Consider the following 50781-nt stretch of genomic DNA (forward strand, 5'->3'; position numbering starts at 1 on the left):
ATAATAAGCCTTGTTTTTACAATTTTGTAATTTTAATCAACCCTTTAACATACCAGATCGTAATCCAATCATTTTAGTTCTGATACCTAGCCAACATAAACAGAATTAGGAGCCCAGAAAAAATTAATAACAAACCTGTTGCCTAATCCAAATTGTTTACCTACACAAATTAAAACAGAGGTACATAATAAACCCAGAAAATTGTTTACCTACACAAATCATAACAGGGGTACAGAACAGAACAAACCCAAAATGTTGATTACCTATTCCAATTATTTACCTATCATACTCCATGTAACAGGAAACAGGGTGGACATTGTACTCCATGTAAAAACTATAGCTCTCAGATTTAGCATGTTTCACTTTAGACCCTATACTTCTAAAAATTATAAGAGTACTCAAATTATAATTCTAGTTTAGTAACACTGTTAATATTGTCTGTGGCCATAACTTCCCATTCTATTTCAATTGCCATAAAATCTGGCCTACATAATTACACATAGAAAATTAAACGAGCATGCAAAATGTTGAGAGATGGAAACTAAATAAGAGTGCTACTATTTCCATCCCTTATTCTATTTCTTTATTTATCTTATTTTCTCACTCACCGTGTAAATTTGAAAAAATACAAATTCCAAAGAAAGTTCGTCGGCACATGTCTATTACGGCGAAATTTGCCGAATTAGACATTTTCCGACCAAATTTCGAACGCAAAAATGACCTTCGTCGGGAGATGTTTAATCCGGCAAAATTTTGCAGGCATACACTTCTGCCGACGCTATTTCATCGGGGGAGGTTTTCTTCTTATTTATATACTATTTATACACGTGCGGCCACATGAAAAGCAATTCAGTACCTACTTAGTCTTCTCTTCTTATCTTTGCTTTTGAGTGTCTATATACGTGTGTGTCTCTTTGATCCTTTTTTGACGTGCAATCTTCAATAGATGTCCAAAATTAAACATTATAATTATTAGAAACGTCAAATCTAATAATTATTTACGTAAAATAAACATTCAATCAGATAATAATTAAGGGTTGAAAATATAAAGTTATTAAGGGTAACAGAGGCATTGAAGGTTATTCCTAATAAACCCTAATACTTTGGGTTTTTATCTAATTTTCTATTCTATAATTATAAAATCATGAAAATATTTTATCATACATGTATATAACGAAAAATACAGATATATCAATGTTTATGGTGCTAATTCTTTTTTTTTTTTTTTAAAAAATTAATCATTATATAACTATAAAATTCTATACAAATTTAAGTTTGTAAACTAATTTTTTATTGCATTGCGGACTACATGGAAACATAAAATTCCTATGTTTCTAGAATATTGTGTGAAGTATGGTTTGGATTGATAGTCTAGCAATTAAGTATTTATGTCGAAGAGCATTTTCGCTCACTATTTTAACCCAAGGTGTATATCATCATCATCTTTCTCAATATTTAACACATGTCCATGAGTATAACCATGGTTTCATAAATACAAAGTAAAAAGTTAACTATGGTTAGGCCCATAGACATGTGTCAAGTGTTGAGAATGATGATGATGGTACACCTTAGGTTAAAATGGTGAGCAAAAATATTTCCTTTGTTTCGCAACTATGTAAGAGAAAATTTCCCTATCATATATATATATATATAAGATTAATTATCACATCCCGAGATCAGTTCCGTCATAGCACGATATTGTCCACTTTGGGCCTCATTTCTGCCTTCACGGTTTTGTTTCTGGAACCTCACGAGCAACTTCCCAGTGAATCACCTATTATGGGATTGCTCTAGCCCCAACTCGCTTAACATCGAATTTCTCATGACTCCGAAGCCAGTGAGCTCCCAAAGGTCTCATGCTAGATGGAGGCGGGTACATATAAGACACATCACCAACTCTCCATTGGTCGATGTGGGATGTTACATTAATACAACTTAATTATCCTAAACCCTAAGATTAAGAAACATATGAATTAGCAGAAAAATAAGATGTAGAGGGCTCGTTTGGTACACTGTATTAGACTTTGGATAGGAGTAAATAGTCTATATCAGGTGTTTGATGTCAACTTGTATTATTTAATTACCCGACTATTTTATACGGGTTGGGCTTTTAATACTCTCCTTACCTGACTAACTAATACAACCCACACACCCCGGTTTAGATAATACACGCTTAATTATACGGCTAGGGAAAAAGAACACGCGTTCTACGAAAAAAATCAGACGCTCTTTTCATTTTTTTCTCCCTAGGGTTGTTCTCTACTATCTTCTCCACATGTTATTTTCTTCACTCTTCTCCAGGTATCCATCTCTCACTCTCTCTTTTTCGCACTCTCCCCAATATGCTTTATATATTTCAAATTTTTAGTGGAAATTAGGTTATGATTTTTTTTTTTTTTTGGCATTTTTTTTAATCGAATGTTTTCTTTGTATGTGATATAGTGATTCGACGTTGTGAGAATATTTAGATTGTTGGTATTAAATAGAGTATTGCCAATTTTCGTCCAAAAACAAACAACTGTGCTAGTGTTGGTAGTTTAGTTGAATACATACATACCTGACGACTAGGAGAGCAAAATTACAAAATTAAAATTGTATGAACCTGAATTCTAGGAACCATTTTTTTTTCTCTGTCAATTGCTATTAGAAAAGCAAAGATTGTAACACCCCGACCCCAAATTTTCTCAAATTTTACCTTTATTTAATTATTTAATTATTTAAGGGTATTTTAGTCATATTTTTAACCGGAGAGAGTTTGGGACCGTGACTTATATTTTTGGATAGGTCGTACTGAGACGAGTTCATAGACACGTAGTGGGCTCGAATCGGAGTTGTAACGAGAGAGATATGGTCAAAAGAAGTCCAGTGGCACAATCGTAAATATTTCGAAATGGGATTTTTATAAAATCAGATTTTCTCTCTCTCCCTCTCTCTCTCTCCTGCGCAGAACAGCCCCCCCTCCCCCTGTTACTGTTCACAGCGGCGGTTTTTGGGCCGCCGCCGCCGCATCCGGCCACCACTCGGGGGGGCACCGGTCCCAAAAGAACCGTGCCATCCTCCTCTTTCCATCCTGACCGATCTCAGCCATCGGAACCACCTGTGCTCGCCGGAAAATGCAAAAATCCGACCGATTTTAACCCAAAATTCAAGGAGCTCGATCTCCCTCCTCCGGCCACCAAATTCGACGAGCAAGGTATGGTTTCTCACCTATTTTTCATGCTATAGCTGCCTGTTGGGTAGGATTAGATCGATTCGTAGCGTAGGCAATTTGATTTTCGAATTGAAAATCGGCCGAACTTCGGCCGCCGTGATCGGGCATTTCCGGCCACTTTTTGGGGTAGGTCCAAGAACAAAAGTGACTCCAAATGAGGTGTTTTACCTAGGATAGGAGTTTGGAGTCTTGGTTCCGAGATTTTTCGACGAACCATAATCGCTTTGGACACCCGATCTGCCCGCGCGTGTGGCAGCGCGTGGGCGAGGGTGGTGGAGTGACTCTGGGCAGTTTTGAGATCCTCGTGCCGTCACGAGTGCGTAGGATTTCGCGGATCTCAATTCGGACGTCGTTTGACTATCGAACGGATAATCGCATATTATGCGTTATCCGGATTCGATAGGTTGGGACCGTCGGATGGTCCCAAATTTAATATATGTTAATCTAGGTATTTCTAGGATCGTGTAGGAATTCACGGATCGTGAATCGGAGCCCCGGATGTTCCGAATAATAATTTTAAATTTATATTTTATATTAACCGTCAGATCGTGCGATCGTGAGCAATCCGACCGTCCGATCTGAACCAAACTTGCAGGACAAGTGTCCTATACCTGGTAGAACCCATAGGGACTTCCGGATCGGAAATTGGAGGTCGTGGGTTTTGCAGGTCCGGTTGACCAGGGTTAGAGTAGTTTGACCCTTGGTTGACCGTGAGTGTCCCGGAGTAATGTCATCTTTCTAAGGGAGATTATCGGGTACTAGATGATTGTGGAGGGTTACACAATATTAGAATTTATTTATATAATTATAATTATATGTGGTTGTACAAGGGTACAACAAAGTCTAGAAGGTCAGTTTGGAGTGCTATACGCACTACTTTAGGTACCTCCTCGGATGTTGGATCCACTACAAGTACCACCAAGTGAAAGTTAGGTCCCGCGTGGCGTAGGTTATCCGGCGTTGGGACAGGCCCCATACATGGCGTTGGTTGTACCGGCGTATGGGGAGCTATGTAATATTATGTTGAGGTCGCACGTAGCGTAGGTTATCCGACGTGTCGACAGACCCCATACGTGGCGTTGGTTGTATCGGCGTATGGGGAGCTTTGTGATATAATATTGAGGTCCCGCGTGGCGTAGGTTATCCGGCGTTGGGACAGGCCCCATACGTGGCGTTGGTTGTACCGGCGTATAGGGAGTTATGTGATATGATGTGCAGGTCTCACGTGGCGTAGGTTATCCGGCGTTGAGACAGACCCCATACGTGGCGTTGGTTGTACCGGCGTATGGGGAGATATTATGATAGTATGGCATGGTCGCACGTGGCGTAGGTTATCCGGCGTGTTGACAGGCCCCATACGTGGCGTTGGTTGTACCGGCGTATGGGGAGATTATATGAAATACAAAGAAATGAAATAAGGTATCGCCCAAGTGGGGAATTGAGTTTTAGGGAAGAACTACGTGTGGCTTGATCCCTCAAGGAGGGTACGTAGGCAGCCTAAGGTTATTAGGTGCAGCCGCAGACTAAATAGTAGTCATATTTTGTAATTGAATTGTTTGGTAGTCGTTTGAGAATTATTGGAAGGCCGAAGGCCATTTATGTGAATTGCATGAAATTATATTGTGCATGCTGCCAGTTGGGAATAAAAAATGCGTTTTCATGCAGGTATAATTTTGGGAAATGTCCAATTTATAGGGGAGACTCTGCCGAAATTTCGGTAGGAAGTCTCGGTTTTTAGTAAGTGGGCCTGGCATCGGGGTGATGTCAGGAATTCTAAAGGGTTCGTCTCGGGTTTTGAGAAAATTCGGGGCGGGTCCTTAAAAAGATGGACATGTCTATTAATGACCAAATTAAGGCACTACGGCTAATTTTGGAGAAAGCAAGTGATGAAAAAATATTCCTGACATTGAATGGTGCTATAAGAAAAGCATTTGTTCTTCTCTTACTTGGGGCGTGGGAGTTGTGATTCACTCTTTGATGTAGTTTGGTTTATGAACAACTTTCTCTTTTGCTCTTATCACCTTAATATGTGATCACTTTGAATTATACATTATTTGGTACTGTTTTTATTAACGTATGCGAGTATGTTGGAATTTTTATGAGATACTACAATTATGATAATAGGTTATATGAAAAAAAATCTTGGCAAAAATAATTGAAAAACAAATCTTGTCATATGAATCTTACCAAAAAAAAATTTGTGTCATTTGAATCTCAATTTCTATTAAAATTATCAAAGATTTTTTTATATATATATTTTTTTTATAAATAGTCTGATCTGATGTTATCCGAAACATCACCAAACACAGTATAACTTAGTCAGATTATTTATCCGGAACAGCACCAAACGCCTTATAATATTATGGATAAATAGTCAGTACTCTCCGGAACAGATTAATACTATCCGACGGAAATTAGTCAGTACAGTCCGACGTACCAAATGAGCCCAGAGAGGGGGAGAGATTTAAATAAACATTACCTAGTTGCTATTGGTCGATTTCAAAAACTTCCCCTTAATAGGTCTTCCAAAACAAAGGATATCCTGTGTGGACCACAATATTCAGGACCAATTAATCAATCATCAAGAACATTAATAAGCTTGCAAATCCATCAATTAAAAGAAACATATATAATCCAATATATATGCTATAAGTTACAAAAAGGGAAGCATAAAGTACTTTCGTCGTGGGTGGTCGTCGTGGCTCCCCTGAGCGCCAGCTCCGCCCCTGTCGACGACAAGTCTCTTGTTCTCCATGTGAAAGGTAAATTTGCTGCAGGAGATGAAGTCGTGTGCTGCGAATATCTTCACACAACTCGTCTTACCATCATTTGATCCCTTGATGAAAAGCTTGATGTCTCTTCGACGACCAGAGTCCACCAAATGACAATAGAACCCCGTTGACCTGATCCGCCTGAGCTTCTGAGGCAGCAGTTGAATCGGGTCAGCGTATTCGCCGTCTGAATCTCTGGCTGGACACTCTTTTAACTCTAAAACCTTATCGGTGAGGTTCACAAGTTCAGTCTGACGAGAGAACATGGAGCCCATATTAATTTTCTCTATCAAATGTGTGTGTGCCCAACGTACGGATGGTGATCAATATGCAGCTTCCAAACTGTGAGATATACTCGCATTCTCAGTTCTATGTCACCCACCAAGGTCAACTGACAAACTTTTCCTAGAAGGCCAACCGTTTGCTCTAACGTCTTCATTTGTAAGGTCTGCGTGATAAAATAAACCTTAGTCTTTTGAAAATTACACACATAACTTAAGGTCATCTAATTTCAATCAAAATATGATCATTGTCTTTCTATATTATATTTTTATGGGTTTACGTTAGAAATCCATTATATTACCTTGGCATTTTCTTTCAGGAAATATAAACATACATTGAGGACGAATGAGGATAATATAAACATTTTAAAGAGGAAGCCGGCATGGCATTCTCTTTAGACATGTAGTCGCCATTCTTAAGTACGTCATATGGCACGAGTGAGATTTGTGAAACTTATGTTTCATTTTCTAAATAAATAATAATAAAAAATTTGACTTTCCTCCTTCAAAATAGGAGGCTAGAGGGAGTATTTGAACTAATTGTATTGTAGTCCATTATTATAGGAGTGCAAACATAAATGTGCATGGAGAGGTCGGTATTATTCATTTGCATAAAATTAGGGGATGTAAAATAGTTAGCAACTAAATAAAGATTTAGTGGCTTAATAAATCAACTTACATGGACACATTGTCATCCAATTTTAAAATCAGGAATTAGGTTTTACTTAAATGGTGTATTATTGTTGGGTTATTGTGTATGATTTTTGAGTTACAAGGGCTTATTTAGTATGACCCATAAAAAAAAATACAAGCGAAGAGGGAGAAATCGAATATATGACCTTGGACACGACAGTTAAATGCTTTTAAGTACTTAGCAACAAATCCCTTTTGTTATTAAAATTGTAAGTAGCAATCAATTCTAGGTTCATGAACTAAACGAAACTTCTTGGTTTATAATATAACAATACTAATATTTAAGAGTTAATTAAATTGTTAACTAATCTGTCTGTCTACGCTTTTGATCAACTAAACACTTCTAAAATATATTTATTTTAAAATCCATTTTTGATAGAAACTAAAGAGCAAGACCCAATTCCCATTGGGCCGACTGGTCTAAAATTTTCATGTAATGAGATCGAAATAATTGAACGGCCCTTGTTCAAATGTCAGAGCTGGGCTTATGGTAATTTCAGAAAAGCCCCATCCACTTCAAGTTAGCTTTCTATTTTTTTTCCTTCTCCATTTTCTCTTCCTTTTCATTCTTTCCTTTTTAATTTTTATTTTATAAGCAATAGTCTAAATTACATTAAATTAATCTAAACTAATTGAATAGTAATTGCTCTATTAAGAGTGTTGCTAAACGAACCCTAAAATTAACTGAGTACCCCCTACTACGAAACTATTTATTGAATTACTAATTTATCCTAATATAAAATGACCATAAAGGCTATATTGAATTGTGAAACAAATATAATTTTAATAAGTACATCTTACTTACAATATTCAACCCTAATCAAACGTAGAGAAGTTTTGGTGGGTGAAGCAGCAAGTTCGGCAACGAATATTTCATAACTTTGATAATATTTCCTTTTTGCTCCGCTATTTTAGGAGCTCAACATTCACCTCTTCTTTCTTCCATTTGCAGTTATTGTGTTGCACCTGTGGCTATATTTATTTTTGGAACTCTATGTATATTTCTGAATATATATAATTAAAAATCAGGTATATTCCTGAAATAATTCTGTCAGCAGCGGATGCAGGTCCATTACGTAAAGTTAGCCATCCCCACTCCATTGTGCAGCAGTCGTACACACGAGACTTTCCCCGTGAAGCGCAGGACGAACTTGACAACACATGCAGATTCTGGTCCCAGGTCTCAGCACAAATATATATATCTTTGGTCCACATGCAAACTCCAATCTTAGGTCAAGTCTTCATCTCATCGATAATATTGTACCTATTCCTTGCTGGGGTAGGGTGGCTTAGCTTGTTAGCATAGACGATGTACCTATTTCTTGAAGGGTAGCTTAGCTTATCAGACAGCAGGTTAATTGTTTTGGTACTTTGCTTTCATAGTAAGTAATGTGTTTTGATTTGGATGCTTGCCACGAAAAATAAATTTGATGATATGGAAGTAAGAGAAGCCAACCTTTTATTTTATTTTATGTGCTGAAGTAAGAAACTTATCTCTTATCATGCCTAATTCTTTAATAATACTCAGAAAGTCGCATTCGTTCGAATTCTTATTTATGAAATCTGTCGATGCACAAAATCATATAAATAATTACATATTAAGTGACGAGCATGAAAATATGGTAAACTTGATTGTTGGTTCCAATCTACTTGGATAACCCTATAGCTCAAAGCTACAACTGTTGAACTTGAAGCCCTAGAATTGGGTGCAGATGCTCATACACTTGGCGCCTTCACAAACCCTAATGCATTTACCAGTGTTGACGTCGGATATCGGGGGTGTGCATTGAAGAGCTTTCTTGCAAGGAATGGTCCAGCAACCCACAATCACGATGACGGCAAAGCTTATAAACAGACCCATACAAATTACATAGTAAAAATCACGTAGATGATTTGTAACATCAGGCATGACCCTCCGCCTTAGTTCCGTTTCATGCTTATTTCCTACAGTCATAGGATGTTGAATTTTCGTCGTATCCCAGTACGATAATATTTTAGCCTTCAGCCGTTGATCTGAAGGTGAAGTTTCTAGCTTGCTCAGATCACTTTCCAATTCAATGAGCTCACTCTTGGTTTGGTGTCTCTGCATAACGCTTTTTTTATATTTGCTTCCAACTACAAGCAATGAAACCAAGTTGAGTATGGCTGCTATCAGAGAGAGGCTGAAAAGGAACCAGCGATCTGAGCATCTGAGCGCTGTGGTCGCAGTGACGATAGGCCCCAAAATAAGTCCTTGAAAGACGAAGTAGTAGTTTGCAAGGTTGAAGGCGCTCGTTTGAAGTTGATTTACTTGATCATCCTGTTTCTCAATTGTAGTTTGCAGCTCCTGTTTTCTTTTATCCATGTTTTCTTTCTTTTCTTTGTCACCATTTGGCGGACATGGATCGGTGTCCATTAATCAGCAGCACGCTCAAAGTAAGAGAGCTAGAGAGATAAGAAGACAGAGTCTTAGAGTAAAGTCCCCTTCTCGTCCATGCAACTTATATACACAGAGATAGTTCTGTTGGCTTTTTGAATAAGCCAATACACTCACTCTCACTCTTACACTCAGCTCCAATTGGGTAATACCATAGTGGAAACGATACCCTAGGCACCATGTGTGTGAGTAACTCCTTTCCCATTTCTACTTTCGATGAATAAAATAAAAAAATAAAAAGTCAAGATTTTTTGGTGCAGGACGTCTGTCCGTTGTTAAAGGACGGATTTTGCATTGATAATGTTGTCGACCACGCCGGATCAACCCAAAAAATAGAGGAAAAAAGATAGCGGAGGAAAGTTGCTCGCCCGCAAACTTACTGCATCTCTGTTCCTAAGTGTGAACATATCTTTGGCAAAATTTACATTGTGGAAAGGGATTTACACTTGAACCTTATTTTGCGTTACAGATCACCAACTCACAATATTTGTAATTCAATTATTTCAAGCGTGTGTAGTGGAGGGACCCCTCTATTTGTCTGAAATGATATTTCGCAATTATTTCAAGCGTACCACCAAGGCCCACCCCTGAGAGAAATTGTACAATAATACTGTGCCAAGTGGTAGTACGGACCAATAAAATAACAACACATTTGCTTCTCAAGGAGAACCAAAGAGTTGAAAGAAAAAAATTGCAAAAATTTCGGCAGTGAGGAGGAAAGGTGCTATTTGGTGCAGTATTTACCATTCAATTTTCCAAGAAGGTTTCAAGGGTGACTTTAACGCCAGTATCAAACGGATTAGCTCCTTTCTTCTTTTAGTTGCAGCTGTCCAGTTGTCAGCATTTCATTCGTATGTACTACTACCTGGTAAATGCCATGTGGTAGTACAATATCATTGTATAATTTCTCCTTTATCAGAACCTTGACGATGAAGAGCTCTTACTCAAACGTTAATAACGAAGTTTATAATGTATTTTAGGAGCTGAAACCATTGTTGAAACCCTAGTAGTCAGTGCAGATGCTTATGTTTTTGTCCCAAACGTTTATAAGGGATAGAATCTAGCTAGGGTAGCTAAGACGTTCTACGTACATAAACTTTTTTTTTTCCCAAACTATTTGGATAATTATTCCCATGAGCTGAAACCATTGTTGAAACCCTAGTAGTCAGTGCAGATGCTTATGCACTTGGCACCTTCACAAAACCTAATGCAGTTATCAATATTGGATACTGGGTGCTTACATTTATCAGCTTCCCTGCAAAGAATGGTCCAGCAACCCACAATCACGATGATGGCAAAGGTTACAAACAGACCCATGCAAATTACAAAGTAGAATTTACGTTTACAATCTGCACAAGGATCAACAAGGAAGATCCTTCTATGCCGTTGTTTCGGTTATTGTCTGTGCTTGTAGGACACTCAGAACCAACCTGTTTCTTTCCGGAACTTTGAGGTTGAGTTTGATCTGATTGTTCCAATTCAAACTTTTGGTTACGTCTTGTTTTCGTTCAAAATATTAATAATATTGGGGGATGGGAGGGGCTCCTCGAAGTGTAGGTTCTCTATCCTTCGGAATTGAGGGTGGATGTTTCGTCTTTTGATCTTCACTTAAAATCTAGTCTGATTATTTTGAGCTTATACTTTCTTTGGAATATATTCAGAAAAGTAATATCCCTAGATTTGATTGTTTTGAACTTAATTACTGTCATCGAGTATTTTTGCTTTTTTAATGGAATTTCCTTCTGGCAAAAAAGCTGAGCTAATTGTTTGTCTTGGCATTACTGGAGTTGTAGTCTAAGATAAAGAGAGAAAACTCTTGCATTTTTATGTGACGAGAATTTGGATTAAGAGTCGAACGATGTCAAGAAATGCAAAAGAAAGGGCATCGCGTTAAAAGAAACAATAAACCCAGCACATGCTAAGTGGCAAAACAAGGCCAAAACCCCAGCGTTTATGATGTTGAAAGGTTCCAATCACGATTGATAATGGGGAAGTAGCCCAATGTCATACATCACTCAAATCCACACTAGGTCCCTTGACTTTCCAATGCTAAGTGGTGGCTCTGCAAGAAAGAACATGAAAAGCAATTCAGTACACCTACTATCAGCTTTTTCTTTTCTTTTGAATGTCTAGCTATATATGTGTTTCAGTGCATATGCGTGTTACTTTTATCCTTCTTTTGGCATGCATTTGTGAGTGGATGTCCAACGTCAAGCTTGAAGCATCAGATAAACAACTATGCTTCGAATGAGATAAAAACGGCATGCTTGCAATTTCAACGAAAAAACTAGGGATGTTTTCCTTGAAAGAAAACTGAGGATAGGCAGGGCATCTCCTGCAATCAGTGCCCACTTTCACGTCTCATGACTTCGGCTCAAGCTCAAAATTATAATTCAATTCCATTGTTTTTATATAAAGTAAAAGACCCAATTGCCATGTGGGCTGGTCAGGTCGTGTACAAGACTAGCGGCCCGGTTCAATGTTTTCTTTCTCTTCCTTTTTCTTCTCTAATTTTTATTTTTTAGAAGCTATAGTTTAAATTAATCTAAACTAAGAGCTCTATTAATTATGTTTTTTGGATTTTATTAAATTTTTTATTCTTATGAAGTTGTGCCGTACATTCAAGGTAAGAGCATCTACAATGGTTGTGTGTAAATTTGGAGGTGTAAAACCACTTTTACATCTCCTTTACACCTCCGGGGGATGTAAATGTGATTTTTGCTTAAATGGAGAAGATGCAAATCCAAATATGTATATTTAATTTTCTTGTGTTAATTTTTTTTTCCGTTAACTTTTTAAAATTAATTTTGTGTGTGTTAGGTTTATTTTATTTTTCCAAAAAAATGAACCCAAAAAAATTTCAATTCAAAGAAGATATGGTTTCATAGAACTAGAACCGTTGGATCGTACAGTACATTTAATCTGAACTATTGGTATCTTATCACGTTTTTGCACACAATTCAAGATCCATTATTTTTTTGATTTGCACACAAATCAAGACCCAACATGATAGGATTTGATCTCATCTTCAACCGTTGATCGCCATGTTACTTTGTTTGGAGAGTGTTCTTTTAGTTGCGCGTAGAGGAAGAGTAGCTCAACCTTTTTCAGCTGCTCTTCTCTCTCAGCTCTCTCCTTATTTCTTGCGTGCAAGGTCCGTAAAGTGAGTGTAAAAATGGATGTAAATCAGCATCTTTTTATTTACATTTGGTGGCTAAAGTAAATATATAAGCATTTACATCCTCCCATTGCATCAATTTTCCGACAGCAATAGATGTAAATTTAGCATACATTCACCTTTACACACTACCAATATAGATGCTCTAAGGGTCGTTTTGAACAACAAACACCAATTCCAAATAAATGGATTTATCAAGTAAACATAATATTTTTCACAATTTTGTGGAGTATTTTTTTCTTTTTGCTCTGCTATTTTACCAGCTCAACGTCCACCTCTTCTTTCTTCCATTTGCAGTTGTTGCACCTGTGGCTCTATTTATTTTTGGAACTCTATCTATATTTCTGATTAAGTAAATTTAGGTTTCAGCCACAAAAAAAATTTCACTTTTGAAAAAAGCCAAAATTTTTCCCAAAAAGACAAAAAAAACCTCTCAACTTTCAAACCAAAGACATTCAAATGTAAATAATTCCTTAAAAAATCCAAAAATAATAAGGGTATTTTTATCCATTTTAATTTCTTTCAAAAATATTTTTCTCTCATTTGGTCTTTTTCAAAAATGTCCCTTCTGATAATATGTATATATATGTGATTAAAAAATCAGGTGGATTCTTGTAATAATTCAGTCGGCAAATCTAGAGGATGCAGGACCATTACGTACAGTTAGCCCCACTCAAAATCACGCACAGTCCCCCGTGAAGTGAAGGACCAACTTGACAAAGCTCCCAGGTCCCAGCACAGGCAGATTGTCTCTTCTTTTGGTCCACATAAAAACTCCAAATTTAGGTAAATTGTTAAGGATAATTCATCTAAAACACAATGCAAAAATTCAAAAAGAAAAATTTATACACACATGTATATACTATCATTGGCGAGAATATTCCTACTTATTAGGGAAGTATTTTCCAATTGTTAGTCTCATCGATAGATGTACCTATTCCTTAGTGGGGTGAGCTTAATTAGTTGACTTGGCTTGTTAGCATAGATGATGTAAATAACAAAAAAGATAGGGTATAGAAAAATAAATATGATGATATTGAAGTAAGGAAAGAAAAAAAAAAACAAAAAGATTTGCAAGCAGAAAAGGCCAACTTTTTTAATTTTATGTGCCGAAGACCTAAATTCATCCGAATCTTATATTTTATTTGAGCTCCGATTATAATAACATTCTTATTTGTGAAATCTGTACGTGCACAAAAGCATATAATAAACTAGTATAGATGAAATGATGAGCAACAAAATATGGTAAACTTTATTGTGGTTCCAATCTACTTGGATAACCGTAGCTCAAAGCTATATAGAACTGTTGAACATTAAGCCTTAGAACTGGGCGCAGATGCTCATACACTTGGCACCTTCACAAACCCTAATACATTTATCACTGTTGGCGTTCGATATCTGGGGTGTGCATTGAAGAGTTTTCTTGCAAGGAATAGTCCAGCAACCCACAATCACGATGACGGCAAAGATTATAAATATACCCATGCAAAGTACGAAGTAGAACTCACGTAGATGATTTGTAACAACAGGAATGACCCTCCTTTTATGCCTTACTTCCGATTCATCCTTAATATCCAGGGTCGTAGGATGATGAGAAGCAACCTGTGGATGTTGAATATTTGTCGTATCCCAGTAGGTTAATATTTTAGTTTTGAGCCCTTGATCTGAAGGTGAAGTTTCTAGCTTGCTCAGATCACTTTCCAATTCAATGAGCTCACTCTTGGTTTGGTGTCTCTGCATGACGCTTCTTTTATAATTGCTTCCAATTACAAGCAATGAAACCAAGTTGAGTATAGCTGCTATCAGAGAGAGGCTGAAAAGGAACCAGCGATCTGAGCATCTGAGGGCTGAGGTGGCAGTGACGATAGCCCCCAAAATAATACCTTGAAAGACGAAGTAGTAGTTTGCAAGGTTGAAGGCGCTCGTTTGAAGTTGATGTACTTTATCATCCTGCTTCTCAATGGTAGTTAGCAACTCCTGTTTTCTTTTCTCCATGTTTTCTCTCTTTTCTTTGTCACCATTTGGTGGGTATTGATGGTTAGCCATACTCAATCTATAAGAAAGCTAAAGATAAGAATGCAAGGAGGCTTAGAGTAATTAAATTCCCCTCCAACTCCATACAACTTATATACACAGAGATAATTCTGTTGGCCTTTTGAATTAGCCAATACGCTCTCACCAACCCTCGCACTCAGCTCCACACGTTATTACACAAGATACACTACAAAAGCCAACGGGATAGCAACCCCTAGGCATGAGTGCGTGTGAGTAACCCCCTTCCCCTTCCTACCTTCGACACAAGAAAAAGGGCATAAAGGATTTTGCATTGATGATGTTGTGGACCGAATCACCCAAAAACAGAGGAAAAAACATACTGAGGAAAGTGGGTCTAAGTGCTTCTCCATTTGAAGAGTGAGAACATCTCTTTGGCAAAGTTTACACCGTTCAAAGGGATTACGCTACAAACCTGCTTTTGCTTTACAGATCATCCACACACAAAAGCTTGAGCACATGTGGCTTAAAACAATTCAGTGATGAAACCATGAAAATAATTGAAGATCTCTAGTCTGTAATTCAATCATTTCAAGCTCAAGGTCGTCTGGTGGAGGGGCCCCTAGTTTGTCTCTAATGATAATTCGCAATTGATAATGGGTCAGAAAAGTTTGAGACACTCTTCCTCTTTGGGATCATCTTTTCCACTAGAGAAAATGAGCTTCCTTTTCATATCTATGCGCGTCAAGATAACACAGAGCAACCTCGTATTGCGAATGCTCTGTTTACCAGTGACAAAAAAAAATGACAAATATGCAACCCGAGCTCAATTGTAATTTTCTCCTATCTGGAGAAGGATGAGAGGGTGTAGCTTGTATGAGCAATGCCAACCGACATATTGCATAATTAAATTGTTAATATCAACTGCATAACTGATAATCTTATATCATATGTCTAAATAAAGAAAAACAATCCTTCTTCTCGAAGTTGTCTATCTACGTGGAACTCCATTCAAAACGAGTCTTGAATCAAAGTGGATTTGGACGGCTTGAAATACTATTTCTCCAATAAAATATGAAAAGGCCATCTTATCAGTCACCATGATACTTTATTTCTTACAAAGTTTGAATAAAATTTGACCACAACTGCATCTATTATTAGAACTTGAATACTTTAGGGAAAAAAACACGCAATTGACTTTTTAGAGAGCCCAAAACTATTAAAAAATTATTTTTTTTTAAACCTCACACGCTGACCCCAAACCTAGTAAAGGATGATGCATTCACCCTCAAATTCCAATGATATGGGCCGACTGGTCCAAAATTGTCATGTAGTGGGCCCTATATAATTGAACCGCCCGGTTCAAAGGCTGGGCTTTATAGTGGGATCGGTTTATACTAGAAATTGAAAGCCTACTTTTTCTTTGAGACTGACTGGTCTATGTAATAACAAGAAGAAATGAAAACCCATAATTCTCAAAATTACGAACCAGCCAGACCCAAAGAGCACAACCCAACCAAAAAGCTCCATTCCAGCAAATGTCATCAAATTATAGTGACTAAAGTCTTTAGTCATCCAAATAAATGTCATCAAATAATGGTAACTGTTGACACCTTTTTTTTTTTTTGTAGTGTACCCTTGTTGACTAAAAAAAAAATTGAAATTTCAACGGCACATTATTATATGAGAAAATTCTACAAAATTGCCCTCCCACGTGAATCACGCAAGCAGATAGATCAATCGTAACGCTGACAGCCTTACTCTATTATACGGAGAATTCTTTTGCCATTGAGGCTTCCTTAATGCGCCATAATTGTCTTTCACTTAAAATCTGGGCTCCCTCCTCCATCCCTCATTGCTCTCTCAAATTTGTTGGATTTTGGCTAATTGCATCATTTGCTTAATCTAAGCATGTGGGGTGTGTGAATATCTTGCTCTGATATCATATTACAATATGAGATTCCATCATAAAACCAACTGGCAATGCAAAATCATTTGATTTGTCACTGTGGAATTCACACTCACCACTTTAATATGAAGTAAAGAACATTATCTAAATTCTCAGAAGCTCGTGTTTTTTGCTTTAACGAACAATGTTGAGATCATGTTAATTAGATACGAAGCGTTCAGATGACAGTCACCGGGAAATTAAATCGTCCAAAAAACAAGACTTGAATTTCGCATTTGAATTAAGCTTTTGTTGGAGCGTAGAGCATTGCTATACTGATTATGCTGTCTGCTGAGATTGTTGCTCAGGTTAGATTTTGGGGCAACATATGCTGTCTGCTACTTTCTCTAGATGCTGTTGTCTTTTTTATTCACAAGCTCTCAATTGTTAACTTTCACAGTGAAGTCTTCCTTGCAAGCTCTACCATTTAATTACAACTAGAAATCAGCGCCACTGCATATATCAAAGAACTTCAATTGTTTATGAAACTTTTTACAAATAAACATAAAAACTTTTCATTTATTCGAACTCAAATACAATCGCGGTCTCATTTATTTTAACCAGTACTACACTCAGATATGATGATTATGAGACATGATTTCTACTAATTCGGTAATGAAATAGGGAGTAGGGCAACCTCTACGAAAAACATATAAACTTGATAAAGGCAAAAATGTAAACATAAAGAAAAACAGCTAAACGTTTATGTTTTCCAAAATTCCAAAACACTTACCGTAGGAGGAGGAGAAAACTGACGTGGCTGGGCAAGCCTTATTTTCCTGCTCCTTTGCATAATCCCTTAGAGATGCTCTTAAGACTGGTTTATGGAATCAGTCTTTACAGATAACGAATCGACAGGCTATTAAGATGATAACCGTGTAGACAAGAAGGGCAGCAAATACCAAGTAAATGAAGCCATTTCTCTGATAAACGTCCACAACATCGCCCTTCAAAATCTGTTGCTGTTGCTGAAGCAGATCATGAGTATTGGTTGGATCTCTTTGTTGGAGCATTTTTCGGTGGTGATTCGAATCTCGCTCCATGACAGTGATGTCGTGCTGGTGTTGTATACGTTCCAACTTGCTGGCGAATCTGGTGAAGCTTATGGAAAAGATGAAAGTAATCAGAGACGAGAGGCTGAACGGAATCCACCAATGCTGGCAGGAGATGATGGCTGGGTTTTGGAGAAAAACAGACAAGAATATAACAGCTTGGAAGAAAATATAAGCGATGACCAGCTTTATCGTCGTTGTTTCATAATATCTGACTTTTTTGTGTTGTTTTTCTTCAAGGGAAGCTAATTTGATGGATTGCATGTCCGTTTGCTCTTCTGGATCCATGTTTCGTTCTTGTTAAGTTTTGTGTACAAATTGAAGATAGTAAGCAGACTCTTGTTCCAAACGAGTGACTACAAATTGAAGTTAGAGATGGAATTTCAGTGATTTTTATTTTAAAGGCAATCGCACTATACCTGGTTTATATTGAAAGGCATTCTCCAAACCTGTTGTCCCTTTCGGAGTTGAATATACATCTCCCTTACGAGAAGAACTTGTATATCACCATATCCAACCAATCACGTTATATACAAGTTTTTCCACTCCCTGTCTCTGTCCCAAATTTAGCCTGTCTCTGTGCCAAATAAAAATGAAATACCATAGTTTTTAAGTTCCGATTTTACCCTTGCTGATTGTCCGTGAACACCACTCTCGTATTTATCTATACAAAAAAGACTTCAAATATAGGACCAGAAACCAAACCCACCATCTAATCTTCTCCCACCCAAGATCTGCCATAGCCACCACCCTGCCCAGTCTTTATAAAATATATGTATATATATATATATATAAAAGTCCCTTTTTATTGAGGGATCTATCAAATAATTTTATTTGAGGGACATCCTTTAGGGTCCCTTACAAATTGTTTATAACAATCTGAACTATTTATTTTTTTAAGTCTACATTCATAGATTATTCTTGCAAAAAATTAGACAAATCGAAAACCGTTTCGACATCCAATTGTGTCATACAAAATCAATTAACACTATACTTCAAGAAAGTATTAAAATTTCAATAATTCAATTGAGTGGTCAAACGATATTGGATTGAAGTGATTTTTTTGTAGAGATGATCTTTGATTGAATATATACAAAATAGACGGTTTTGGTTAGTGAAATATAATACGAAGTAGGTCTTATAAGGATGTCCCTTAAATAAACTTATTTAAGGGATCCCTCAACTGAAGCTATATATATTTAAACACATAAAATAAGAAGGAAAGTAAAGCTGACACACTCAAAGGATTAAGAGCGAAACTGGTCCATGAAATAGAGCGAGAGAAGTGAGTGTTCTTTTGGGTAGAGATAGAAACTTGGATGATGCAAAACTTGACCTGAATGACTGTTTTGATTATCTTTTTGATCCACCCTTCTTTTCTGAACAAAAAAGCTATTAATTAGTGTTCCTTTGTACGTTTGCCATCCACCATAATGATGATTAATGTGTAGTTAGTTAAGAGGGCCAGGTGCCAGTATAGTGGTAAAGCTATATAAGCTGACTTAGCTTATGCTCTATACTAAGATCAGTTGGGTACAATCTCAAAGGATTGCAAAGGACCCACAAATGTAGCGGTTTGGAATAATTGATCTCCCAATGCAAGATCTTATGTTCGAATCCTAGCATCCATATAATGTGTCTGAGTTTAATTAGCATATTATCGATCCTCTCAATAGGAAAAGTCTTAAAATATATATATATATATATATATATATATATATATATATATATATATCAGAGGATTACTGCACAGAATTCTTTATTTCTAATTTGTGATTTCTTTTATTTCATTCTTTTGGTTCCATGTTATGATCTTTGTAAACAATTACTTTTCTTATACTCTTCCTTCCATCCAATTTGACCATGACCTTTCCACAAAACTCATATGTCTATATTTCAAGGATCCAATAGAATCAAAGTTCGGGGGATGACGAGCACTTATTCTTGATTGGATGGTTGATCAAGAAATTGATATGTGTTTGTTGTATTTGGGGATTTCTACCAGAACTTTCTCAAGAAGACTATATGGTATTTTGTTTGGCCGGAGGGTTTTCTGACTTGCAAAAGGTTTGAGCTAAGTGAGGACATGAACCTGCGTCTCTACAGATGAAAGCATCATTTGACTAATCATGCGCCACTTGCATTTCATATTGGACCCAAAGTTTGTTCAGAATTTTGATTTTTCGATTGTTGACAAAATTAGTGAATTTCTATTCTACCAAAATTTCTATGTCTACACACACCACGCATCTACCAAGCAAGCCCAATATGAAAGCAAACAAGCTGTCAATCTTAAACGAAAATGAGAGACAAGGACAAGAGAAAGCAAGGGAGACCTAACAGGGAACGCAAACGAAAAGGAAGACCCAGAAAGATTTGTCAGCATATGAATTGCGGATCAGATGCAGTGCCTTCTCTGCGTTCAATTGCTTTCAATCTCTACAAGTCGGAGCTGTCTGTACCATCCATTCAAATTTCAATTGGAAAGACAAAACAAACTTTAATTATCGAACAGTACTATCGATGGAAAAAAGAAGAAGAAAAGAAAGACAGCGAAGCCAGGAACAAAGACCAAGACGATTCCAAGTCAATTGGCCCGTTTATCTCCCTTAGTTTTTTTACTTCGTTTGTTAAATAATTATGGCCATGTCCGGGTCCATTCTGATGAACTGATTTTAAATCTAGAGATTTAGATGACATCATAATTATCAAATCCAAATTCATTCTTTTAAAAAATCCAAACTGAGGCTTATAGTTTGATTTTGCTAAGTCGAAACTGTCTTAGCTTGATGATTATAAGGTGTTTTTTTTTTTTGTCATTCATGTGTATTAAAGGCCTAAATTCATCAGAATCTTATACTTTATGTGGTCTTTATTTAATGCATGGCATCGAGTTGCATGATGTGATGCGTGCTTGGGTCAAGACAAAGAAAAATTTGTGTCGAGAGACCTTAAGCATGGGTGGGTGGCTAAAGGCAAAATTAGTATCTAATAGCAAATAATCATGTTTATTAGCTATTAGACATTAATGTCTTTAGCACATCAGCACGTGCCACTTGACTATTAATATTTTTTTTCTTATGATACGCGATAATATAAAAAATAATTGAACTAACACTACTATGTTATATATTTTAGGAATGTTAAGAAATAACACTTAGAAAAGTCACATATATTCTTAAAGCATCTCTAACTGATGTGTTTAAATTGCCACATAGTATGTTCCTTAGACTTGGTTTTCTTGGTAAATCGTTATCACACAAAATCATACAAAACATTGCAATTGACTAGCACGAACTCCAACTGTAGTGGCATTGATAAGTGGAGGGTGAAACCCAGAATTTATTGTTGATCAACGTACACTTCACTACTGAAGAAGCCCTAGTATTGGGTGCAGATGCTTATACACTCGGTGCCTTCACAAAGCCTAATGCACTTCTCACTGGGGTACTTGCCATGGTGAGCTTCCCTACAGGGAATGGTCCAGCAACCCACAAGCACGATGATGGCAAAGCTTACAAAGAGACCAATGCAAATTTGGAAGTAGATAGCACGTAGAATTTTTTTATATTTATCAACATGAGCGGACCAAGCGCTTTCAGGATCTTGAGAAGCAACCTGTTGATGTTGTCTTGGCACTGAAGTAGTTGGTCTCAGTTCAGAAGCTTGTTGTAGGCTTCTAGGATCTAGGGAAGCAGCCTCTTGATGTTGTGTTGGCGCTGAAGGACTTGGTTCACATTCAGAAACTTGTATTTTTGGAGAATTCTCGGATCTTCTGTCTGAATTATGTGAATAATTTTGCTTGGCCTGAGTACTTTGCAATTGATCGCGTTCCAGGATGGTATTGTCTCTATGCATGAGGCTTCTTTTATAATTCCCTCCAATTACAATCAATGAAAACAGATTAAGTATGGCCGCTATTAGAGAGAGACTGAAAAAGAACCAACGATCTGAGCATCTAACATTGGCAATGCCCCCCAAAATAACTCCTTGAAAAACGAAGTAGTAGTTTGCAAGGGTGAAGGCACTGGTTTGAAGATGTTTTACACGATCACTCTGGTTCTCAAATATAGTTCGTAGCTCCTCTTTTCTTTTCTCTATATTTTCTTTCTCCACATTTGTTGGACATGGATTGTTAGCCATCAGTATGCAGCACACGCACAGAAGTGGATAATGCACTCACACTAAAAGAGCTAAAGATGTATAAGAATATGCAAAGTGTAGAGCAACCTCCTCCTTTACTACTATATATATATATATAAAGATAGATTCTAATAAAATCTTCCTTCTAAGAAACATATGGCACTGCATGGCATTGGCAACAACTTATTTATTTATTTATTTATTTTTATACAAACGATATTCTAATATATATTTTGATTTTCTGGATCTTTTAGTTTTTTAATCTAATATAAGAAAAATGTGAGCCATTGGGCTAGTTCTTTTTGTTTTTTTTTTTTCAAACGGTACAATAAGTGGATTACGTGACTTTAATTTTTTTCGTAAGTCCTTAGAAGTCATGAGGGTGAAAATAACAACACCTTATTTATTTTGTCCAAAACCTCCTGTAACAGATGCAGAATAATCTTCACCTGATTTTTGGTGTTCCAACTCGAATATTTAAAAATAGCATGATGCCAGGTCAGATGATTGGATTTGGTGTGACCACCCAATAAGAAACAGCCACATATGCCTATGTTATCAACTCAGTTTCCCTCCAAATCTAATAGTGTCCACAGAGAGGACTGGTTTTTGAAGACGTAGGATCTTTTCTTGCAAGGCAGGATTTGGCAGCTTCAAACAAATCAAACATGAGCCAAGACTTTTCATTCTCTTTCTCTCGTCCACTTATTTGTCCATAAACTCTTCTGACAAATTTTTCACCAAAACCAGTTGGATGGGCAGGTGACCAAAAGAGGACCTATATTTGGTTGGCGGCTCAGGTAACTCATTTTCCTGATTGTCTTTAAAGACAGCATTTGAGTACTGTATTTAGGGTGCCGGGTCTTGCTCTGAAATTCTTTTACTTTAATTTGCTACGAAAACTAGCGTTATAATTGTTGTCCATTGTTCTATTTTCGACAACTCTGTGTTCATTCCTTTCAATTATACATACATAACTTGAGGTTCTACATATAAGAAGGCCAATTAGAAAATCATATATGAGGATTAGTTTGGTTGTGTCCTACCTTTGCAAGTTCATCTGCAATGCAACTATATTCGCCTCTCCATAAGCGCACCTTGAATAAAGCTAATTCTTGTAGTTTTTCAAACAATTCTGGGCCGAAGTTTGCTTACACATGGCTTTCCAATCGTAGCCATTGGGCTGCAATTCAGTAGGGAAAATACGGGGGCTATTTCCAACATTTTTAGTAGAGGAATTTTTCTATACGAACGTTAGGACGTTACGGATATCCGAATGAGAGAATAACTATATATATAAACAAAGGAGACCTCGATCCATTACAATGAATCTAATCAACTATATTATTCTGACCCATAGGAATCCTTATTTCCATAAATTGTCCAATTCCAAACTTGGGGAAATTATTAGGTAGCACTGGGCATTTGCCAACTTATAATACATACGAATAATAGGATGACGCCTGGACATACTAAGGAGCAGAGAATAACTAACATTATATGTAAATGGACTTTTAAGTCACCCGCAACCTTATGCCCAAGAAAATTTTGAGCAGCGATGGTTGTCTTTTGTGCCAAACAAAGTATATGATAATTTGCAGATATATTATTTTTAATATGAAGGTATTTATAAAGATGTACAATGTGGTAAATTCTAAAATAATTACATAACGAAAGAAATCCTAATTACAATATTATTATACAAAGGGTAAGTTGTTAAATAAAAAAAATAAAAACCAAAATTCCTAATTACAATATATTATGGGTTTTTTTTTGGGGATCCATATGTGTATAATAGCATTCATATATTTTGTATTTAGCATATCTACAACTATAGGTAAACATTCTGTGCAAGCGTAGGTAAATTAATCTAAGTAAATTAGTGTACCTGCAAAATATAGGTAAATTTAGTATGATATTTATAAATTAGTATACTTATGAATTAGTATAGGTAAATTAATAATCTGTTTAAGTGCTGATAAATTAATATGTACAAGTACATATATGTAGGTAAATTAGTATGATATTTTGTAAATTAGTATATCTACGAATTAGCATAGGTAAAACCATAGGATATTTTGTATTTAGCTTACCTACACTACTAGAAAACTGCGGTAAAAGCACGAATTCCATTTGTGCTCTTTATGTCAAAGAACATGAATAATTGTGCTCTATGAAAATACTTACGGTGCAGCCACTATGAAGTTGTTGGTCTCTAGTATAGGAGTTTACATTGCTTATAGAGCACAAATTCATCAGTTCGTGTCAGACAATTAAAGCACAAATGAAGCATTTGTGCTTATATTGTGATAGAGTTTTTCTATTTAAACCCCACACTTTTCTTTGTTTACCTCAATACTTAAATCATTAAGCTCTTAAGTTTTATTGTTGTGTAAAAAGACAAAAAATATCATCTGACTTAATACTTAACCCTAGTACATCTATACACCCACACACCCCACCACTCTTCATATTAAGTTTTAGAAAAACACAAACTCATCTACACCCTATTGCTATATTACTCTTCTCTTTCAATCCAAGAAACCTACTACACTCTCATCTTCTCTTCATAAACCCGAAGCACGGTATGCAAATAGTGGCTTGTGGGTCATCAATTGAGGTATGTAATGTGAGTTTATTTCTTGGTTTGGGACTCCTCCCAGAATTATTGAGGATGTTGTGATTAAATATTTGCTGTAATTCTGAGGTTGGGATGCACTTAGAGTGGTGAGGAATAAGATAGCGATGTGTGGGGTGTGGGGTGTAAAGTTGATGAGTTTTTTTTAATTTTTTTTCTTCTGTTGGGTGTGTATTTAGGGGTAGTTTGGGAAAATAGTGGGGTTTTCTTAGAATTGAGAAAATTTGAATTAGAAGTCAGGGTGAACTTAGAATATGGAGTGAACAAAGAGAAGTATGAGATTTAAATAGAAAAACTCTTTTGATAAATGACTAAGATGGTAGCTGTGCCCCACCTATACTCTACCTCTTTATCAACTCTTGGAGAATATTAAAATAATATATTTTATTCAATATGGACACAAATAACTGTGGCTAAAAATGCAAACTTTTATAATAAAAAATTTAAAAATTTAAAAAAAACTCAAATACCAAAAACAAATAAATTTTGTTACAATAATTCTTTGTACAACTATGAGTATCTACATATTTTACAGATTTACAAAAGTTCCTCTTGACAATAGCATCTTCCAGTCTCCATATGCTTTCTTCTTCTTTCAATTCTCGACATCTTCATCTTCCCATTTCAAAATTGCATACAATCGGATTCAGTGAAGAAAATCCAAAATGCCAAAGAATTACAAGAAATCAAATAAAACCAAATTTAATTGAGGAGCACAACAAAATTCTCAAAGAAATAGCAGTTGCAATGGCAATGGTAGTAGCAAATGCAGCACACTCACCAAGAATTTAGGCAGTCAATATCCGGATAAAGGTTGCAAAGAGTGAGAGGATTTCAACGTCAAATGTGTTTCAAAAAACTGTAATGTAAAGACAGAGAAAGGAAGAAGAAGAAGGAAAAAGAAAAGAACATAAAAAACAGTGAGGGAGAAAATAAAAACAAAAAAAAATGGAAAATAGAAAGATGAAAAGAAGACAAGAGAGAGGCATGTGTTTTTCTCAATGAAATAGGCGTGCGTGTTGTTGGCATGCTTATCTTTAATATATTCATTTTCAATGAGATATTTCGAGAGGAGAAATGCTAGCAACATTCTCTCTAACCTTCTTTTTTGGACCTTTTTCCTTTTTTGCTTGACATGTGTCATTCTCCTTACACTTAAAACAATGTCATTAATATATTATACAAGTTAACTTTTGCTTTCCAAGTTTACCCTTATTAAATGTATTCAATTTATCCAAAATAATTTCACAACTTTCTTTGTTACATCCCGGGATCGGCTCTGCCGTAGCACGATATTGTCCGCTTTGGGCCCCCCTCTCTGCCCTCACGGTTTTGTTTCTGGGAGCTCACGAGCAACTTCCCAGTGGGTCACCCATCCTGGGATTGCTCTAGGCCCCAACTCGCTTAACTTCGGAGTTCCTACGACTCCGAAGCCAGTGAGCTCCCAAAAGACCTCGTGCTAGATGGATGCGGGTGTGCACATATAAGGCACATCACCCCCTCTCCGTTGGTTGATGTGGGATCTTACAATCCACCCCCCTTAAGGGCCCGACGTCCTTGTCGGCACACTCACACCACACGGCAGAGTGGCTCTGATACCAAATTTAAGGACCCGCCCCGAATTTTCTCAAAATCCGAGACGAACCCTTTGGAATTCCTGACATCACCCCGATGCCAAGCCCACTTACTAAAGGTCGAGACTTCCTGCCGAAATTTCGGCAGAGTCTCCCCTATAAATTGGACATTTCCCAAAATTTCAACCTGCATAAAAACACATTTAATATCCACAACTGGCAGCATGCACAATATAATTTCATGCAAATTCTCATAAATGGCCTTCGGCCTTCCAATAATTCTCAAACAACTACCAAACAATTCAAATACAAATTATAACTAATATTTAATCTGTGGCTGTACCTAATAACCTCAGGCTGCCTACGTACCCTCCTTGAGGGATCAATCCACACGTAGTTCTTCCCTAAAAACCCAATTCCACACTTGGGCGATGCCTTATTTCATTTCTCTGTATTTCACATATTCTCCCCATACGCCGGTACAACCAACGCCACGTATGGGGCCTGTCAACACGCCGAATAACCTACGCCACGTGCGACCATGCCATACTATCATAATATATCCCCATACGCCAGTACAACCAACGCCACGTATGGGGCCTGTCCCAACGCCGGATAACCTACGCCACGCGGGACCTCAATATCATATCACAAATCTCCCCATACGCCGGTACAACCAACGCCACGTATGGGGTCTGTCGACACGCCGGATAACCTACGCCACGTGCGACCTCAACACAATATCACAATAGCTCCCCATACGCCGGTACAACCAACGCCACGTATGAGGCCTGTCTCAACACCGGATAACCTACGCCACGTGAGACCTGAACATCATATTACGAATCTCCCCATACGCCGGTACAACCAACGCCACGTATGGGGTCTGTCCCAACGCCGGATAACCTACGCCACGTGGGACCTAACTTTCACTTGGTGGTGCATGTAGTGAATCCAACATCCGGGGAGGTACCTAAAGTAGTGCGTATAGCACTCCAAACTGACATTCTAGACTCTGTTGTACCCTTGTACAACCATATATAACTTATAATTATATAAATTAATTCTAATATTGTGTAACCCTCCACAATCATCTAGCACCAGATAATCCCCCCTAGAAAGGTGAGATTACTCCAGGAGACTCACGGTCAACCAAGGGTCAAACTACTCTAACCTTGGTCAACTGGACCTGCAGAACCCACGACTTCCAATTTCGGATCCGAAAGTCCCTATGAGTTCTACCAGGTAAAAGACACTTATCCTGCAAGTTTGGTTCAGATCAGACGGTCGGATTTCTCATGATCGCATGATCTGACGGTTAATATAAAATATAAACTATAAATTATTATTCGGAACATCCGGGGCTCCGACTCACGATCCGTGAATTCCTACACGATCCTAGAATTACCTAGATTAACATATATTAAATTTAGGACCATCCGACGGTCCCAACCTATCGAACCCGGATAACGCACAATATGCGAATATCCGTTCGACAGTCAAACGATGTCCGAATTGAGATCCGCGAAATCCTACGCACTCGTGACAACCTAAGGATCTCATCAGAACAATCGCTACTTTTTCTACAGTGCCCACGCGCCACCGCACGCGCCGGCAGCGCGTGGGTGCCCAAAGCGATAACGCTTCGCCGAAAAATCTCAAAACCACGGCTCCAAACTCCTACCCTAGGTATAACACCCTATTTGGAGCCACTTTTGTTCTTGGACCTACCCCAAAAAGTGGCCAGAAATGGCCGATCACGGCGGCCGAAGTTTCGACCGATTTTCAATTCGAAAATCGAGTTGCCTACGCTAAGAATCGATCTAATCCTACCCAACCATCAGCTAGAGCAGCTCGAGAGGTTCAAAATCCATACTGGGTCAACGGAATTGGTGGCCGGAGGAGGGAGATCGACGGCGTTGAAGTTCCGGCGACATCCGGACGAAAATCGCCATTTTCCGGCGGCCGATGGCGGGGATGGGCTAGGTCGTGACGCCGAGGTCGAGCCGGTTCTTTTGACACCGGCCCCGTCCGCAGCCGCGGCCGGTGGCCGGAGTTACGAAGAGAGAGAGAGGAGAGGCCGACGGAAGAGAGAGAGAGAAGTCGCGGGAGAGAGAGAGAGAGAGAGAAAAAAAAATCTGAGTTTTATAAAAATCTCATTTCGAAATATTTACGATTGTGCCACTGGGCTTCTTTTGACCATATCTCTCTCGTTACAACTCCAATTCGAGCCCACTACGTGTCTATGAACTCGTCTCAGTACGACCTATCCAAAAATACTAGTCACTGCCCCAAACTCTCTCCGGTTAAAAATATGACTAAAATACCCTTAAATAATTAAATAATTAAATAAGGGATAAATTCGGGGTCGGGGTGTTACAATTGTAAGATCCCACATCAACCAACGGAGAGGGGGTGATGTGCCTTATATGTGCACATCCGCATCCATCTAGCACGAGGCCTTTTGGGAGCTCACTGGCTTTGGAGTCGTAGGAACTCCGAAGTTAAGCGAGTTGGGGGCTAGAGCAATCCCAAGATGGGTGACCCACTGGGAAGTTGCTCGTGAGCTCCCAGAAACAAAACTGTGAGGGCAGAGAGGGGGGCCCAAAGCGGACAATATCGTGCTACGGCAGAGCCGATCCCGGGATGTGACAATTTGGTATCAGAGCTTTAGGTTCAATTCCCTGTGGACCCTGCACTTTATGTGCATCCTTAAATTGTGGGGATCAAAAATGGGTTCCATCTCGGAATGGTACATTTGCGACGTTAAAGACGTCACAAAAGTCAAATTATTTCACAGAGGAAAGATACATAGGCCGCCGGAGCATAGGAAGGGCTGGAGCTTTACCACAGACAGTGGTTGTTTCAGAAGTTCCGGAAGATTGCGAATAGAAGCCGAAAGTTTGCATAGGGTAAGACCTGTACTTATGGTACAGTTGGATGTCCCTATGACAAAGTTGTCCGTTGAGTCCGCATAAGCGGGAGGTAGGGAGTTGATCAACCTGCTTCTAGGGATCCTCCATTGCCTGAACATGTTGCTAATTTTCGACTGTGTGCCTAGAGCATAGAGTTGAAGATACTAAGAGCACAACCTTTCTCTAGGAGGAGCAACTCCCTGACATTGGATCAAGGGATCCAAGATCTGAAAGGTGGTGTTAGAATAATCGAAATCACAAGTGTGGAAAAGATTAAAATAGCCTTAATTCTCTTACAGAAAGAGGCTCGTGTGTGGTGGGAATACTGTGGTCAAGTCTAAGGACGAGACCCAGATGGATTGAGAAATCCTACCTATAGAGATGGAGAGAGTACTTTGGGGTGTCATCTCACGTGAGCACGTTTGAGTAGAGATCTTTCATTGGAATCAGAAATGGATCATGGTCGAGAGAGATCGACGATGATTACAATTCGGTAAAAATGATCCTTTCTGACTTTTCTCTCAAAGAATCGTGTTAGCAAATTAAAGGGAGAAGTAGTGGAGTTGGGTGGAACCGTACTTCATTCGCGTGGGCTTGAATGTCGCGATTGACAGGAGTGGAACATTAGGGTTCTTCCTCCTTGCTCTCCTACGCGAGCTCGCCATAGAGGGTATTCTTAGTTGGAGAAGGAGACTTCTCTTTCTCTGTTTGCTCTTTTGGCTTGGTCGCCAACACGGTTGTGGAGAAGGAACTTGGGAACCCGAGTGGTAGATGCGGGCCCCATGCTCACAACCCTTCGAATGACAGGTAGGAAATTTCGGGGATGAAATTTTTATAAGGGGGGTAGATTGTAACACCCCGACCCCGAATTTAACCCTTATTTAATTATTTAATTATTTAAGGGTATTTTAGTCATATTTTTAACCGGAGAGAGTTTGGGGCAGTGACTAGTATTTTTGGATGGGTCGTACTGAGACGAGTTCATAGACACGTAGTGGGCTCGAATTGGAGTTGTAACGAGAGAGATATGGTCAAAAGAAGCCCAGTGGCACAATCATAAATATTTCGAAATGGGATTTTTTATAAAAACTCAGATTTTTTTTTTTCTCTCTCTCTCTCTCTCTCTCTCTCTCTCTCTCTCTCCCGCGACTTCTCTCTCTCTCTCCCGTCGGCCTCTCCTCTCTCTCTCTTCGTAACTCCGGCCACCGGCCGCGGCTGCGGACAGGGCCGGTGTCAAAAGAACCGGCTCGACCTCGGCGTCACGACCCAGCCCATCCCCGCCATCGGCCGCCGCTCCAGCCGCCGGAAAATGGCGATTTTCGCCCGGATGTCGCCGGAACTTCAACGCCGTCGATCTCCCTCCTCCGGCCACCAATTCCGTCGACCCATGTATGGATTTTGAACCTCTCGAGCTGCTCTAGCTGATGGTTGGGTAGGATTAGATCGATTCTTAGCGTAGGCAACTCGATTTTCGAATTGAAAATCGGTCGAAATTTCGGCCGCCGTGATCGGCCATTTCCGGCCACTTTTTGGGGTAGGTCCAAGAACAAAAGTGGCTCCAAATAGGGTGTTATACCTAGGGTAGGAGTTTGGAGCCGTGATTTTGAGATTTTTCGGCGAAGCGTTATCGCTTTGGGCACCACGCGCTGCCGGCGCGTGCGGCGGCGCGTGGGCACTGCAGAAAAAGTAGTGATGTATTCCGATGAGATCCTTAGGTTGTCACGAGTGCGTAGGATTTCGCGGATCTCAATTCGGACATCGTTTGACTGTCGAACGGATATTCGCATATTGTGCGTTATCCGGGTTCGATAGGTTGGGACCGTCGGATGGTCCCAAATTTAATATATGTTAATCTAGGTAATTTTAGGATCGTGTAGGAATTCACGGATCGTGAATCGGAGCCCCGGATGTTCCGAATAATAATTTAAAGTTTATATTTTATATTAACCGTCAGATCATGCGATCGTGAGAAATCCGACCGTCTGATCTGAACCAAACTTGCAGGATAAGTGTCCTATACCTGGTAGAACCCATAGGGACTTTCAGATCCGAAATTGGAAGTCGTGGGTTCTGCAGGTCCGGTTGACCAGGGTTAGAGTAGTTTGACCCTTGGTTGACCGTGAGTCTCCTGGGGTAATCTCACCTTTCTAGGGAGGGATTATCTGGTGCTAGATGATTGTGGAGGATTACACAATATTAGAATTAATTTATATAATTATAGGTTATATATGGTTGTACAAGGGTACAACAGAGTCTAGAATGTCAGTTTGGAGTGCTATACGCACTACTTTAGGTACCTCCCCGGATGTTGGATTCACTACATGCACCACCAAGTGAAAGTTAGGTCCCACGTGGCGTAGGTTATCCGGCGTTGGGACAGACCGCATACGTGGCGTTGGTTGTACCGGCGTATGGGGAGATTCGTAATATGATGTTCAGGTCTCACGTGGCGTAGGTTATCCGGCGTTGAGACAGGCCTCATACGTGGCGTTGGTTGTACCGGCGTATGGGGAGCTATTGTGATATTGTGTTGAGGTCGCACGTGGCGTAGGTTATCCGGCGTGTCGACAGACCCTATACGTGGCGTTGGTTGTACCGGCGTATGGAGAGATTTGTGATATGATATTGAGGTCCCGCGTAGCGTAGGTTATCCGGCGTTGGGACAGGCCCCATACGTGGCGTTGGTTGTACCGGTGTATGGGGAGATATTATGATAGTATGGCATGGTCGCACGTGGCGTAGTTTATCCGGCGTGTTGAAAGGCCCCATACGTGGCGTTGGTTGTATCGGCGTATGGGGAGAATATGTGAAATACAGAGAAATGAAATAAGGCATCGCCCAAGTGTGGAATTGGGTTTTTAGGGAAGAACTACGTGTGGCTTGATCCCTCAAGGAGGGTACGTAGGCAGCCTGAGGTTATTAGGTGCAGCCGCAGACTAAATATTAGTCATAATTTGTATTTGAATTGTTTGGTAGTTGTTTGAGAATTATTGGAAGGCCGAAGGCCATTTATAAGAATTTGCATGAAATTATATTGTGCATGCTGCCAGTTGTGGATATTAAATGTGTTTTTATGCAGGTTGAAATTTTGGGAAATGTCCAATTTATAGGGGTGACTCTCCCGAAATTTCGGCAGGAAGTCTCGGCCTTTAGTAAGTGGGCTTGGCATCGGGGTGATGTCAGGAATTCCAAAGGGTTCGTCTCGGATTTTGAGAAAATTCGGGGCGGGTCCTTAAATCTTACTTCTTTTTTTTAACGTCAATGTTTTTTATAAAGAAAATGTCAGCTTTTTTCAAAAAAGAGGAAATGTCTGTTTTTTTTAAACACAAAGGACTTTTTTTTTTCCTTGTGTTAAAAAAAAAAAACCCAAACATTTCCTCTTAAAAGCAAATATTTTCTTTTAAAAAAAATAATTGACGTTAGAAAAAAACTAATAAGATGGTAAGAAAGTTGTGAATTTTTTTTGGATAAATTCAATACATTCAACACATTCAATAAGAGTAAACTTGGAAAGCAAAAGTTAATTTATATAATATATTAATGACATTGTTTTAAGTGTAAGGAGAATGACACATGTCAAGAAAAAAAGGGAGAAGGTCCAAAAGAGAAGGTTAGAGAGAAGGTTGCTAGCACTCCCCTTTGGAGAAAAGCTTCTACAAGGAAGATAGGCGCCTTTTTAAAATTATTTTATTTATATTTTTTATGAAGATTTTTAAAACTATTCTAGACATAATTTAAAGTATTCATGCTCTGTAGGTTACTTAAAGGGACACAATTTCAGTATTTGTGCTCTATAAGCCACCATATTTCAATTGTGTTTCCCCCATATATCACACAAACACTACACACATGTGTCAAATGTGTTTCAAAAGGACATGAATATCATTTTTGTGCTCTTTAGATCGTACTTTTAGCCCAATCTTTTAGTAGTGCTACGAAGTATAGGTAAACAAAATGTACAAGTGTAGGTAAATTATTTTTTTGTGTGGTTGAGAAATAGGTAAATTAATCTAAGTACACCTACAAATTAGTATAGGTAAATTAGTGGCATTCGTGTGTAGCAGGTGTATTATGATCGTTTGTTATGTAGGTGCATTACTTAATACTACTTGTGTTAAGTAATATATGCAATATGCTGTAATAGACATAAGAAATAATTTAAAGTTTATATATACATTATGTACAACATGAGTAATGCAACTTCTTAAAAGTGTATATATACAATATTCATTGCTTATTCGTTACATTATGTACAATATGAATTTTTTTGAAAGTGATTCTGGATAAGCCAATAATTACTTTTATGGAGAACCACTTCTGCATATAATCACTTTAAGTGGTTTTTATTTTAAGTGATTTTATGGAGAGGCACATTGGAGGTGCTTCTCCTAAAAATGGCTTAATTAAAATCACTTAAAGAGATTATATGGAGAAGTGTGCGGGAGGTGCTTATGTCCATAAGTAAGCCGTCATAAAATCACTCCCAAACAAACTCTAAGTTTCTATATAGTTGGGTTCTTCGTCCTTTGACAACACAACGTATTCTTATTTCTTCATAAGGTATGGTATATATCGCCCATGAAAGAGAATGTTATTGTTTTTACAAAGTTGTCTCTCTCACAGCCTGCATGTAATTTAGATGTATTTAAAACTCCGTAGGTAAAAAATAATTACCATGTATACACATAATTGGGCATGAACTATGGAGCCATAGCAAGAAAAATAAAAAAATGAATGTCTAAAGCATAACAAAAATTAAATGAAAATCTCAACGTTAAAGAAGAATAAATATTAAACTCAAGGTTACCTGCAAGGTTCTCGTATCTGCTTGCTCATCGGAGCTGAATGAAACTGGTTAAGCATTTGACCAACCTATATATATGTGTGTGTGTGTTAAGTAACCTATATCAGTTAAAAATTTCAACACGCAAAAGAGTGACGAGTGAGAGGTCAATTACTTGATTCTTCGGAATCCGGTCCCTTTAGCACGGGATGTCTGGACCCCGATGTTCCCGTTTTCCCTCGGAAAGATAACGAACTTTTCGAAGGTGATGAAATCAGTTGTGGCGAAGGTCTCAGGATTCCCTCCACCCCCGTTGGAGGAAACCAGAATTAAGTGCCGTGGTCTAGCGGCATCGTGGCTGTGTTGACAAAATTTAGTTGCAGAGATCCACTTGGACTTGTGCGGATGAAGCAGAATTGGTTCACTTCCTTTCCCTTCTGGATCCCCCTCCGGACATTCTCTCAGTTCCAGAGTCTGGTCTGTCGTGTTTTCAATCTCTGTAACCCTAGACATACATGAACCCATTACGATGAAATTCGAGTCTTACCCTCCACCCTTTGGTTTTGTCAGGCGCTCAGACAAAAACACTGATGTACAGGATAAAGAGGAAAGAAAAAAAAAATCCCTCTCCAAAGGTGGCTATGATTCGAATATAATGGGGATTGACTTTGTAGTTCAGAGTGCGACATTGTTCGTTAAACTTTGCATCTGTGTGTGACTCATCAATGACTGTGAATGTGGTCACCCATAAATCTACATTTGTTTAACATCCTTTCAGTCAAATGGCAATATTGTCATTTACATTTTTGCATTTTTTTTAAAAAAATTCTTGTTAGACTTGCGTTTTCTTCTTTTATTTCGTACCGCAAATACAAGGTAGGGTCGTTTTGAATAAACACCAAATACCAAATAATTGGATATTTGGAAATTCGACCAAATAAAGACAATATTTTCCTTAATTTTGAGAATATTTCAGAATCTTTCTTCCATCTTCCGCTGTGGCATGCATCTCTAAATGTTGTCTAATTTGACTCGTTTTGTGATTCTTCTCGTAAAAATTCAGTCGTCCAAGGATACGGGTCCATTAAGGAAGAAAGAAAGGGCCAGGCGCATGGAGATTGTATTTTCTGTGGTTCGCAACTTCACAAGTGGGAACATACGGCATATAAGTTCTCTGGAAGTTTTCACTTTCTTCATTCTCTACTCTACAAGTGGGAGCTGTCCAATTCATCCACTAGTTCGCATGCAAAAGTAATGCTAATTATTTCAACTGGCCCGTTTATTCCGCTTTGTTTTTTTGCCGTAGTTAAGAAGGGGATGGGTGGAAAACAATCACAAGTATTGACTATTTGATGGCAATCTCTTTAATATAGCGGAACCAATTAATGTATGTGAGATCTATCTGTATTAGATATGTGATCATTAACGATTTAATAGAGGCAGACCCAACTAAAGAAGTGGAGTGTCAATTAATGTTCCTCTTTGTTTATAGGGCTAATAGTAAAAGACGCCCTAAAGAATTAGATGACATTATAATTAAGGTGAAATTGTTTATTTAATTAAACTACTGCAATTCTTTGTATGTCAAGATATGAATAAGAAAGAAATCAAGAAAATAAATGGATTTCAAATGAATACTTACATATAGGCATTTCAAATCCATTTTAATATCTAGTTATTTCAAATTCTTACAATTTAATATTTTTTAGTGTTTTTTTTAAAGCAATTTAACTTTGCTGTCAAATTCAAATTTTTTTTTTTTTAAATACTCCAAACAGAGGCTTATAGTTATGTAGTTGTTTGATTTTGTCACATCCCGGAATCGGTTCCGTCATAGCACAATATTGTCCGCTTTGGGCCCCCTCTCTGCCCTCACGGTTTTGTTTCTAGGAGTTCATGAGCAACTTCCCAATGGGTCACCCATCCTGAGATTGCTCTGGCCCCAACTCGCTTAACTTTGGAGTTAACAACATAATAACCCTACCGTGTAAATAATAATGCTCAAGACATGCAGGTTCACAATTCATAATCAAATACTCAAAAACATTAATCTTAGCAACCCATTGAACCCAAAATCTCAACCGAGACTCCATTCCCAAACTTATACTGCTCTTGCCAGCCCACTACATATACATTAATGGATTTACACTCACACCTATGTGTGTGTGTGTGTGTGTGTGTGTGTATATATATATCATATACTTCTCTCATTACTGATGTACTGGAGAAATAATCCAACCGGGATATTGTTTAGCTAGCCCGCAGGATTTCCAGATGCTATATATCCTGCAGCTAGGGATGAGCGGTCCAACCGGGAGACGAAACTCCATAGCTCACACGTCGGAACTACCAATGCCACGTGTAGCTCACATACTAAAAACTAAGTCCTACACGCGCAGACTACATCATCACACACCGGAACTACCAACGCCATGTGTGATGATTCCAAGCAATATACATACTCTTCCCATACGCCGGAACTACCAACGCCACGTATGGGAAGTGTCTCACACGCCGGAACTACCAATGCCACGTGTGAGACCAATAATCACATGTTCTTCCCACACGCCGGAACTACCAACACCACGTGTGAGAAGTCTAGTAATAAGGGGATGGTACTTACATAGTACGCTCACATATTTTCTCTCAACAACCCCTCATACTCAATCTTTCCACAATCTGACATCAACTACTCACATACTCCATACATAGACAACATAGATAGAATTTTCCAAAATCCATATCAACATACTCAAATGTATACAAACCCAAAATATATTATCAACGTTTATAAGAATATCAAATTCATCAACCAAACATATATTATATCACATATACCATTTAAAACATATGCACAAATCTTTCATCAATAAAACCATGTGTATGCTTGAAAACAAAGTCCACTCACATATTTTCTGTTTTGCGCCCCCCAATCAGTAGTCGCTCCAGGAAGGTTGTAAGCGGTGTTCGAAGGCCGAATCATTTACATCAGTAGATTAGGCTTCGAGTAATTTCCTTATACTCAACTGTTCTTGTAAACTAAATTCAATAGATGCTCTGTTATTGCCCATGTTAAGTTTTTACTTGAGGTCGGAGGCCATTTACTGTGAACTATTGTATGTTAAAAGCATGCTACTGGTTGGGATCTTATTATGTATTTTATATATGTTGAATTTTTGTTGGGTTTATTCAATTTACAGGGGAGACTCTGCCAAATTTTGGTAGAGAATCTCAGTTTTTAGTAAGTGAGCCCGGCATCGGGGTGATATCGGTAACAAAGATGGGAACCGCTCCGGTTTCCTAGGAAATCCGGGGCTGGTCTTGTCAGCTGCTTGGTATCAGAACAACTCTGCGGTGTAGTGTGAGTGTGTCGACGAGGACGTCGAGCCCCTAAGGGGGGTGGATTGTGACATTCCCACGTCGACCAACGGAGAGGGGGTGATGTGCCTTATATGTACATGCCCGCCTCCATCTAGCACGAATCTTTTTAGGAGCTCACTAGCTTCGAAGTCATGGGAACTCCGAAGTTAAGTGAGTTGGGGTTAGAGCAATCCCAGGATGGATAACCCACTGGAAAGTTGCTCTTGAGCTCCTAAAAACGAAACCGTGAGGACAGAGAGGGGGGCCTAAAGTGAACAATATCGTGCTATGGCGGAGCCGATCCCAGAATATGACAGATTTTGCTAGGTCAAAACTGTCTTAGCTTGAAGATTGTAAGGTGTTTTTGTTGTTGTTGTCATTCATGTGTATTAAGGGCCTAAATTCATCAAAATCTTATACTTTATGTGGTCTTTATTTAATGCATGACATTGAGTTGCGTGATGTGGTGTGTGCTTGGGTCAAGACAAAGAAAAATTTGTGACGAGTACACTACATGAAAAAACCTTAATTGTGGAGCTTGGGTGGCTAAAGGCACTATTAGTGTCTAATAACTGCTATTAGACATCATCATGTGTCACTTGATTATTAATATTTTTTCTTGTATTAATATTACTACGTTATATATTTTATGAATGTTAAGAAATAACACTAAAAAAAAATCGCATACATTCTTAAAGTATCTCCAACTGATGTGTTAAATTGCCACATAGTATGTTCCTTAGAGTTGGTTTTATTGGTAAATCGTTATCGCACAAAATCATACAAAACATTGCAATTGACTAGCACGAACTCCAACTGTAGTGGCATTGATAAGTGGAGGGTGAAACACAGAATTTATTGTTGATCAACGTACACTACACTACTGAAGAAGCCCTAGTATTGGGTGCAGAGATGCTTATACACTTGGTACCTTCACAAAGCCTAATGCACTTCTCACTGGGGTGCTTGCCATGGTGAGCTTTCCTACAGGGAATGGTCCAGCAACCCACAAGCACGATGATGGCAAAGCTTACAAAGAGACCAATGCAAATTTGGAAGTAGATAGCACGTAGAATTTTTATATATTTTTCAACATGAGCGGACCAAGCTCTTTCAGGAACTTGAGAAGCAACCTGTTGATGTTGTCTTGGCACTGAAGTAGTTGGTCTCAGTTCAGAAGCTTGTTGTAGTAGGCTTCTAGGATCTAGGGAAGCAGCCTCTTGATGTTGTGTTGGCGCTGAAGGACTTGGTTCACATTCAGAGACTAGTATTGTTGGTGAATTCTCGGATCTTCGGTCTGAATTATGTGAATAATTTTGCTTGGCCTGAGTACTTTGCAATTGATCGCGTTCCCGGATGGTATTGTCTCTATGCATGAGACTTCTTTTATAATTCCCTCCATTTACAATCAATGAAAACAGATTGAGTATGGCCGCCATTAGAGAGAGACTGAAAAAGAACCAACGATCTGAGCATCTCACATTGGCAATGCCCCCCAAAATAACTCCTTGAAAAACGAAGTAGTAGTTTGCAAGGGTGAAGGCACTGGTTTGAAGATGTTTTACACGATCACTCTGGTTCTCAAATATAGTTCGTAGCTCCTCTTTTCTTTTCTCTATATTTTCTTTCTCCACATTTGTTGGACATGGATTGTTAGCCATCAGTATGCAGCACACGCACAGAAGTGGATAATGCACTCACACTAAAAGAGCTAAAGATATATAAGAATATGCAAAGTGCAGAGCAACCTCCTCCTTTACTACTATATATATAAAGATAGATTCTAATAAAATCTTCCTTCTAAGAAACATATGGGACTGCATGGCATTGGCAACAACTTTTTTTATTTTTTTATTTTTTTATACAAATGATATTCTAATATTTTGATTTTCTGGATCTTTTAGTTTTTTAGTCTAATATGAGAAAAATGTGAGCGATTGGACTAGTTCTTTTTATTTTTGTTTTTGTTTCAAACGGTACAATAAGTGGGTTACGTGAATTCAGATTTTTTTTAAGTCCTTAAAAATCATAAGGTGAAAATAACAACACCTTATTTATTTTTTCCAAAACCTCCCTCCCTGTAACGGATGCAGAATAATCTTCTCCTGATTTTTGGTGTTCCAACTCGAATAATTAAAAATAGCATGATGCCAGGTCAGATGATTGATTTGGTGTGACAACCCAATAAGAAACAGCCACATATGCCTATGTTATCAACTTAGTTTCCCTCCAAATCTAATAGCATCCACAAAGAGAAGGACTGGTTTCTGAAGACGTATAGGATCTTTTCTTGCAAGGCAGGATTTGGCAGCTTCAAACAAATCAAACATGAGCCAAGACTTTTCATTCTCTTTCTCTCGTCCACTTATTTGTTCATAAACTCTTCTAACAAATTTTTCACCAAAACCAGTTGGATGGGCAGGTGACCAAAAGAGGACCTATATTTGGTTGGCGGCTCAGGTAACTCATTTTCCTGATTGTCTTTAAAGACAGCGTTTGACTACTGTATTTAGGGTGCCGGGCGTTGCTCTGAAATTCTTTTACTTTAATTTGCTACGAAAACTAGCGTTATAATTGTTGTCCATTGTTCTATTTTCGATTATACATACATAACTTGAGGTTCTACATACAAGAAGGCCAAGTAGAAAATCATATATGAGGATTAGTTTGGTTGTGTCCTTCCTTTGCAAGTTCATCTGCAATGCAACTATATTCGCCTCTCCATAAGCGCACCTTGAATAAAGCTAATTCTTGTAGTTTTTCAAACAATTCTGGGCCAAAGTTTGCTAACACACGGCTTTCCAATCGTAGCCATTGGGCTGCAATTCAGTAGGGAAAATACGGGGGCTATTTCCAAAAAAATCAGGATAGAATAAGTCTGTAATTCTGATTTTTTTTTTTTTAAACTAACAGATGAATTTGTTGAAAAACAAATTTATTTTTCTGGTACCAAATTTGCCAACAAACAATGATATATATAGAGAAATTCTTCTATGCATACATCCAGACATTACCTCAAGTTGCTTCTAAGAAAAGAAGAAGAACACGAAGGTACCTTCTAATGTTCTGAATAGAAAATCTCGTTGCTTCATTCCATCAAGTTGAACAATCATTTTCTTGAGGATTCTAAAACAAAAATTCAAAACCGCAGTAGCACAACATCAGAAAATCCCAATTGAACTCAAAACCAATTCGTAAAATCGCTAATTGAAATCAAAATGCATTCATAAACTCACCCATAAACAAAAAATTTCATGCCCAAAATCGAAGAAAGAAATTAATTAAGACAAACTCAGATTCTCATCTCAACACCCAAGTAGAAGATAAACAAAAAACTAGACAGAAAATTTACTTTAGAGAAATCGTGGCAGGGGCGGCCCTATCATGGTGCAAGTGGCGTCACTGCACAGGGCCCCTGATTTTTTATGGCCCCTGAAATTTTTTTACTTTATATAATACATATTAATATTATAAAAACTATATATATACTCCAACGTGCAGCACATTGACACAAAAACGTATTTGGTAGAGTTGGTTTATAGTGCATATATACTCCAACGTGCAGCACATTGACAAAAAAAAATGTATTTGGTGGAGTTGGTACAAGCCCAAGGTTCGAGTCTTAGTAATGTGAATACATTTGTAATTTTATTCTCTTTTTATTATAAGAACAAAATTTAAAATAGTTTAAAAAAAGAAGCACGTGAAAATTACAAGGGGAAAGATCCAACTAAACTAACAATAGTATATATCACACCCATACACTTTCTCCTTTAAAAAAAAAAAAAAATTACTTTCTTCCACTCAAAACAAAACCAAAAAAAATAAAAAATTCATGTCTTCTTCTTTCTCTTGAACTATTTTTTTTTCTTATCGAACATACTAAAATTTAAGTTTATCGAATGAAAACATTAAAAAATTTGTGATTTGATTTGTGATTGTTATTACTTACTAATTGATGATGAATTTTAGTTATAAAAAAATATTTTATGACATTAAGCGATTATTATTATTATTATTTTAAGTATTTCATATTTGATTATGTGAGGACTTCAATTAAGTTTTGCGTAGGGCCCTCAAAATCCTATAACCGGCCCTGAATCTTGGTGGTGTTTTGTTACTTGAGAGGTGGCTCGGTTTGGGTTGGTTAAGCAATGAAAAAAAAAAAGGAGGAGAAGAGAAGAAAAAGAAGGGAGAGAGAGAAGAAGAAGAAGAAAAGACCAAGAAAAGAAGAAGAAGAAGGAAAAAGAAAAGAATAAAAAAAACAGCGAGGGAGAGATGGAGGAAATAAAAAGAAAAATTAATATTTGTGCCCAATACTATATCATAATGCTTAAAATAATGTGCGTTTAAGTTTCTTGTTTTTTATTGGTAAATAAAAGATAAATAATATTTTGTGGGTATAATTGTTTATTAATATAATTTGTAAGTAAAAGGGCACAAAAGTATATTTTTTACGGTTAAAAAAGCTTCAACTATTTTCTTAGTTAAGTGATAACTCTATGATGATATGATAATTGGACATGAAATTTGTGCCTAAACTATTTAGGCACAATTATTTCCTTCTTCAGTTGGCATTGGACACAAAACAATTATGTTTTTCCCGTATATCACACAATTACTACGTGTATGTGTCAAATGTGTTTCAAAAGGACATGAATATCTTTTTTTTGCTCTTTAGATCGTGCTTTTAGACCAGTTTTTTAGTAGTTGTATAACATATAGGTAAACAATATGTACAAGTGTAGTTTGTGTGTGTGTGTGTTGAGAAATAGGTAAATTAATCTAAGTACACCTACAAATTAGTATAGGTAAATTAGTGGCATTTGTGTGTAGTAGGTGTATTATCATCGTTCGTTATGTAGGTGCATTACTTAATACTGCTTGTGTTAAGTAATAATATATGCAATATGCTGTAATGGATATAAGAAATAATTTGAAGTTTATATAGACAATATGTACAACATGCGTAATGCAACTTTTAAAAGTTCATATATACAATATTATGTACACCATATCGTTTCTCATTGCTTATTCGTTACAGTATGTAGAATATGGCTCTTTTGGAAGTGATTCTGCATAAGCCAATGATCACTTTTATGGAGAATCACTTTAAGGGGTCGTTTGGTACACAGGCTTGGCTTTGACTGGCTTGGACTAAATTTAGTACCATGTTTGTTTCATTTAATTCTAGTCTTAGATGGGATTGCTAATACCGGGTCCACCAAAACCACCTCCTTAGGAGGGGACTACTAATCCCATGTAGAAAGGGAGGATTAGCTAGTCCTATGTTTACCAATGTATGAGATGCATATATTATATTGTAATACTAATAACATATATTACTATTATTATTATTATTACATACACATATACTATAATGTACATATATACATGTATATACACATATACAAGTATATATATACACATATATACATATATAATATATATATAAATACATATAGATATATACACATATATTATTATTATAATATACTCATATACACATACATATTAATATTATAATAATAGCATACATGTATATATATATTAATGTACATATATACATATATAATATATAAATACATATAGATATATACACGTATATTATTATTATAATATACCCATACACACATGCATATTAATATTATAATAATAGCATACATGTATATATGTAATATATATATTATTATAATACATATATATAAGTATATATACATATATGTGTATATATTATACCCATGTATGTATTATAATATACATATACACACGTATATAGACATATACATTATATGTATATATATTATAATATACATATATACACGTATATACATGTATATTATTATTATAACATACTCATATATATTATCTATTATAATATACATATGTATATGTATATGTATTATACCCATGTATATATTATAATATATAGATACACCTATATACACATATATTATATACATGTATATGCGTATATATATGTATATTATAATATATAATATATATACATATATTATACATATATTATATATACATATGTATTTTATAATATATATATAATATATATGTATATATACATACATATATAATATACATATATACACATATATACATGTATATTATTATTATTATTATTATTATTATTATAACATACCCATATATATTATATATTATAATATACATACATATATATAAATATATGTATATGTATTATACCCATGTATATTATAATATACATATATACACCTATATACACTTATATATATGTATGTACGTTTATATTATTTAAAATATATAATATTATTATAATATACTTATATACATGTATATACATATATATTATATATATTATAAAATACATATATACATATATATAGATATTTTTGAAAAAATAAAAAAATTATACTCCTAATCCAAGCATACACCAAACGCAGGATAAGTGTTATCCAACTTAGACCAAGCCAAGCCAAGCCAAGCCAGTCCCTAAGCATAGTCCATGCCAAGACAGTCCTGTGTACCAAACGAGCCCTAAGTGGTTTTAATTTTAAGTGATTTTATGGAGAGGCACATTGGAGGTGTTTCTCCCGAAAATAGCTTAATTAAAATCATTTAAAGAGATTATATGGAGAAGCGTGAGAGAGGTGCTTATGCCCATAAGTAATTTTAGCCCTCCTAAAATCACTCCTAAACAAACTCTAAGTTTCTATAGTTGGGTTCTTCGTCCTTTAACAACACAACATATTCTTATTTCTTCATAAGGTCTGGTATATATAGCCCTTGAAATTCGAGTCTTACCCTCCACCCCTTATGGTTTTGTTAGGCGCTCAGACAAAAACACGGTTGTAAGTAAAGAGGAAATAATTAAAAAACACCCTTTTCAATAATAAAGGCGGTTATGCAAAACAAGTTAACATCAAACAAAAAGTAACCAATATATTTAAAAAATTAAATATAAAATAAGATCACAGGGAGAGAAAAAAACAGCTCCAACCCCACCCCATCCCGCCCTCTCTCCCTCCAAAAATCACAACTAAAATCAATGTACATAAGCATTTAGACTGCACATTCAAAACCAAATCATCTGTCGAGAGCTCTCTCAACTCAATCTCTTCATTCATCTTGTCCCTTGGAAACTTGAGGATGTTTTGGAACAGTCGCTTGGTCATCTTGATCTTCCCCAAACTACACCTTTTCTTCAAAATTTGCGATAGGGATTGGGGATGGGGCCGGATATGAGTGTGCTGGAGGTGGGTTGATGGAAAGACGGTCTTGCCCCCGGACCGTTTACGTTACCCTAACAGATGTTAGATTTGTGGGTTGTGACTTGTGAGTGTGACTATAGTAAATGAAACGTGTGGAGTTTGAGCGCAGTTATACTAAACCTCATGGGGTTCAAGTGAAATTCTCCCATAAAAGAATGTCAAGAGGACTGGCAGCCACCTTTCTGTAGAATTCACACAAATTTTGGTTTGTAGCTTTCCTTCTTTCCTTTCTTCCTTCCTTTAACGATTAGTAAGAGCTCTATTAAATTATGCTTTTTTTTTCTTTTTCTTTTTTTAATAATAAAAAAATTCTTGTTGGACTTCTGCTTTCTTCTTTTTTTTTGGTACCGCAAATACAAGGTAGGGGTCGTTTTGAATAAACACCAAATACCAAATAATTGGATATTTAGAAAGAAATACCATTTGCTTGGATATTACCAAATAAAGACAATATGTTCTTTAATTTTGAGAATATTTTAGCATCTTTCTTCCATCTTCCGCTGTTGCATTCATCTGTGGCCATTTTCTAAATGTTTGTCTAATTTGACTCTTTTTTTTTTATTCTTTTCGTAAAAATTCAGTCGTCGAGGATACGGGTCCATTAAGAAAGAAATAAAATACGACCACGTGGAGACTGTATTTTTTTTTGGTTCACAACATCACAAGTGGGAGCGTACGGCATATAAGTTGTGTAGAAGTTTTCAATTTCTTCATTCTCTCTACTCTACAAGTGGGAGCTGTCCAATTCATCCGTTAATTCGCATGAAAAGGCAATGCTAAATTATTTCAACAGGCCCGTTTATTCCGTTTTGTTTTTTTGCCATAGTTAAGAAAGGAAGGGGGAAAAAATAATTTTTGATGACAACCTCTTTAATAGAGGCGGACCCAACGAATGTATGTGAGACTTATCTATATTAGATATGTGATCATCAATGCGGTACTTCTTTCTACCATTTCAATTCTTCTAGTTAGAGTTATTTACATTATACTTCCTGATTTTTTTTTTGTTGTGTTTTTTTACAAAATCCCCCTGAGGTTTTTAAAATTACTCAAACACTCCCTAAAGTCTTAAATTGTTTTCACAAAACCCCATTTTCTTAAAATTCCTTTAAAAAATTGTTGATTTCATAAAAAGAAAATATGAAAATGACAAGTCTACCTTTAAATTTATAACTCGAAAAAATAAAAAATAAAGTAAACCTGTCAGCACACATACTCCCCCTCTCCCCTCTCGACATACACCCCACCCGCTTCGGCCATGATTGCCAGCCATGGCCCTTCCCTATGTACTATATATCTTTGAATTGTTTTACTATGGTCAGGTTATGTTGTTTTGTGATGATAATAAAAAATTTGGTTGAATAAGGAAGTCGATGGGTTGCTGGCTGCGTGTGCATTTCATGATTGACTGGTTTTTTACCTTTTTTTTCTCTCTGGGTTGGGGGTGGGGGGACGGTGATCGTAAAAGGAGGAGGAAGGAGCCAAACAAAGTTCCTCTTTGTTTATACGGCTAACGACAAAAATGCCCTAAAGGTTTGGAGTCATTCTCAATATGGACCTCAGGGTTTTAATTTTATTAATTTACACCACTAATGTTTTCAAACTTGTCCAATTTAATCTTTTCGTTAAATTAACTGCTAATGTAATCTTGTGGAACCCACCCCACCAACTGACTGACCAGGCCCCTTAGGACATCTGAAGGGTATTTTCCTCTAGAGAGAGTAAGTGAGAGAAGGGAATAGGAAGAGAATATAGAGAGAAGGGCCATGGCTGGAACCACAAGTATATTTAATGGAACTTGGATATTTGGTTATATTGTTTGAATGGCTTGAGCCTCCTTAATTACTATTTGACATATCTATGAAAATATATTTGATGTTCTACACAAGTATTTAATTTTCTACAATTAATTAGTTAGAATGTGTTTGAATCACCAATTAAATGTCGATTATAACAAATTAAAAAATTTCCAGCCAAAAAAAAATGAACGAATGGATTTAATTTTCTGCAATAACTCTTGTAGTTATTTCTTCGTTATATTATGCTAAGTTGAAACTGTCCTTGAAGATTATAACTTTATAAGGTTTATGCTCTTTTATTTTCTGTACTCAAGATTATAACCCTAAATGCATGAAATCTTATATTTTATGAGGCCTAAACACCCAAAAGGTCGCATTTATTATTTCTTATTTGTGAAATCACATATACCATTACATATTCTTTATTTTATTTGTTGCCAAAAGCCATTACATAATACAGATATTAACGAGCATGAAAACATGGTAGGCTTTATAATGTGGTACCAATCTATGAGAAGAAAACATAAGTTGAACATAAGCTTTATGAGAGTATTTTTGTTCACCACTCTAACCTAAAGTGTATGCTCACCACCCTTCTCAACACTTGACATGTGTCTATGAGCATAACCATGGTTACATAAATCAAAGTAAAAAGTTAACTATGGTTATATCTATAAACACGTGTTAAATATTAAGAAGAATAATGAACATACACCTTGAGTTAAAGTGATAAGTAAAAATATTTCATAAGCTTTATTGTGATACCAATCTACTTGGATATAGAGATGCTGTTGGCTTTTTAATAAGCCAGTACACTTACTTACACTCACTGCACCTTATTCTACAAGATACACAATAAAATCCTTCTTATCAGTTATACATCCCAATACTACAAACAAAGTTTAGAAGAAATGGAAGTTTGACGAAAGAGAGGAATTCTTGTATTGGTTGTCTGGAAATAAAAATTGTTTAGAAAATAACACTTTATTATTTCCCAATTGCCATTTGGATGCACATGGTGCCAAGTACAAGACTAGCCGTCTTAGATTATGGGCCAGCTGGTCTAAAATCTTTATGTAATGGGCTCCAAATAATTGAACCGCCCGGTCCATTATGCAATCTAAAAAAGAAATTGTATTCTTGTGTTAGAAGATTAAATATTTGGTAATTTTGTGATTAAAATGAGGTACATTCTCGTAAAAATTCAGTCGGCAGAGGATGCAGGTTCATTAAGGAAGAAAGTCTTGGGATGTTGCCTTCTCTCACAAAACAGATGGCCTGAAGCACATGCAATTGCAAACACCAAACGTAAATATTTGCGTAAATAATATTGAGATTGAGTTGAGTGGCAGCCCAACTTGAAAATAAATCCAAGAAAATAAAAGGACTTAACATTAAATCCAAGACTACAAAGATGACAGGTGGCTGGATTGGATAATATAATATAGACCACAAAGATCTTTTCAACTCTTATGGTTATAGCCTTGTTAGATTGTGCTAAGCTGAAACTGTCGAAGATTATATAAACCATTTCAGATTAAATCACCACAGCATGAAAATATTGTAAATTTACTATATTATATGAGAAGAAAACACCGATTTTAACGTAAACTTTATTAATTATGATACCAATCAATCTACTTGGATAACGCTAGATAGCTCAAAGCTAGAACTGTTGAAGGCTCTAGTATTCGGTGCACATGCTCATGCACTTGCCACCTTCACAAACCCTAATGCAGTTGTCATTGCTGGATATGGGGGGTATGCATTGAAGAGCTTTCTTGCAAGGGATGGTCCAGCAACCCACAATCACGATGACGGAAAAGCATACAAAGAGAGCCATGCACAGTAGAAAGTAGAAATCACGCAGCTGTTTGTGTTGATTATCAACCGGCACAACCCCCTTGCGGATCTGCCTTTGTTCCGGTTCATCCTTAATTTCTACAGTTGCAAGATCCTGAGAAGCGACCTGCCCTGAAGCTTCTATTTTCGTTGAAGTCCAGTACGATAATATGTCACTTTTGAGCCCATGATCTGAAGGTGAAGTTTCTAGCTTCGCCAGATCACTTTCCAATTTATTGCGCTCAATCTTGCTTTGGTGTCTCTGCATGACGCTTCTTTTATAATTGCCTCCAATTACGAGCAATGAAACCAAGTTGAGTATGGCTGCAATTAGAGAGAGGCCGAAAAGGAACCAGCGATCTGAGCATCGCAGCGCTGTGGTGGCAGTGACGATAGCCCCCAACAGAATTCCTTGAAAGACGAAGTAGTAGTTTGCAAGGTTGAAGGCACTTGTTTGAAGATGGTTTACACGATCGTCCTGCTTCTCAATTGTAGCTTGTAGCTCCTCTTTTCTTTTCTCCATGTTTTCTTTTTTTTCTTTGTCACCATTTGGTGGACACGGATGGTTGGCCATACTCAAACTAAGAGAGGTAAAGATAACAATGCAGAGTCTTAGAGTAAAGTCCCCTCCTCCTCCATACAGCTTATATACACAGGGATACTGTTGGCTTCTGTGAATAATCCAATACACTCACTTTCACACTCAGCTGCACCTGATTCTCAAAGTAAAGCAAGATTTCTCAGTGCAGGAAGTCCGTTCTTTGTTAAAGGGCAGATTTTGTATTGATAATGTTTTCGACCACATATCTGTAAAGATATCAATGGTCCTAGTGCTGCCACATGTCAGAAGATTAAAAAGTAAAGCTGTTGAGATATTGTTAGTCTTGTTAAGAAGTTTATAGGAAAACTGTTAGCATTGATAAGAGAAGGTTAGAAAAGTTAGAGAGGTTAGAAAACGTGAACAAGGCTTTAGCTAAGCTGATATAAATACTGTAATTGTGCTTAGTTGAGCTTAATGAGAAATACAACTCTTTTCTCTCAATCTCTGAATTCTCTCTACTTTATTTCTTGTATTCTCTGCTATTGTGTTTTTCAGTCTTCCTATCTTAACATGGTATCATTTGCCATGGATCGATTCTGATGTTTTGTTCTTCTGCTTCCGCACTCACTTCCTCTTTGTTTTCTTTCTCTGTATTCCACTTTGGCACACATATAATCGAGGACGGATTTTGTATTGATAATGCTATTGACAGCCGCAATAAAAAAAAAAGGGAAACAACAACAACAACGTAGCGGAGGAAAGTTGCTCTCGTCCTGGTACAAACTTCTGCTTGTCTCTTTGGCGAAGTGTAGACCGTTGAAAGGGAAAACTTCCCTGTTTGTACACGTGAACGTGCTTCGCATATCACCCACACACAAAAGCTGGGCATGCATGTGGCTGAAAACAATCCACATCCTGAAAAAACCATTGCATAATTCAAGATCTCTACTCTGTAATTCAATTATTGATACATCATCTACTATTTTTTATTTATGGGGTTTGAAAATTTGGAGATGCTCATTTATTGCATCTGAAATTAACAGTATCAAGTCAATGGATGAATTCAATAACGGTATACTTTTATATATTATCTTGAATTGATGAACTCAATCAACATATATATATGCTTGAATTCACCTTCCAAATTGATTGTTTTACTATTTTCTCTGTACTCAACATATATAACTAGTGTAGAGGCTAAAAAAGAGTGTTAAACCTAATCTAAGTCCACCTTTTAGGACTTATAGAATTTTAACCACTTGAGGGAAATTTGAGCACTTGCTTGAGGAATCTAGAAGGGGATTTGAGTACTGCAAGAATCTCAGTAGGGTTAATGAAGCGATCAAGGAAATCTCGAGTGGCTAAATTTCTAAATCTTGAAGGGAAAAAAAAGAAAAGAAAAAGGCTTAATGTCTTTCATGTGTTTTAAAAATATTTAGTGTGTTGCCAAATTGATTGTCATGCTCAGGTTGCTCACATCAAAAGGAAATGAAAAGGTAGTTGAAGTTCCACTCTAAAACCAATTGACAACGGGGGGAAGTAGCCTAACTCCTTAGGAGCTCTTGCAAGGTTTTATAACTTTCCAGTGTAGGACATTTTCACTTTTACATTCTCACATGGAATTGGTGATAGCGTGGCTAGTAGCTAAGATTTCAAATTAGAGGGGGCTCTTCATAAAACTTGTCTTCTCTTCATAATTATCATGAATTTCATATTTTAAATTGGTTAAATACCAATTCATCATCTACAGCATTAAAGACTTAAAAATTAATATTTTATATTCCAACAGAGAAAAGAAATAGAAAAATAAAGAGTTCATAAAGCGCAATATAGGTGTCCAACTCATACAAAAAAAATTTGAGGAAAATAAAAAATTCACAAAGCTTTAAACAAAAGAGGAAGAGAAAGAAATGTTAAAACTTTAGGAGTTTTTAGCGCAAATATCTTAAACTGCCGTGGCTAGAATAACTATGGCTTATACCCTAGTTTTCTAGGAGTGTGGCTCCGCCCTTGCTGGTAGCGGAGCTTGGTGGTGCTCAAAGGTGCGGCAGGCAGTGCACCAGTGTTGCTGGTGATGCCACGATCGAGTTGGGAGATGAGGAAAGAGGATTATTAAATCTTTTTTTTTTCTTCCTTAAGAAAAGGCTAAAATCTAAAAGAACAATAAATATTTACTGGCTGGCCACATAATCTGACCTGGTAAATACAAATAAGCTTCCACTGTTCCACATACTGTAGTGAGAATTTTCCTTGTTGCTCCGCTATTTTAGCAGTACCTTGGCTATATTTATTTTTCGAACTCTATTTATATTTCTGATTATATATATATATATATATATTCTTGTAATAATTCAGGCGGAAGAGGATGCAGGTCCATTATAG

At 37.1% G+C, this 50781-nt stretch overlaps 2 protein-coding genes and 3 long non-coding RNA genes across 6 annotated transcripts; 1 reads left to right on the top strand and 4 right to left on the bottom strand.

Moving 5' to 3' along the window:
* On the bottom strand, positions 13677-14815 carry LOC18792390. The gene has a single exon (XM_007223742.2). The coding sequence runs from the start codon at positions 14594-14596 to the stop codon at positions 13871-13873; it is 726 nt and encodes a 241-aa protein (XP_007223804.1). The 5' UTR covers positions 14597-14815; the 3' UTR covers positions 13677-13870.
* On the bottom strand, positions 16462-18044 carry LOC18790219. Its single transcript, XR_002269812.1, has 2 exons — positions 17224-18044; positions 16462-16943 (listed from the first exon to the last, which is right to left on the bottom strand). It is a non-coding gene; the product is annotated as an uncharacterized LOC18790219 (long non-coding RNA).
* On the top strand, positions 22308-35151 carry LOC109946800. Its single transcript, XR_002269885.1, has 2 exons — positions 22308-22485; positions 34659-35151. It is a non-coding gene; the product is annotated as an uncharacterized LOC109946800 (long non-coding RNA).
* Positions 23580-34616, bottom strand: LOC109946801. 2 transcript variants are annotated; one of them, XR_002269887.1, is made up of 3 exons: positions 33771-34616; positions 33620-33684; positions 23580-25182 (listed from the first exon to the last, which is right to left on the bottom strand). It is a non-coding gene; the product is annotated as an uncharacterized LOC109946801 (long non-coding RNA). The 2 variants fall into 2 exon arrangements; XR_002269886.1 differs by lacking the exon at positions 23580-25182 and adding an exon at positions 32495-33436 and having other exon boundaries at positions 33771-34615.
* Positions 47518-48612, bottom strand: LOC18791347. The gene has a single exon (XM_007224687.2). The coding sequence runs from the start codon at positions 48430-48432 to the stop codon at positions 47701-47703; it is 732 nt and encodes a 243-aa protein (XP_007224749.2). The 5' UTR covers positions 48433-48612; the 3' UTR covers positions 47518-47700.

Source organism: Prunus persica, chromosome G1, assembly GCF_000346465.2.
Source record: "Prunus persica cultivar Lovell chromosome G1, Prunus_persica_NCBIv2, whole genome shotgun sequence".
Taxonomy (NCBI): Eukaryota; Viridiplantae; Streptophyta; class Magnoliopsida; order Rosales; family Rosaceae; genus Prunus; species Prunus persica.

Excerpts from the sequence above, each read along its gene's own strand:
- LOC18792390 (XM_007223742.2), bottom strand. The coding sequence starts at position 14,596 with ATGGCTAACCATCAATACCCACCAAATGGTGACAAAGAAAAGAGAGAA.
- LOC18791347 (XM_007224687.2), bottom strand. The coding sequence starts at position 48,432 with ATGGCCAACCATCCGTGTCCACCAAATGGTGACAAAGAAAAAAAAGAA.